At 38.0% G+C, this 71,587-nt stretch overlaps 5 protein-coding genes across 6 annotated transcripts; 3 read left to right on the forward strand and 2 right to left on the reverse strand.

Annotated features, from left to right (window-relative positions):
* Positions 1 to 4,013: 4,013 nt before the first annotated feature.
* pctp (phosphatidylcholine transfer protein) lies at positions 4,014 to 9,003 on the reverse strand. The gene is made up of 6 exons (XM_055052190.1): positions 8,829 to 9,003; positions 7,933 to 8,050; positions 6,266 to 6,345; positions 5,974 to 6,145; positions 5,244 to 5,311; positions 4,014 to 4,869 (listed from the first exon to the last, which is right to left on the reverse strand). Exons 1-6 carry the CDS (start codon positions 8,952 to 8,954, stop codon positions 4,795 to 4,797), a joined length of 639 nt encoding a protein of 212 aa, XP_054908165.1. The 5' UTR covers positions 8,955 to 9,003; the 3' UTR covers positions 4,014 to 4,794.
* Positions 9,004 to 10,150: 1,147 nt separating this feature from the next.
* Positions 10,151 to 16,419, forward strand: tmem100a (transmembrane protein 100a). Its single transcript, XM_055052243.1, has 2 exons — positions 10,151 to 10,325; positions 13,518 to 16,419. The coding sequence occupies exon 2, from the start codon at positions 13,565 to 13,567 to the stop codon at positions 13,967 to 13,969; it is 405 nt and encodes a 134-aa protein (XP_054908218.1). The 5' UTR covers positions 10,151 to 10,325; positions 13,518 to 13,564; the 3' UTR covers positions 13,970 to 16,419.
* Positions 16,420 to 28,929: 12,510 nt separating this feature from the next.
* LOC129373715 (small integral membrane protein 36-like) lies at positions 28,930 to 29,547 on the forward strand. Its single transcript, XM_055051772.1, has one exon. It carries the CDS (start codon positions 29,157 to 29,159, stop codon positions 29,457 to 29,459), a length of 303 nt encoding a protein of 100 aa, XP_054907747.1. The 5' UTR covers positions 28,930 to 29,156; the 3' UTR covers positions 29,460 to 29,547.
* On the forward strand, positions 29,455 to 41,682 carry mmd (monocyte to macrophage differentiation-associated). Of its 2 annotated transcripts, none has more exons than XM_055051768.1 (7): positions 29,455 to 29,599; positions 38,851 to 38,932; positions 39,017 to 39,177; positions 39,326 to 39,400; positions 39,498 to 39,599; positions 39,673 to 39,742; positions 40,484 to 41,682. In XM_055051768.1, exons 1-7 carry the CDS (start codon positions 29,562 to 29,564, stop codon positions 40,685 to 40,687), a joined length of 732 nt encoding a protein of 243 aa, XP_054907743.1. In that variant the 5' UTR covers positions 29,455 to 29,561; the 3' UTR covers positions 40,688 to 41,682. The 2 variants fall into 2 exon arrangements, with proteins under 2 accessions (XP_054907743.1, XP_054907742.1); XM_055051767.1 differs by lacking the exon at positions 29,455 to 29,599 and adding an exon at positions 36,644 to 37,174.
* Positions 41,683 to 42,447: 765 nt separating this feature from the next.
* Positions 42,448 to 56,070, reverse strand: hlfa (HLF transcription factor, PAR bZIP family member a). Its single transcript, XM_055051766.1, has 4 exons — positions 55,674 to 56,070; positions 52,625 to 52,984; positions 46,520 to 46,722; positions 42,448 to 45,970 (listed from the first exon to the last, which is right to left on the reverse strand). Exons 1-4 carry the CDS (start codon positions 55,786 to 55,788, stop codon positions 45,755 to 45,757), a joined length of 894 nt encoding a protein of 297 aa, XP_054907741.1. The 5' UTR covers positions 55,789 to 56,070; the 3' UTR covers positions 42,448 to 45,754.
* Between the last annotated feature and the right edge of the window lie 15,517 nt (positions 56,071 to 71,587).

A 71,587-nucleotide genomic window follows, 5' to 3' on the forward strand; every position in this document is an offset into this window, starting at 1 on the left:
TCCCGTTATCTCATGAACACAGATCGTATCAAAACTACGCCGCCTGAAGGCGTCTTCATCTCTCACAGGAAGCTGGTAATGAGAGTGTGAGTGCGCACTCAAGCAAAGTTCAGTTAGATAAAATATCATTCGCCAACGTACAGTTGACCCCAAAATGCAGCTTACGCAACCGAAAGTTGGCAGAAGGAACGCTGGCGTAGACGGCAAGAAGAGCGCATTATGAGCCTCTCGGCCTGGAGGTGAACATTATCAGCCTATATATCTGATTTGTGGCTTTGCTGCTTGTAAAAATAACTCTTTATTCAAATCAGCACTTATCCACGAGCAGTCCGTAAATATTATTTTAAACTTTTACAGCCAGCGATGGAGGCGGATGGGGCAGACACTTTCTGAAGCCCAGAATTGAGCCAGAACCGTCATGAATAAAGCCGGGCCTCCAGCGCCTCGGTTTAATACTCTGTAACTGAAGTCTAAAGGTGAAGCTTTTACAAGCTTTAGGTAGAAACACAAACATATTTCAACATGCAGAAACAGTTTTGCCACTCCCCTGCTGCGTCTAAACGCATTATTATCTGCTCCCGAAACACTGCCACCAAATGAAGAAACATTTTATCTTTAAGGGGGATTTTTTCAATGAAAGATTTACATTTTGTTATTTTTTTCTACTGCTTCTAAAAACAAGTTATCCACTTAAAGAACCCATCCAGACAATTTTGGCCAAGAAGTGGTTACATCACAAACCAGCAGCCACAGTCTCTGACCTGTAACCCCAGTCTGTTCCCTAGCAACCCATGCAGAGTTCAACTAGTTGCCTAGTTGAACTCTAGGTAACTAGATGAACAAATGAGCTCCAGCACATTTGTTCATATTGTTTTACTGCAGTACAATGGCTACTGAAAAAGACAAGTGTTTTGTTGTTGACTTACAGTCTGGAAACCATTTGCTGCATTTTTGTTGATTGTGCAGGAGGCTCCATTTCTGCTTTTCAAAGATGTAAGTTTGTTTACATGAATGTAAACGTGGAGTTGGGGGGCGTGGCCAGCAGCAGCTTTTTTTGGATTTAAAGAGACAGGACCTTTCATCCTGAAAGGAGCTCAAAAGCCGACAAATCTAATTATCCAAGAAAGACTTTGTACAAAAAAAGGTTTTGAACACATTTTGTAAAGTCCACAAAGAAGCATAATAGATCACCTTTAATCTATTTCAGCCAAAGAAATAACAATAAATACACCTCTACGTACTTGAAACATTTCATAAAGTGTTTATAGGCCTTCCCAAGTTCGAGAATCCCCTCCGGTGACCAATATCTTCAACAATAATCTGCTAAAACACAACAAGACAACTCTGAAAAATTAGCTTCCAAATGGAGCCATTATTTGGTTAGCTGTGGCAGACTGCGAGGCACCTGGGAAATCTGAGCTGAGGTTAAGGGGCTGCTGCAGTCCAAGATGACTTTCTAGAGCTAATTAGCGCTGTATATTAGCAATCAAAAGAACCCCACTCTGACACACAGCAGGCAGCCAAGAAACATATTTTCCTCCATGTGTGAGACTAGCAGCAGAATGTTGATCCAGGAGATACGGGGTTACGACAGAGTCACGTCTCAGCGTCTGATGAAGGTCCGTTCCTCACAGACACGCCGGTGCCAAGAAGGGAAGACATCAGAAAATGTTTACGCTGGATACAAGCAGCAGCTCCACTCTGACCTTCTCACCATATCAAGAAGTGCTGTATGAAAACTATGGAGTCTCATCTAAACACACATGCGTCTTACTCAGAAACAAACCGTTGTTGGAATATTTCCTGGAACCACTAGGTGGCGCCAGAGTTTCAGGACAAGCCCATAATTTTTCTGCAGCAATTAAGATAAAATAAAGAGAAACCTGGTGGTTCTGCGAAAAAAATGGATCAAAACTGAGGAAGTAGAAGTGGATCAAATGCAGATATTAAAACCACAAAGTGAAATGAGTTCCTAAATACAAACAAAAGCTTTCTTTACATTGATTTATTAATTATTTATATATTTTGAGCACTTTTTATCTTCAGAGTTTTATATATTTTTAAGGAGAAAAAATAAGAAATAAAAGGGAATATTTGATAGCAGCATTGATTCTGATTAATTACTAGATTGTTCATAAAGGGAAAAATATTAAAGGTTCGATTGGACAGCAATAAACTGGATTAATTTATCTAATTTTGAAACATTAGTTACATTAAAATTGAGCAACAGTTTCAGCTTCTGCGAGCAGCTAAGGGCAGTGTGTCCGTTTAACCAGCAGGGGGCGCAACAACATCAGACAACAACGCTGTCAGGGCTTTTTTCTTTAATATCCTTCATGGGAAAATATGTTTATTTACAACCCAGATATGTTTTAATGTACTACTTTTTAACACCACTCCATTTTTTTATTGTTTTAAATCTAATAAAAAATGTTTTCAGGCCATTTCATAAGACATCTAATAGTCTATTGATAAATGTTCTGTTAAATCCAGCTGAAAACATAAGGGGAATAAACCAGTGAAATAATTTATGACTGTAGCACATCTTCCTGGGTTTGAAATTTAAAGGATGTCATCCAGAACTTTTGTCCCTTTTCTTTAAACAGAAATTAGAAAAATATATCCAAGATTTTCACGAATAAAGTACAGAATTAACATTGTGTGACAAATTATATATATACATAAATGAATCTAAAGAACCAGTCGTGTTTGAATATGTCACGTGTCAGACAGGACCAATCTGAACCGCCCACCTGTTTATGGAGCCGTCCACCCGCCGCGCCGGTTGATAAATGGTGCGCACCCTCTGATTCAGAAACAGGCAGGTAACCAGCAGCTCACCTCTTCATCGTCAGTTCGCTTCCGGAGTCCAGATTTAATTTCTGCAGCTTCTCCATTTTCAGGGACGGAGCAGCAAACTGCGGTTCCGCGACATTCAGCCTAAATCAGCGCCGCTTGCGACGAGGAACGGCAAGACTTGAGGATGAATCCAATGCGCATGCGTAATTGAAAACACCTGAAACCGCCTTGAGAGATGAATAAAGCAGCAGTGAATGAAGATAAATTTATATTTATTGGTGATACAAATGTAAAGGCAAAAGCTTATTAATTAATTTAGTAATTAGAAATAAAATTTGATTTGAAAATAAAAAATCTTTCTCAGTTTTTGTCCCGATTATGTAGCAAACTGCTGGCATTCATAAATAACATATTGTTAATTAACGGTTATTAAAGGGACACATAAAACTAAAATGGATTTTCAATCAGAAACCTTTGAGTCCATTTAAGGACAGACTGAGAATCATCCAACTATTGATTTCTAACTCAAGTTATTTTTCAAAATAACGTTTATCGTCACTTATGCTCGACATTAACTAGTCGTTTTGAACACAGACAAGTTATTGATTTTAATTAGATTAGAGATGTTCCATGTTCTTTTATTCTTTCATCTTTTGGTGGAAACTAATCTGATTTAGATAAAAACTCATTTGGGCTCATTTCTAAATTGCTCTTAAATAAACTTGTTTCTGTAACTTTCAGAGTTCATATAGAACTGAGTAATTAGTTTAGTTTTTATTATTGTTCAATTTTACTAACTAGTTTGAGTGTTACTAGCTCAGTGAGTTTGCTGATCAACTTGAAAAAACTATAAAACTAAACTTATTTTCATATTATAGATGTTTATCGTTTTTTATACTTTATCTGGGGAAGAAAGCACACATATTTGTTTTTCTATTGTTTCTGTTTTTGGTGTTGACGTGTTTTTAATCTTTTGTGGACACCGATAAACATTTTCCAAATGATCTTTATGATTTTAACAAAATAATTCAAATAAAAAAATCATAAAAACACCAAAATTTGTTGACACAACAAACATAAACAATAAAAATGATCTGTATCACCAATACTGGCTCTGCATTTACTTGGTATTGGATTCATACCAAAACTTTATGACATGTAAATTATGTAATTTTGATTTGATTTTAGCTGAGAGAATAAACAAGCAGCATCAGTGAAATAAAATGAATTTATCTGCATTGACACAGTTACACTCCATTCAGCAGAACAAAGGTAGTGTGAAACGATCGAGCATCCATACGCAGCGCTGCAGAAGTTCTGCACCGGTGAACATTCTTACTTCTAATGGTAATATTGCATCTCCCTCAATCAACACAAACAGCAAACAAGACAAGGTCATGAAATCCTGTGCAAAAAGATTGTTTTAGAAAATACAGCCTAAAGGAATGATTAGCATCTTCAAATCATCCAACAGTTGATTAAATTAAAAATATCCCCTTAAAAGAGAGCACCAGCCTTTCACTTCATGGCCAAGTAAACAGGAAGAGCTGCAAAAAACAACGCGCCACATGCACCCTGAATACAACCCCACAGCCGCCAAACGCACCAACAACCAAAAACGGAAAACAGAGCATGAAGAAAACTCTTCAGCATGAGCCGCCGCCACCATCAGCACAGCAGAAACAGAAAACTCACCAAGTAACTTCAGTTAACTTAGGACACTTGGGATAAGACTAGAATGACTTACATGTAACTTCTCAGCAAGATATAAGAGCTTGTTTGAATTCTTTAATATTGGTGAAAAAGAACTAGTTCCACTGGTATTTCACTTATAACATGGAAAAATGTCTTGTTATAAGTGAAATAATCTGGCAATTCTTGCTGAAACATTTCTTGTAAGTTATTTTTGTCCTATTTTAAGTATATCAAGATATTTGCACTTGAATCTAGACAAAAATATTTGTTGAGATTTTGTGTTTTTCCAGTGAGCTGCACTCATTTCTTCTCGCAGTATGTCTTGTACTTGTTGCAGGCCTTCTGCAGATCTGTAATGAAGCCTGGGACTCCACTCTAGAAGAAGTAAAGAAACAAAAACACACACATTAGTCCAGTAGATGAGCCAAAAAGACCCATATAGAAGGGGAACCAATGACTACAAAAACCCAGGAGAACCATAAAGCCAGGGGAGAAATGAAGAGTCCCAGAGTGTCTGCAGGAAACACCGAATGTCTGCACATGCAGACAGCTGCAGAGATGTGGGAAGTGCTTTACTTTCATTTATAAAATCCCAGAAAAATGCTTTAATTAAAGTAACTGAAGAGAAAAACAAAACGAAACACGCCTGGTGAGTCGTCTCCCAAAACAACCTGTCTCATTTTGCAGGTTTTTAAAGTAGCATAATTTCTGCACTTTGTTTAGACCATTTTGAACATGACTGCCCTCACCTTCGCTGCCCAGTTCACCAGCCAGGCCGGGATCATACCGCCGGGATTATCAAAGTAGTTCATGAACACTGAAACACAGCACAGGATTAGTCCTCACATGAGGGTTTCAACTGCTCACAACAAGCTGCTCACATTAAGAAAAGAAATTTAACTCTCCAACAGTCAGAAGGTGGTTTCCGGTGACACTAGTGGAGGTATTGATCTCTCTCTTGGAGCCAAGATGTTGCGCTTTACAGCTGATATCAGGTTATTACGGTAATTTCTCCTCTGCCGTAGCAGGAAGTGAAATTAATCTGAGGGGTATTCTCTTAATAGACGGTAAATTATAAAAATAACTTCCTAGATATTGAAAGTTCCAGTTGTTATGGATAAATGGGCAAATATATATTTACTCACTGGACATTAAAAGAATTGTGTACAATTAAAAAAAGGAAAAATATCCAGGTGGAGACGTTAAATGTAGGAGATAAGGGATTAAATATTAGTGGCCCTAGTAACAAGCCTTGTGGAACACCAGAAATAGTTTTTGTTTTTGATTTTCTTTCTTGTGGAACAGATTTGATTAAATTTAAGTGGCCAGAGAAAGCACCCTGGGGGAACTCCAAAAGTAATTATTTATTTATATTTTCTTTTGTTACGTGTCCCGTTTTTTGCTCTATAATTATTCAGGTCATTAATCCAGAATCATGTTTTCATTGGCTTTGTTGTACATCAATCAGCAGTCGGTCACCTTTGGTGCCGCCGGCTCCGTCGCTCTCCATGGCGACACTCTGCTTGTAGTCGCTCACCCTCAGAGCGCTGCTCTTCTCTGGACACGCCGCCTCCGCCGAGCTTCTGGCCAGGATCACAAAGATCTTTCTGCCGTTTATGTCCAGGTCTCTCCGCTCCCTCACATAAACGTACTGAGGTTGGAGCAGTCAGGGAACATGGACGTCAAGATCGCATGAAATTATCATTACTATAAAGTAACGAATAAAAATGGAAAGTAGGTCGTCTGTTTGCTTTTGAGAACTAAAGGATACATCCCTGTTTTTCAGAGGAAACGGATATTTCACTTCCCAGTAAATCACCGTTTGTCCATTGAAATCCTTCTCATAGAGCTCTGAGGAAACAAAAATCACAAAAATCCCATAAAGCAGCACTTAGACCTGCAATTTCCCAGCAGCAGATTAATTTCTCTTTTTCTCAGGAACATTTTGCTTCCATTTATTTGAATATTTTTATTGAATTTTCAGCAAAATAAATCCCCAACCAATACATTCAAATCCACACATCCATTGCATAGATACAGAAACAAAGCAAAAGAAAAGAAATACCTTAAGTCAACTTTATGCCGAATTGACTGGGAGTCTCTAAATATGGCACAAGAATGGTTTCCACATTTTGTAAAATGCTAAGAACTGCTTCTTAGTATTAATCACTTAATACTAAGAAGCAGTTTTCGTTGAGTAATTTGCAATTTTTCCGTTATTTTTTGCAATTTGTGGTTTAAAAAAAGCAACATCCTCAAATATTTGTCGAACGTTCCGAACATTCGGCCTTTCTCTTGAGTTTCACTTCCCAAAATGACCCAAATATTCAGATCCAGCTGAATCTCCCTTTTAGTCATGGAGGCTCAAATAAACACAGCTGCTTATTTTACAGACATATCTTTGACCTTCTAATGGCATTTACTGCAACACACAAATCAAGACACGCGTATTTAAAACAAAACTACAACAAGGAATGCATAGACTTTAAAAGCGTTTTCTAAAAGCTGTTAAACGAGAAAGTAGAAAACAAAACTAATCTAATTATTTCTAATATTTCAAACGATAAGCAGCAGTTAGTTGTGCAGAAACTGGAAGGAATGGAGGGTTTTGGATGCAATCTGAGACATTCACTGTGTCCTCTGTGGCTGAAACCATTAATAGGATTAATGATGATGAATTATAATAAATCGATTATTCAAACAATTGTAAACTAATTTAGTAGCCAATTAATTGTTAAATTGAATATTTAGACTCAAAAAAGAACAACAGTTACTACATTGTTTATTTGCAACTTCTGATGCATTTCTAATTAGAGATGCACAGATCCTATTTTAATATCTGTATCAGTCCATTTTTGACCAAGCTTGTAAAGATTGGTGCATTTAATGAGCTGTAGTGGTGCAGAGTTATCAAATAAATCTGTAATTCAGTTAGTTTATGTCTGTGCTTTAACACATGTTAAGGAAACATGTTTTCTTTCAATATGTGTTTAAAGAAAACACTTTATATTCAGTTCAGAACTCTTTTTCTGTATTGGATTGGCATCAGCTGATATTAAACCTCAGGTATCGGAAGTAAAAAAGTGGATTGGTGTTTTCCTAAAAGGCTTTTATGAAAAATTTACGGAATACAGCTTTTTTTTTTTAGCTGATTAATCACCAGAATAATCGATAACTAAAATAACTGACCCAGTTTCGGTATCTGATGTGTTTCTACCCATTTTAACCAGTTTCCCTCATCACTGGTCTGCATCTCCACCAAACTACATCCACACTGAACCATTCCTTCCTTTCTGGATGGAACCGGCAGCAAACACGTTACCTGCTTGGTGCTGCGATGTGCATGAAACCCAAAGGAGAAATCAGAGTTTTTCCAAAGATACTCTAAAATAACAAAGGCGTTTCTGAGAGACAACAGGTGTGAACGTGTCTTTTTACCTTTCACATAACTGTCCCATTGTTTCCGATACATCAGGTCCATGTAGACGTCTGCGCAGAGTTCCGGCCTGCAGCTGTTCAGCCCTCCATAGACTTTGTACTCATAAAGTCCAGTTTCCTGCAATCAGCAAAAGGAAGGTTTGTCTTCACTCTTTTTTCTCCCACAGCGGCAGAGATGTTGGATTTACTTCAACAGGTTTTAGTAAACATTCCTATAGCATAAGCAATACTGCCCCATTAATAGAATTGGGCCTCTGTCTCTTTAAAAACTCCTGCTCTTTCTGAAACTCTGCCTTCAGGAAGTTATTGTATCTGTTAACCACAGTGTTGCACTGAGAAGCAGCTCATGTAATGAGCTCAGCAGATCCCTGATGTTTGCTAGTTGCTGCAGGCTAGTCTGAAGGAGCTGAGAGGCCTGTTTGAAGTTCACACAGGTGTTTGGGACAGCTGAATGGTTGCCTTGGGAGATTAAAGCAACACTCCAAACATGTTTTTTATGAGGGGATGACATTATACCATAGTATAAAGCTTTAAAAAGGGTTATTTTACACCCTTTTAAAATGATTTCATTTTTCCATGCTTAGTTTCCGTTCCCTATGACGTGCTTTTCCATTTTACAAGCAACATTTCCAGTCTCCTGAAGGCTGCAGAGAACCTGCTGAGGTGGTTTCTGAGCAAACCGTCGCTCAGTTCCGGATTTTTCCGCCTCTGGCCGCCAGGACGTCCCAGATGAAATGTTATTAATAAGACAAAATAAAACGAATAATTAAAATCTGTTTACGTTTCAAGAGGCCGGGGCTGAGCGGCGTTCATACGCATTAATCGCACACCTGCTGCAGGTTCTGCAGAGGTTCTGCTGAGGTTCTGCTCAGTCGGACCGACTCGGTTCTGCCTACCCGGTCGTACAGCCGGTGGATCTGGACCCCCATCGTCTCGGTGAAGAGTTCCCATCCGTCCAGCTGCGGCTTGTCCAGCTCCTGCCAGGCTGTCTGGAAATCCTCATCCCCGAACTGCAGCGACATGACGGCGGCCGCCAGCGGACCGAGCTGCCTGGCCGGACACGAACCGCGACTTCCGCTCAGAAATACGGAAATAAAAGAAAACGGTAAAAGTTTGGATGGTAAAAAGTGCTGGTCAAATGATCAATCATTTCATATTTAAAAATGACGTCATCAGACGAATCAAAATACAGTGGAAGGTTTGGAGTTTTAAGAACAAAATGACAATAATTCATATAAATAAATACAAAAATAAATAACATCAGTTCCTTTCAATATAAAACTCATAAAACTAACAAAAGCTGGAGGTGTGTTTCTGAATCTGGTGAATTAATGGTTAAAACATTTTTGTTTTTTGTTCAGTGGGGAGAAAATCAAGAAATTTTACTCAAGTAAGAGTTGAAATACATTACAATAAAATTATTCAAGCGAAAATGAAACGTACAGTATAGTAGAGATACTCCTACATGTAGATTTTTTCAACGAATTTTTTTAACTGAAATTCAGTAAATGTAACTTCTTACTGCCGAACTCTGGACACTATGATTTATTTTGTTTTTTATTTATTCAGCATTTTACACAAGGTGAATATCAACAAATTAAACACAACAATGTAGTGATTAAGCAGAATAATATTTTTCTAAAGTAAAATGAAGTTAAAATTAGAAAATTAGTAAATAAGAATAATTTATATCCATGTTTTGAAAAGTCTGCTTACATGCTCTATAAAAGACAAATAAATAAATAATATTAACAATAATAATCTTTGCGATAGAATCTGTGTCCCGCATCCTAGTATTAGGGAAAGTTGAGTGGAAGGAAGAAATGTTGTAAAACCAAACAGTTCTGAACAGTGTGTCCAGAAATCTAACTAAACTTAACTTAATTTACTTGGACAAACTTAATTTGATTTGTCGTAAAAATGTATCAACTTTTTTTAAAGTCGGTTTTTCTAAACAACTTAAAGGTGCAGTCATTTTAAACTTCTGTACTTTATTAATGTGATAAAAAAAAATAGCTAACCTAAAACATCAGATTTAAATTCAAAATGTTCGACTTTCAAATCGAACTGATATAACAAAATCAGATCCATTTTTCATTTGCATTTTGGCTCTTAGATATGTCTGTAATTTATCTTATTTTGAAAAGCTCAACCGGAAGTATCCATTTTTCCCTGATCACCGTGAACCTGACGCAGTCGTTGATACTTGACCCGGTCCGCCCGCGGTGAGGATGGCAGTCCGGCTTCGTTACTCTGGACCAGAGGAGAGTCGGACTGCAGCCGGAACCGAACCGAACCGAAACAGACAGAATACCTTAGGAACCACTTTGCTTCAGAAACAAGCGACTTTTACTGCATCGGCTCGGAAACCTGGTGCTGGAAAAACTCATGAGGTAACAAATACTTTCATTTTTTCTAATTTCAACTAATTTAATTAATCAGCAGATTTAATTCCACGTTTCTGGATTTAACCTGAATATAATCTGGCTTGATGGATTTATTTAGATATTTCTGAATATTATCTATTTATTTGGAAACCTTAAGTTGCTTTTATTGTGAATTGTCGCTGTGTAAATAAAGAAAGCTGAATTTGTAAGTGAATCTATGGGATAATAAAGGTTTAACCGATTTCAGGATCCTTGTTGCTACATTATTGCAGCCCGATTTAATCTTCAGAAACTTTCCTTTTTGATTCCTTTAATTTTAGCTTGAATTGCAACAAATCACACTGAATAATTAACTTTACAAATATTAAATGTAAACGTTTGGTTTTCACTTTTGCAGCAAACTAAACCAGCAGCAGCAGTTTCATTATATAAAAGCACAATTTTCCTCTTTGTTCCTCAAATAAGTGAAATAACATACCAGTCTGGAGAGTTTTAGAGGATTTTATTTTATTTTTTTACTGAAGTTTTTAATGTTTCTATATGCATAAATTGGTATAATCTCTTTAAGATCTGAAAAATAAACATGGTCCATTCTGCACAACATTCCCAACAGTCATTAAAAATAGTTTTTAATATCTCATCTTTTCAATGAATGCAACTTGTTGCAGTTTTGATATTTCTAGAAATTGAGAACACCAAGAACATTCATTTATTGTTTACAACATTGTAGCAAACAAGAAATAAACCTGTGCAACATTTTACAAGTGTAAAAATCTTAAGTTTTCAGTTATTTGATCGAAGAACTTCATCCCCTCATGACGCAGGAAGAAAGTTGATTTTGTTTCTGCTGAACTATTTGTTGATTTTGGCTGAAAGACCAAATAGCGAAACACTTTTAAGTTTCTTCCACCTCCAGAGTTTTATTTTGAAAACGTTCTTGTGTTTGTGATGATCGGTTAGAAATGAGTTGTGCTGATATCCATCAAAAATGTCAAATTTTAACTGTTCTGTTTACAGCATTTTCAATCAGGTCATACATCGGTTTTTTGAGGAAGTGATATTGGTGTGTGATTTCAGACCTGAGCCTTCAGAGACAAATAAAGACAGTTTCAAATTCAGCCTTTTATCACCTGAAGAATATTTCTAGGACTACAGAAATAATGTCCTGGCAAGATAAAGTGGATCACGTGTTTATCTTCAGTTGCATTGATTGCTGCAGCAGCTGATCCAGAACGCTGCTGCTGGAGTTCTGACTAAAACCAGAACTTTAAAATACTGGTAGTTTATGAGTCACCGAACAGCTTAGCTGTTAAAGATCTGCTGTTGTTGTATCCACCTTTCTGATCTCTCAGGTCTTGTGCTCTGGATCTCCAGAACCAGAACCAAACAAGGAGAAGCAGAATTCAGCTTCTACGCACCACAAATCTGGAACAAACTTCTGGAAAACTGCAAAACAGCCGAAACACTGACAACTGGCCTTTCATTAACAACTGGCATTATCAGTTATTGATCAATTATCAATTATTGATTTATCGAATGAACTGAAAACTGTTGATGAAACAGGAAAGGTCGTGTCACCAGTTTGGCAATGCTTATATTGTTTGTCAGTCTAAGAGGACATATGTTGGGGATTTGATCAGAAAATAATCACAGACTGTTGACACTTGACTTTAACTAGGACAAAATGTGTTGTGAATCTCTCTGGACACTCTCTGGTTCTGGGTTGTTTTACTTTAAGAGACATGAACAAATTAAGTCATTACTGATTTTCTGTTCCCTCTGTGTCCCTCCCTCTTCACGGGATTCTTGATACTAACAAACAGAAATCTGTCGCTTCGTTTAGACAAAAATCAAACATTTTATCCACATGCTGGAATGTTAAACGTGGAGGAACTTCAACTTTAACCCAAAGACTGACGCTGAGGTCCAGTATCAGCACTGACAAAACAAACCTCCAGGAAATCTTCCTACATGTAGTGACTGTTCTGGGATAAGAAAGATGGACTCCAGCAGCATCAGGCCGTGATGAAGCAACTTGTTTGTCCCTCAGCGTCTGAATCCCGGCTTCGCGTTGGGAAAACACGCAGGCGGGAGAAAGGAGGGGACGGTTGTGAAACTGCCAGTGATTTCAGAGCTTCTTGCGTTTCAGCGAGAGCTCCGTATCCCGCGCTCTCCAGGGAATGTCTCAGCTCATGTCGGGCTGAGCGGATCTGCGTCATTCTCCCCTGACCGGGCCGAGAGGCGGCCCGGATTGTGCAAAGAGGTTACATTGGTTTATTGAAGCAGCGTGTGGCGGTCGGACTGAGCTGGCGAATTGTGAAATGCGATGTGGAAATCAAATCAGAAACATCTGCTTTGGACTCGTTTCTTCTGCGTTGAGCAACTAAAGTTGACCTTTTGACACGTGCTAAAACAATTTATCCAATTAACCATGATTACAGAAATAATCATCGTCTAAGTTAATAATTGTTACCTGCGCACACAGACCAAATAATTTCAATTCAAGCACTTTTGCTATCTATTTAATATTCAAAAATATAAACATATTAATACACAGTATTTGTTTTAGCTGCAGATGCATCTTTTGGTGATGATCAAGAATACACAAAATAAATGCTGCTATTGCAGGCAATAGCATTTTTATTTTCTTATTTTGAAAAGTAATTGAATTATGTTTCTTATTTACATCTTTTAATATATTTCTAATGTGTAAAAACTAAAATAAGCTAAATGGAAATCCTGCAGAACATGCCAATTTTTTAGCCAATTAATCATAAGAAAAGCTGATAGAATCATCAATCGCTGCAATTATCATTCGTATGCATGATATCACCTGCATGTGGGTGCTGTGCTAGAGGGGGCGCCAAAACAAAGGCATAAAAATCACGTTTATCTGTTTGTGTATTTGAAAATGATTCACATCAGACCTGTTTAGTTCACTTTAATTGAACTGCAGTTCATTTGTTTTGAAAGTCCAGCTGTTCTGGTGATGTGGGAGTAACACTCAAACTCTGATGCAGACCAAAATAGAAAACTCTGGTCCGCCTACAAACCTCGGTCTGAGTTTGGTTGAAGTGAACTCTGGTTTGGTTCGAATGCATATGTGAAGGTCAAGCAGACCGGAGACTGCTCCTGATATTATTTTGCATTGATCATAACTCTGCTGGTTTGCTTACTGGTTGGTTTGTCTCTCCTCAGACTGGGAGCCCCAGAGCGCCGCAGTGAGGAGCCAACTGTAGTCGGCGATGCCAGACGAACTCAATAAGGACGCAATGAAGACGCCAGCGACTTCTGAGAAGCCCAAAGCCACCGAGCAACCACCAGTCGCCATGACGGCATTGAACATCCCTCTGGTTAACGAGGTCCAGCTGACGGCAGCCACCGGCGGCGCAGAGCTCTCCTGCTACCGCTGCACCGTCCCGTTCGGTGTGGTGGTCCTCATCGCCGGCATCGTGGTCACTGCCGTGGCGTACAGCTTCAACTCCCACGGATCCACCATCTCCTACTTCGGGTTGGTTCTGCTGTCGGCCGGGCTGGTGCTGCTGGCGTCCAGCGCCGTCTGCTGGAAGGTGCGGCTGGAGCGGAAGAAGGAGAGGCGGCGGGAGAGTCAGACCGCCCTGGTCGTCACCCGGAGGAGCATTTTCACATGAACCCGGCAAACTCTCTGGGACGTAATCAGGCGTCATCGTAGCGTTTCCGACCTGCAAAAGCTCCGACGCTGCGGGCTTTGAAGACACTGGCAGGGGTTTATCTGTCAAACGGACAACGAGCATCTGGAGTGCTGGGAACGCAGTTAGGAGGAACAAATCCCAATTAAACTGAATTACCACTGTGCACAGCGGTGGAGAGGAAGTCCTGCATTAATCCGCTGCAGCATGTGGCGGCTGATTGCAACAGGAAGGATTGTGGGAAAAGAAAAAATCAGCCCAGGATGGAGGACAGAAACAGGGAAATCCAGAATCACAGTCATATACATGATATTCTGGAGAAAACTATTTAACCTTTAATGTCTTTTTCCTCAAGAACTTTAATCCTCCATGTCGTTTTTGATAATAAACTTTATGTAGCAAAGTTTGAACTTATCTTCATGGTCTACTATGTAAACTCTTGAAGTTATTGCATGTATAACGAGATGAGTTTCAATAAAGCCACTGATTCTCCAACTTGGTGCAGATTTCAGAAACGAGAGAAATAATAATGTTATGGAATATTTCTTTGCTTTCTGGTTGTTTTCTGATGGAAATCAGTAATAAAATTTACCTAAAAAGGTAAAATGATACAGTTCAAACATAAATGTCACCATTTGATGAGATGTACTTTGATAGGTTATAAAAAATTATATACAAGACAATAATAATATATATATATATATCACTACAAATTGCTTTCTAAGTGAAATAATCTGCCAATTGTACAAATACTTTTTCGTCAATATCAGTAAATTGTTCACTTAAAAAAGCTCCAAAATCTTTCTGAAAAGTTACTTGTAAGTCAGTTTTGTTTGATATTTACTCTAGAAACCGGAATAACAATTCTTGGTAAGATTTTGTGTTTTTGCAGTTTTGCTTTGTATTTTGCATAACACTCTTAGCTGATTCATTGTTTTCCCTTTGCAGAAGTTTTTTACTTTATTTTGTCTCCAACACTGAAAGGAAGCTAAACTCTGCAGTTTGACCCTATTGGTTTTAAAATAGCCCGGACAGGGAAGCATATTTATAGGCAGCATTTGCGTTGCTATGCATCCGAGTGACACCAGACACTACAACTAAAAGGTTTCCTTGCGTCAGAGGAGACCCTACAACACGCCGTGTCACTTGTGGGAGCTCACCACCCCTCCGGCGCGCGGATCACTAACACATTTATGGGACACGCGATGCTTGGAGGGCGTCTGCTGCAGCCCGAAGCTGGAAAAGTGGAGAGACTTGATATGAGGTTTGACAGCTGCTCGCCGTCAGCGTCTTCAGCCTCATTACGCGGGCTCCTGCAGGGTCTGCGTGCGTCACTTTTTGTGCCTCGCATGGTTGTCGTTCCAGCCGCGCTGCCGGCTGCAGGAGTTCATCAATAAACAGGAGGGAATCTGCAGGAGGAGGATGTTCACTTAGTAATGAAGCGGAGCAAAGGGTTTTCACTTTGGGTCACATTAGGAGCACAAATGTTCAATAATACCTTCGGTTGTGCCAGAATGCATGGATAAACCAGATAAAGCACATGTTTCAAACTCGAGGTCCGTGGGCCAAATGCGGCCCGTCATTGCTGTTTATGTGGCCCTCTAGATTCTAGACTAAACAATGTGTGTTTAAATATTATGCAGCTTTTATCTGTTTACTGCCAAATCGTGTCAATCAGTCCCGCCAGTTTCTTCACAAGTATTGTGGAAATTTATGTAAAATGAACAAATCCCCAAAATTTTTTAGCTAATGATTGGGAGTTTATTATAGATTTTTCTCCAAAACTGTGAAAAAATTTCTTACTTGTACTAAACAGCTTCCTCAGCTTGAATTGATGTCAGATTATAGTCCATAAACTTTAGAGCAAGTCATACAAAGTTGCATTTACCATTATAAATAAGCACAAATATCAGTAATATTTCCAAATTAGTAACGCAAACACCTTGATGCAGCCTGAAGAGGTGAAAAAATGAAAACAATTTAACACGTTACGGTAATCTAATGACCAAAATAGTTCGTTTTTTTTTTTTTTAAAGTGTAATAGAGAAAATGATGAAGAGATTTCTAGTAGTTTGAGATTGTTTATCATATAATACCTAATTTTATCACATGTTCATGAATTTTACAGATAAGAAGAAGTGGCAGGGCTTCTCGTGATTTTGCAAATCTGCAATTGAAACACTTTTTGGCACGTCTTCTTTTAGTCATCAGGTTCTTGATCAATTTTCCATTCCACTTTTACAAAACCAATTTTGAAAGTCCAAAGAAAAAGTTTTTCTTTTTTTCAAAATTGCTGTGTTTCTATGAAGCAAAATTATTTTTGTCAAATTGTGTGATTATATGGTCAGTGGAAATATAGTTACTGACAAAGTTTTGCACACATTTGTAATAAAAACTGCAACTAGATGTTCTGCAGACGATTATGCTAATAAACTTTTCACCAATTCAAGAATGTTTTTGGATATAAATTAACATTTACTTTCAGTCTGCCTCCATTTTTCAACCAGTAATTCTATTGTTGAAATTTGACAGAATTATGATTATAACAAAGCCAGCAGAACGCAGAAAAACTGTAAAACACACATTCAAGTCTTCAGCTTTTAACCTTTTTTCTATAAAATCAGCATCACAAAAAAATAAAAATAAAAAAATAAACGCTGACTGCACAAAGACAGATGCACACCCAGCGGAAAATATGAGTCTACAAGGACTGAAACTGACAAGTTTCTCCAAACATATAAATAAAACATAAATATCACACTTCAGGGTTGCATAGAACCTTTATCTTCAGTGCAGAAACGGCAAACAGCTGCATGAAACTCCAGCCTGCAGCACAGCCGACTGCACATTGCTGAAATTCTCCACAATTAAACATAATGCGCTGAGCTCCTGCAGCCTTCTTTCCAGTGAAACAGCTGTGCAGTCTGGAGATAAAGCGGGTCAAACGGACCTGATCCGACGGCTCCCCAACCAGCTGGCAGGACTGGCGTAATCCAGACAACGGTCTGGTTGATAAAGGTTCTGACTGAACTGATCCACAAACGCTCGCCGAAATCTAGACGATAAACAACGGAGACATTCAGGATCATTTTAGGTTTGACTTCCTGCAACCAGCAGAAAATTACTTCACTTTGAACTTTCAACTATTTGGCATTTGTCCAATTTCTGGTGGAAATATTTTCATCCTCTTGAATTAAGACCAAAACTAACTTAAAATGAACTTTTCAGCAAGATATAGAAGCTATGTCTGTTATTCCTCAGTAATGATTGAAAGTTGTTTCATTTATAACGAGACATTTTTCCAGGTTACAAGTGAAAAAACCTACCAATGAAAATAGTACTTCTTCCTCAATTGTATGTAAATTAACTAATTAACTAAATTGTAAATGTACTAAAACGAGCTCCTATATCGAGCTGAAAAGTTGCTTCTGTGTTAGTTTTCTCTTATTTGATATTTACACTAGAAACTAAAGCAGAAATTCTTGGTAAGGTTTTGTGTTTTTGCAGTGCAGCTGCTGTTGATGTTTTCCATGTTTGGGGTGATAACATTCAACCCCAAGACACCGGAAAAGTCGATTCACATAAGATTCCCTTTTAAAATGTTCCAAGATTGATTTAAAAACACACAAAACAAATGTCTTGTCAGTCTCCATTTTGCAGCTATGCAGTTAATAAAAACATTCTTAGTGTTTGAAATGATCTAATTGTTTATTAAATCGGATCTTTGATTTCATTGGTTCGTTTGGTGATGTGGACCAAAAAGTGAACTCTGATAGAGTTCAAATCCAGAGACGACCTCAAAAGCAGGAATTTTACAACAGCGCAGGGCATTCTGGGTAAATTCAACCAAAACAAACATGCTATTGCAGTGCTAGCTAGCTGGCTAGCAGTGATCTTTTACCAAGCACAAAAGAGAAAGCCTACAATCATTCAAATCTTATGTCTCTGTCTTCGTTTATTTTTGCTCTCAGTGTCTTCTCCAGAAGTTTTTGTGTCGCTTCCTTCAGCAGTTTTGGTGCAGCGCCCCCACAGGTGAGGAGGGGAACAGGTTTTTTAAAGAAGTTTGGTTTGTTTGATTCAGTGCAGCGTGAAAGTGAATCACAGCAGCAACAAATGTTGCAATTTTGATCCCCAGTACAACCAAAGCTACAGGTGTAAACCCTGAAAAGACATTTTTGTTATCATTTTAAAACTTTTTTCTATAAAAATATTTTCCAGATGAATGCATGCCTTCAGTTTTAGTGTTGAAGTGCGTTCGTTAGGCTCTTAATTATGAGCCATCTCACAGCATCTGCTGCATTTCCCTCATCTGAACTCTGATTTGACACGACGCCGCCCAGCGAGAGGAAGTCCAGAATCAGAGGAGGCCATAAAATTGAGCCAAACTGAGTCTTTAAACTCTCCTCATGTCACGCAGCAGCTCAACTCCTTCCTGCAGAGAGGGGTGTGTCCGCCCCGCCAGCCTTTGGTTTGTTTGGATTGAAGCAGAGATTTTATGAACTGAAGAGTCTGAGGCGGGGAGAGAAAACTTCTGCTGCAAACTGAGTAACGAGATTTTGCCAAGATGGAGGACAGTCAAAAGCTTGAGTGGATCTTTGTTCTAGTTTTTCTGAAACATTATGTGCACTCTGAGAAGCAGAGCAGGACTCACACACTTTCTGATCCTGTCATGTGCTGCCAGAGGTTCCTGGAGTGGCTGCTGTGTTGGTTGTTCAAAGTCCCAGAGGTTCTGGTAAAACCCTCGTTTCACCACATCATAAAGACAAAGCGCTTCCAGACTGTTTCCTCCCTTTTTAATGATGAGTCCCACTTCAACAAGACAACTGTCACAAATTTAAATCCTCTTTGTTTCACTCGACAAAGGCTTCAACCAAACCGAACAAAACTTCTCAGAGATTTGCAGCAGACAACTTTGAAAATCATTAAATAGATTATAAAAACATGAGAGAAAGGAAATCTTGTAAAGTGAATACAAGACTGCAAAAACACAAGAGACACACAGTCTAGACTTCAAGGCAAATATCTAGTTCCTCTGAAAGATTATTTCTCTTCTAACATGGGACGATGTAAGTGGAAATAAAAACTAGTTGATCTAGTTACTTTTTAACTAGACTTTATCTATATTCAATAAGTATTCACTCAAAACAAGATCATTTACTTCTGTCCAAGAAATTACTCCAGTAAGAGTTAAAAAAGTATTTGGTGCAAAGTAACTCAAACGATCAATCATTTAATATTTAAAAGTTGTAAAATGTAAAGTTAAGTGGAAATTTTGGTATTTCAAGGACCAAAATGACAAAAATTTATATCATTAACAAAAGAAAATAAAGTTATGAAAAATGATTTTTCCAAATCAGTTATTTAAATGAGACACTTTAAGAAAAGTTATATTATGTCATAATATAACATAAAATGTTTTAGTTAAGAGTCATGTCAACAGTTTTCATATCTCTGTCTGGTGAATTTTTGGTGAAAACATGTTTGTTTTTCATTCAGTTAGGAGCAATAAAAGTAAAAGTATAAAGTAAAACGTACAGCATTGTAGAAATGTTCCTAAAAAGTACATTTAAAATAAAATAAATAAAAAAGACACTCAAATAATTGTAACTGAGTAAATGTAACTCTGTGACTGTTTATAGTGATTTCCACCACAACCTATAAAAACACATATTTGTTCATCTAACCAGCAACAGAAAACATGTGAAACTCAGAGAAATTACCGACATGTGCAACCTGTTAAAACTGCTTTGATGCATGTTTATGAAGGTTTGGGTGCGTTTGAATCTTTCCTTTTCCTTCTGGACTGTTCTCCCTGGAAGCAGAACCTTGCTGAATCACATTCGGCCTTTCTGGTGGGCAGATGGGCGCTCCGCTTCCCGGCTGAATGCTCAACAACATCTGAATCAGCTTTGTGAAGTTTGAGCTTGTGGTGAGCTGCTCCTCTCCAGAACAAAAGGAAAGCTGACGCCCAGATTTCAGCCTCACGAAAGTTTATCACATCCGTATGTTTCTGGAGTAAATATTGGAAAACGTTCTTCAGCTTTTCTGTCTTCATGTGTTCGGTTCGTCTTCTTCGCTCAGGTTCTCCCGGGAGCAACGATCCAGCTCCTTCTGGCACAATAAACATAAATCAATTATTCACATGACAAATTAAAACAAGCTCAATAATTTTTTGTTTTTTGTGCTTTGTTTTCAACAAGCCCTTTGTTTACAGACTTTATTATTCATTTTATTTTTTGTTGCTGTTGTTTAGTTTAGTTTATATTGGATATTTAAAATGTCTTCTTGTTCCAGTGCTAAATGTTCATGAAAATGCAAAGTTTAATAATATTTTAGAATGCATTCTTTCATCATTATGTCATTATGTTACTTGAAAATGATCTTAAAACAACAACAATATTATCATTTATCGCAGCAGCTACTGGGACAAAACTTGTCATTTTGACATTTTTAAAGTTTTTCTTGGTTTGATGGTAAATAGGATAAAACCTCTGAGATGAAACATTGTGAAAATAAATCTAGTATCAGATATTAGAAGAACCAGATGTAATATCCATGTTAGTGAAGCTTCAGAAAACTTCTTCTTTGGTGTTGGCATGGTTTATTTTTTTATGGATGAAGGAATTTCTAGACAGTTTTTAAAAACTATCACCAATGCCTCTGAATTTACTAAAGCTCCAAAATGTCACAGTTATGATAAAGTTTATATATAAGGAGCTATATAATGACACTGGAGGGAATCCTGCTGTTAAAAATGTACTTTCTGTTGCTTCTGTGATTTATTTAATATGTTCCTGGATTAGTAAATAACCAGCATTATGTGAATGAGCCTTGGAGGAAATAAACAGGTGTGTCTGATTCACCCAGAGGTCATTTAACTGAGTGATGTCATGGGAGGGAACGTCTCCTTTTCCTTTTCATCCCAGCAACTTGTGAAGTTTCCACAGTCCTTCCCGTCCCTGAACCATTACTCACTGTCACACAGAAAGCCCAAACGTAAAGGAAACCTTTCCGAACAGCTTTTAGACGAAGAATCAGTTCAGATCCGAATGATAAACCACTTTGGTTTTCATCTCCGGTTCCAGTTTGATGCATTCACACCAGCAATGTTTAGTTCGCTTTAACTAAACTCTTTCTTGAAAAAGGCGTGAAGTAACTCTGATGTGGACCCAAAAAGTCAAACTCTGGTTCACCAAGCAAAGCAGAGCAGGAACTGCTCCAAAAGCAGGAAGTGGACCACAGCGCAGGGCATTCTGGGTAAATACAACCAAAAACAAACATGCTAGTTTAGCGCTAGCAGGAGACCACAGACAAAAGAGAAAATGGTCACAAAACAAGAGTATTTTAGTCTATCGCCATAACTTCTGGGACATTTTATTGTCCAGCAGAATTTGTTGTGGCGACAGGCCAGTTTCCAGTATCATCACCAACATCCTGCACCAGTAACTCTGTGCAGGATTGTGATTATTCAGTACAAAGATCACGGTAATGTCACTTCTCTCCACAAACTGCTGTGGAGGAAACTGTCCCAAACTTTCTCCACATCCACAGAACAAAACATGAGCCTCATTACATCATCAGAGGGTAACAATCTGCACCAAAGCCACTCCTAGACATGAATTCCCCCGTTTCTTCAGTCAGTAAGTGGATGAAACCACACCACCCTACGTCACTGTGGGCTGGAAAAGTAATAAAAAGTGAGAAACATCCATCTGGAAATCACAACAGAGCCAGAAGATCATAAATGTTTGATTGATGGAGTATCTGTGGTGAGAAACTAATTTGCTTTCTTCTGTTTGTGCAGCAGTCCACCCTGACTAACGCCACTATCTCCACCCTCATTCTCCTCCTCTTCTTCCTCAGTGAAGACAAACAATCAGTGTGAATACCAGCAGGGGAGACGTGTTTGGATGAAGTCTGGGGTTTTATCAGCTGTGGACATTCCTGCCAAGCGAAGAGCAAACAGGCTGTGGGGACGATGTTCGCACTGATTCAGGCTGCAGTCACGACATGAAGATGAGGCAGTTCAGGGATCGATCAATGAGATTTACGACAACAGACTCATGGAAGGAGGAAGAGAAGTTTCACTCTCTCCTTACTCTGTGGCTTTGATATACTGCAGTCATAATATAACATAAAATGTTTTAGTTAACAGTCATGTCAAAAGTTTTTGTAGCTCTGATGTCATAAAATTCTGCACAAAAACAGAATCCACCCACAGACGAATCTTAAAGGGGACGTGTTATGCAAAATTAAAAATTCACACTTTGAGCGTTTTATTTTTCTATTCGGGTCTCAACTGGTTCTGAAAACATTAATTTTGTTGAGTCACTCTGTGCCGTCATCCAGCAACCCCAGCTGAGCCCTGCCTGTCACCTAGCAACTTCAGCAGAGCTCCAGCACATTTGGTCAGCTGGTTTTACCGCTGTACAATGGCTGCTGGAAGAGAAATGTATTATGTTGTTGACTCTCCAACCAGAAACCACTTTCTACAGTCTAGTTAAAGATTAGTTTTAGTAAAAAATGCAATGAATGTATTTTGCATGACCATTGATGATTTTCCATGTTATAGGTGAAATATTAAATAATATTAAGGAATTGTTGACTTAAAATAAACTCCAACATGTTAATAAAAAGCTACTTGTAAGTTGGTTTTGTTTTGTTTCAAGTGTATGGAGAAAATTTCACTGGAAACTAGACAAAAAAATACTTGGCAAGATTTTATGTTTTTGCAGTGCAGAATCATCTGTAAGTAAATATAAATGATAGAAATAATTTTTAGGACTAATAGAGATTTTTAGAATGATTGGATCTGCATCAGATCAGTGTGAAATGCTGGCACACAATCTCCATCTGCAAACCAAATAACTGCTAAATTTAGGTAGAAATCTGATTTTTTTTTTTCTTGTTTTGCACAAACTTTTTCAGGCGGTCTGAATGACACCACCCAGTCCGGTTGGTGGCAGGTCCTCAGCGAGAGGAAACCAGGAACTCTGGGCGGAGCAGCTTCCCACACCCAGAAGAAGAGACGCACATCGCTCTAACACAAACAGTCCTCCACTCAGGAAGGAAAGGACTCTTTTTTTGGGACTTTATCAGATCTGCAAGATCCTCGGTCTGTCTCTCATCCACTGCTGACTTCTAGAGAGACAGCAGTGGATTGAAATTGAAAAAAAATAATCACATTCCAGTTTCTCATCTTTCCTCCGGATTGGTGATTCAGAACCAATTTATTCAAATAAGCTGGTTTTATAATGGATTCTTCAGAACAACTGGGACACATCACCATAAACAAACCTCCTTTAGTCTGTTTCAAATTAAACAACTGCACCAATAAAACATGATTAATGTCCTCATAAAATGATGCAATTAAATATCTTCACATTTTGCACACCATATTTTGTGTTGCTGGAACGCATCTTGTTTCATTTTTTTAATTTCACAGTATTTGCACCAGAATGATGGAGAACAGAACTCGGAACTGTTCTCCACCTCTGCTCTCCGCTGGAACGCGCCGGGTTTGCCATGAGAAACAAACATAAAGCTCCAATTCTGCTAGATTTCTCAAAATACGTTCGTCTCTTTGAATTTCAACAATTGGAGGTTTTTCTTATGGTCCAATACATGATTACTGGCAGGGAAAGGATTCCATAGCATGATGCTGCCACCACCATGCCTGACAAAGAAAATTTGGTCAGGACATTCACCCTGATAAAAAATGAAAAGTGTTATTATTTAAATTATTCCAGGGTTGTTGTTTTTCTATCTTTCCATAATCTTTTTCCTGCTGTTGTTATTTTGTAATTATGTTATTTGTATAAATTATTTTAATTTTGGTCGATAAAATACCAAAATTTCCACATAATTTTTTGCTTTTATCCATCTGATGACGTCACTTTGAACTGTGAAATGATTGATGATTCAATCAGTTACACTCAACTTTCACACAAGGAAATGGTTTGGAAAGAAGAAAGTTGTTTGACATTCCCAAACATTTGATTTCAACATTTTTGAACATTTCTGGACTTTTCTTAACCGTTAATCTTAATATTTATGGTGGATCAAAGAACAACTGCTTCAAATTACTGACAGTTATTGTGTTTAAATTCACTGAAGCTGTTTTCTGTTTAAACATTTCACCTAAAAAGCAGCAGAACAGATCGACTACATCATTAATATGCATAAATACTCAAGAAGGTTTGGTTGTTGATTTTGGCATTTATAGTCTTGCTGCAAAAACACAAAATCTTAAAAGTGAAAATATCTTAGCACACTTTAAATAAGCAAACTTGAACTTTTCAGCTTCTCAGCAAGTTGTAGCAGCTTGTTTTAAGTTCAAAAGTTCTTTAATATTGATTTTAAAAGAAGCAGTTCCTTCAGCAGATTATTTCACTTATAACACTGGAAAAATGTCTTGTGATGAAGTGGAACTACTACTTTTTTTAAAATCAATGTTAGAGGAATTATTGACTTAAACAAGCTCCCATATCTTGTTGAAAGTGGCTTATTTCAATTGCACTGAGATATTTTACCAAACTAGAATTACTTCGTAAGGTTTTGTGTATTTGTAGTGCTCCTCCAAATTCAAGAGGAGCAGGAAACAGTTCCTGCAGACAATTAGAGTAATTTATTTAGTCAAATGAAAACCTTTTGTTTGACTTGGAGTCATTTATGGGCCTTTTACTCCAATTTTATGAAGCACAAACTCTCCCACACTCTCCTGTTTCAGTGTTAGCTCACACTGTGAGGTCAGGAGAACCTGCTGGGATTCTCCCTCCTCATTTGTTCTGGCCACAATCAATGGTGGGAGAGCGAGACTGAGGTCACAAACATGTCGGATCAAAGGGAGGACCACTGCTGGGAGAAACAGCCAAACAACCGCATGGAGAGAAAACAAGACAAGTCCTGAAGTCGTCGGTTCACAGAGAAAACAGCTAAAGTTCCTTCTCATCTGTCCCTGCTGAGTGTCTCTATGGACGTCCCAGCGGGACGGCTGGACTCCCTGGCACCAGAGCCTGGCGCTGGGGGAGATGTCGCGCTCAGATAGGGTCAGGAGAAGCTCCACCCTGCAGGAACGGAGCACACTCAGCCAAACCTGAGAAGCAGAACATCCCAGCATTCCTCTGATTCAGAGCACAACTGAACCTCATTATGGGCACCGTTTGTAATGCTGCAGTCAATTAATGGGTTAATTACGCTTTCTAAAGATACAGAGATGCAGCTTCATCGGTCAAAATCATATTTTTTCCATGTTTTTTATTAATTTCACTAATGCCATAATTTCAAACTAAATACTTAATGAACAAACTAAATATTTAGTTTAGAAACTAAATATCTCGGTCCAAACTAAATATTTAACCTCAAATCAAATATTTACTTAACAAGCTAAATATTTAGTAAATTGCCTATGTGTCAAGTGGATTACCAGAATAAAACTTGGCTCTCTTAAACCTCTTTAGTTTGGAACTAAATATTTAGTTTGGAGCTACTCTTTTCTATTAGCACACAGATATTAACGTTTGCACTCCTGCTGCCTCTTTGAAGAAATAAAAACATGAATCTATGAATCTTAAATCATATACTAATGTGAGTTTTCCACAAAGATGGACAAATTAAAACTGAATGTTTTTAATCTATTCCTGCTCCAGTCATTGGCTTCAACTTTAAAAGAAGAACCCAGAGAACCTTTTCTTTATGATGTAAACTAATCTCATATGGTTTGATCTTTGTTTCTGATGACAGCTGTCCTGTGAGGCTGCAGTTTAATCTCTGCTTTTAGTGAGAACAAGATGCAGGAACATGAAAACGTTCTTCGCTGTAACCAAAACCCTCGCGGCTCTGACTCCTTCCAGATGCAAACTTCTGCAGCAGGATCCGTGACGCACAGAGGTCATTGTTGTTCGCCGACAGATGATTCCTCAGCTCCCATCCTGAGGAGCCGGGTGGAAGTCACGCAGGATCAGGGTCAAGCCTTTTGACCCTGACATCAGTTTCCTGAACACATACGCCGGGACCCTGAGAGGAGAGTGAGGTCATCCTGAGAGGAGAGTGCGGTCATCCTGAGCGGCGCGGATCGCAGCTGAGTCGGTTTGGAGCTGCAGCAGATTAGCAGCTGATTTTATGCTCCTCACGTTTATGTGCTGTTTGCTCTGCGAGGAAAAACTCTGGTTGGTTTCCTGCCATGTTTCTGCAGCTGGTTGAGCTCTAAGTGTTTGTCTCATTAGCAAAGAAGGAGTTGTAAAAATTAAATGCATATTGTGGTTTTGATTTTTCTGTTTGATGTTAACTTGGTTGCTGAACACACATGTCTACAGTTACTGCTTTGTTTATGACACAGACTGGGATTGCTGGGAAATTACCATTAAGGTAACTAATCCTCAGTGTTGTGGCTGATGCTGAAGCAGCTTTGCAGCTGTTGACCACAGAGAGGTTCCTGCACTGCAAAAACACAAAATCTCACCAAGTCCTTCCAGTCGAGTGAAAATATCTTAGTTTGAAATAAAACAAAACTAACATTCAAGCAGAGCTGGGTAGGAACTCAGTTACATTTACTTGAGTAACTTTTGAAAAAATGTTTTAACTAAACTTCTCCAGACACAAACACACCTGCAGAACACACTGAAGTTTTATAAGTCTGGCACTGAAAAAAAAGATTTGGAAAAAGATCTTTTTGTTTGATTTTGTTATTTCTTAATAATGGTATTTATATGAATTGTTTTCATTATTGTCTCCAAAACACCAATATTTCCACATAGCGTCATGTTTTGGTCCGTCTGATGATGTCATTTTTAAATATTAAATGATTAATTTTATTACTTACTCAGAACTTGAGTAGAATTTTTACCAAATACTTTTTTACTTTTAGCTGAGTAATTTTTTTGGACAGCTACTTTTTACTTTTTACTTGAATAATTCATGTTATTTTGGAGTGATGCTGCTCCTTCTTGAGAAAAATCTTTTCTTCACATGTTTTTCACATGTCAGCATCATCTGACTGCATGAAACAAACGTTTCTAACCAAACAAACACAAAGTTTCTAGCAAAGTGAAACTTTATAGACTTTATTATTCTACTGTTGCTCAAACGTACATAATCACCTTCTGCATTTGTTATGTTGGATTTTGTGTATCTGTCCTGCCTTATTTTCATTTTGAAATAATTATTACTATTTTATCACTTTTAAAATACAATAATTTTCATAATTAATTATGTTACAATCAATTGTTTCAAAAATCTTTTCACTTTTAAAATTAGTCTTGGTTGTTCTAACATTTTCTTACATGTGATTCTTACGCCCTCTAGTGGATGTTCTAGACATTTCAACACAAATTATTTACAGTTTTAATAGAGCCTGAACTTCAAAGCATTAATTTTGTTTATTTAATTTTAACCTGGTGCTTTTCTTGACCCACTCGGATTAAATTATCTGATGATCCATTATGGAGTCATAATTAACTCAATATTTGATCAATTTAATTACAGTGCTGATAAATTAATGACACATTTATTTGATTAGTTATTTATTGTAATTTGCTTCTCTTCACTCTCCAGATTGACTGTCAATTGTTTTATGTTTTGATCTTTTTGGACTTTGCCTAAAAACGTCAGAAGTTGTTAATCTGGATTTTGCGCAAACATTGATAAGGATATTTTTATCAGTCACAATCCTGATGTTTTAAAAACTGCTGCCCCCTGCTGCCGTTTAGCAGAACTACACCTGAACGCAACACCTGTTTACGGTATAAATGTGTGAATATTCTCCTCATTTCAAAAACAAACACAATTTTACAGCTGATGTTTTCCCATGAAATAAGAATCACAATTAAAACAATATGTTAATAAGTTTGAGCATGTAATAAACAAATTATGGTGAAAATATCTTAATACACTTGAAATAAAACTAACTCAAAAGGAACTTTTCAGCAAAGAGAACAGTAGTTTATACAAGTAAATAATTCTTTAATTTTGACCAAAACATACTTTTTGCAATAGCAGAATATTTTACTGATAACATGTGTAGTCATATATTAATGTGCCAATGGAATTATTACTTTTTCAGCCATATTAAGGAATTATTGACTTAAAATAAACTCCTATGTTTGGCTAAAAAATTTTTGTTTTGTCTGATTTCAAGTGAATTATAATATCGTCTCTAGAAACGCAACCAAAACGGTTGGAAAGGTTTTGTGTTTTTGCAGTGTGCTGCACAGACATGTATGCTGCGCCATCATCCTCCTGCTACTTCCTGTTGCCGTCTTCTCTGTGGTTTCTGCCAGTGGCAATATCCGGTTCTTGATCTAGTGACTCATGTGATGCGAAATAATCCAACTTTGATTCGGACAAAACAACCATTTTAGCTCAAAAATCTTTTTTAAATAAAAAAAAAACAAGTTTCTTTTCTGAAATAGGTGTTAACTTTAAGCTGATTTATTGTCAACATGTCAAATTATTCCTTTACATGGTCAATGGAAACACAACTGCAACTTTTACACAACATATACATTCTGTGAATCCCCTCTCGGATTCTCCAGAGAATGATTGTCGTAATCTGCTGGGATTACAACTTCAACAAAATAATCTGCAGGACACATTTCATGAGGAAATTGATTTCTGCTGAGCTGATTCTGTGAACATTTTCTGAATAGCTATTTAGTGTTTAGCCAGATGGCTTCCTCTGTCAAGCCTTTCTCACAGCCAAGATTAGGATTACACACACACACACACACACACACACACACACACACACACACACACACACACACACACACACACACACACACACACACACACACACACACCCCACACACACACACACACACATACACACACACACACACACACACACACACACACACACTGGTTTGTCCTCAAATATGCCTGTTGCTAAATGTTTGTTTGTTGGCAGATGATGGCGACACAATGCAGAGTCTGATGAGTTGCAAGTGCAGCTTAAGTTATTAAACCGGGAGCTGAAATTACAGGTTAGAGGAGCGGGGAGGATTAAAGTATTTTTACCGCAAAGCCACAGAGCAAAGGCGCTGATCTGAAACGGAGAGGCTGCAGACGGAGGGACGGAGGGAGAGAAGACAGACTGAGGAGCATCTAGTGGAAGAGCTGCTGCTTCTCTTGCAGATCTCCGCGGCCTGAGGGCCAGCATGAAGCAGGCACCATGGGCTTTCTGGAAAACTACCAGGAGATCGACCCCGTCACTCTGAACCTCTGCATCCTCATCGCCAGCTACGTTATCTTACTCCTGGTTTTTCTCATTTCCTGCATCATGTATGACTGCCGGGGCAAAGATCCCACCAAGGAGTACGCTCCGGACCCGCAGCCCACCCAGTCCCCCATCAGGCTGGTGGTGATGCAGAGCTCCTCTGCGCCGATGGGCCGCTGGGACACGGCCAACATGATCACCACCTACCACGAACCATCGCACTCGGACTTCAGGGAGAAGAAGAGCACGATGGTGTAATGGACAAGCGCTGATAAACTCTGTACATATCCCAACTTTTTTTTTCTTTTTATTGCTGTGCATGTTCGTTTACTTTTGCATGTTGCTGCTTTGAGACAAACAATGCTCGGGCTTCACCTGCACAGGACCAGGTTCGGAAGGTAAGGGCAGTGACGTGGGTGTTCAAATGACGACTGTTGCGTGGATTTAAAAAATGAAAAGAAAGAGAAGGAAGAGTAAATTTCCGACAAAAACTGCGAAAAAGTTTGGAGTTTAATTTCAGGGATGTTTTAAGAGAAAAGTTGAAAATTTGCAAGAAGAAACTCAGAATAGTTTTTTTTTTAAATTGATCTAATTTATTCCTAGAGAATTTCCAGAAGAACGTGAACATTTCTGAGTTTCAAAAGTTTAAAAAATTTGACTTTTGGACTTATTTGGAGTTTTAAAATAAAAATAAAAGATTTGATTTTTTAACCCCAGGAAATTTGATGCTTTTTCTGGAAATTTTCTGACATCAATCTCAAAATTTCGGAGTTTTTCAGTGGATATTTAGTGCAGTGCCATAGTAAAATGTGCACTGCAAAACAAAATCTCAGAGTATTTTTGGTCTATTTTAGTGCAAGTATTTTACGACACATGAAATGAGACAAAACTGAAAGAAAGAAGTCTGAGCTTGTTTTAAGTCAATAATAATTGACTATTGATAAATAGGTGAAATTTTGTGTTTTTGCAGTGTGTGTGTGTGTGTGTGTGTGTGTGTGTGGTGTGTGTGTGTGTGTGTGTGTGTGTGTGTGTGTGTGTGTGTGTGTGTGTGTGTGTGTGTGTGTGTGTGTGTGTGTTTGTAAAATCCCTCATTATCTCACGGGTCCCAACACAAAGCCGCCTGTCTGCTCTGGAGGGGAAATGTCACAACTAATAAAGCAGGAGGAATAAAGGCCGGACGGTGGGCGTTTGGGCCACTGGAACCAAGGAAGGCTTGGAGATTGAGGTCAATGTGGGAAAAGACGCAGGTGAAAAACTGTTTCCCCTCAACTCCACTGGACTTTGTACTTCTCGCTCCAGACGGTGATAAAAGTTATAAAATCCGGAGCAAAGTCCGGGTGAAAACTGAGAGTAGCAAAACTTCAGCATATTTTAACTCAAGTAGAAGTAAAAACTATCCAAGAAATTACTGAATAAAAGTAAAAATAAAAGAATCTGGTTATAAAAAGTGACTGAAGTACTGATCAGAACATCTGACTTAAAATCTATAAATGCAAAAATGTAAAATTATGTCCCAATTCTGGCATTTTAAGGACTAAAATAAAATTAATAACATGATTTTAAAATAAAATATTAAAGCTTCACTTTTACAAATCATAAAAAAATAAATGAAGCTAACACTTACAGTAGAAAATGCAAATATAGTGTTTGTTAGAACAGGGTGAAGTAAAGAAAAGGTTTAAGTTAAGAAATTAGAAATTTGTAGAATTTATTTGATTAATTAACTAATTATCAGAATAACTTAATTGATTACTAAAATAATTGTTAGCTGCAGTCTTAATTTCTTTGAAGTCATGTTTGATATATGCTGTCAGATTTTTACAACATCTAACAGCAACAGCTACTTCACTGTGCCATAAAATGACTATGTGCCAGAAAACTGCAACACCGTCCCTTTAAATGATGTCTTCATTGGATTATTGGATACAAATGATCAGACTTATCAGAAACATACCAATAGTGTCATACTGAGAAATATATTTAAACTCAAGTTAACATTAGTCAAGTTGTTTATGAAAAAAAAGTGATTAATGACTGAAGAACAAAATAACCTGATATTTAACCTGATAACTGACCCACTGCCTTTTTAACCCTGTTACGTTTTATCCTTCTCTCTCGTCCTTTTCAGCTATTTGTGTCTTTTTATGAAATGCTGTTAGTTTTACGTCAGATTTACATCTTCTGAAAAGATTTATTAAGATGTTTTTAGTAAGTAGGAGACACATTTTTATGTAGTTCCCTGCTTTGAAACTGTTTTTGTCTACTTCCTGTTGTCAGAGAGGTTCTAAAAAGGCCATTTTTTTAACCCTGCAGTCTGGCAGTGATCCAATGTCAATGTGACCAAATTAAACAATAACATGAGAGACAATCACTGTATTATATCGCTGTATTGAGACAGGCGTCCTGTCTGAAGGATTGTAAGTGGCGTCACTCATATCATTCAGTTGTCACAATGTAACCCATTTATTATCAGCTCCACATAACAAGGACATTGCATGTCAGTAGATAACATCTATGTTTTATGTGTTACCAGAAACCAGCTGGTAAAAACCATGGTGCTTTTACCATATTGTGCAAAAACACAAAAAAAATGTTTCTGACCAGTTTCTTGTGCAAATGTCTTTTTAATAAGACAAAACCAGGTCAAGTTACCGTTCAGCCAGATATATTAAATAACTCCAATTTAGGAAATTATGTAAATAGTTCCTTAAAATGATTATAAAAACATGTCAGTTCCACTTGAGGATTTTTTCCACTTATCACAACATTTTTCCACGTGAAAGAAATATTAAATTTTTGTTAAAAGTCAAAAAATCAGCCAGTAGCCATCAGTAGCAATCAGCCAATCAGCCATCTAGAACATCAATATTGAGACATTATTGACTTAAAACAAGCTCCTCTATCTTGTTGAAAAGTTACTTGTAAGTTAGTCTTATTAAAACAAAGATATTTGCATTAGAAAGTGGACAAAAATTATCAGTGGCTCTTGGTGCAGCGCCACCACAGGTGAGGAGGGGAACAGGTTTTTTAAAAGGTTTGGCTTATTTGACACAGTGCAAAGAAAGCAACGTACACCAGCTAAAAATTTAATTCTTACAATTTTGACATGAGAAAAATGTGTTGAGCATTTCACATGAACAAGCTGAAACAAGAGAAAGACTGAGCTGTTGGTCAACGAGAATATTATCCTGCAAAACACAGACATATGTCTGCTTCAAAGAGACAATGTTCTATTTTTACATCCCAGCTAAAGTTGGACAGAAATAGATGTAAGAAAGCTGCCTAGACTCAGGATGGTGCTCAGAATAATCCTCACACTTCTAGATTTATTCATTTGTTTTTAAATTACATTGTTTTTCAGAAAATTATTATTTTACAGCCTATTAATCTGGCTGATTTTAGCTGTTAAACCAGAGTTTTATTGCAGATTATGGCAAAGAATGGAAACACAGATTAAATCAAACAGATGTTACTGAGGCAGATAAACCGAGAGCAGGAAAGAAGCCGTGATCTTCTGCCTGAAGTTTTCATTTTCACGCAAAATTATTTAGACAGCATGAAGCAAACTCACTGGCATGCATTTAATCTGGCAGATATGTGCAGGATTATTAGACACTCCAGTGCCAATCCCAGGTGGGAATCTGTGGTACTGGTGTGATGACAGATTAATTCCAGCTGTAACAGCCAGTAGCAGATTGCAAACACAACCTAAATTTATGCATTTTAAATGGGATTCAATGGCAGAAAATTGTAGAGAAGGAACACTAAAGGCTCTGTTTGGTATGAAAACTGAGCCATAAAAAACTAAAATGTGGTTACATTTTATGCTCTTTACTTCAACACAAACAAACTTCAACAAAAATAAAACTGAAAAAGGACACAAGAACCTTTTTGAGATTAAAAACTAATCTGACCTTCACACTGTGGTTGAGATTTTAGAACACATGACTGGATGCGACCAATAGACCCTGTCCAGGAAAGTGTAAACCAATTAGAGAGCTATTTAACTTGCTGCCACGTGTGTACACAAAGCCTCTTTAATTCAAGTTGCTCTCCTGCATGGACATTTTTCACAGCAGACTCCTGAAAGTAGTTCTGCTAAAACCCAAATATGCTCTCTGGGGTATCAGTACTCACTTTTATTTGGTTCTAAACATGACATATTTACACGCAAGCACGCAAGTTTTGTACTCAAAAGTTATACGTTCATGTACCGTTAAGAATCTGCAAGATAACTTTTAGGAGAAGCTTCACAGCTAATTGTTAGATAATCAGCTATTTGTAAAAATTTCATTTTGATTAGAAAACCTTTAAAAAACAAGAATAAGTAACTTCTATGTGAGAAAAGTATGAAGAACAGAGTGAAGTTCTGCAGGAAGCTCAGAAAGCAAAACACTTGGATCAATCTTTGCTTTGCTCATAAACCAGATCTAACTCAAGATACAGAGAAAAGCAATTAAAGAATCATTGTGGATTTGGAGGAAATATCTCCAGTAGCAGTCAGTCCTGCAACCACCCTGAAGAGGCCTCTGACTGCAGACTGTTGTTATATGATGGTCTCATAACTAACATGACATGCTAACAGCTCCATATCCAGGTAACACCTAAGTAACACCATTAGTTGCTGCAAAACAAAGCAAAGTTGTGGCAAAGAAACAACTAATGCTAATCCACCATGTTTGCTTTTGCCTGCTGTATGTTCAGAAACCTGATCAGAGAGACGATGGAGTCAGATATGATCCTGCGTCCATTAAGCAATCAGGGATTAAAAACATGAACGCTGTAAACCAGAGTAGAAAAGATTTAATCTTACACAAATAATGATGAGTCGAAGCTCATAAAGGCGCTGTGTGGCTAATGTTAGCTTAAAATGTACGTTTGGGTTGTTTTGCCCACTAATTTGATCATGAAATTTGAAAGTGGAAGTAGTTCTACTAAATAAATATCTAAATTAAATATTTGAATAATTAATTTAGATATAAATATTCAAACATTTACAGATTAGCTTTTAAATCAGAGGGTCTGCTCTAGTATCTGCTAACATTACCAGCTAATTGATTTCCTCTGATTATCACAGCAATTCTCTGAATCATTGATTCCATACAACTGAACAATTCAATTAGTTTTTCTTCATGATATGATTTTACTCATGTAATGTTGTAACATGCTATTCTATTTATTATTGATCAGTTTTCTTGTCATTTTCTCAATTTATTGGTTGATTTGTTTACTTCTGTTAATACTTTAAAAAGTAACAGAATCTGTAAAATTGTCTTTTAATAATATTTTAGAAATACAGAAATGATTAATTATTACTTTGTGATTAAATAAAATATTTGGTCAAAATGCTTGTGTAAGACTTGAAATTAAAAGTTAAAGAGTTGGACTCAACTTCACCAGAGAAGAATTGATGTTGGTCTTTTTAGATCCAGATTTTATCATTCATGCTGAGAAAAGGTGGAAAATATTTGATCTAAATAAATTTGAAAGTAATTCGTTTTGCATTCAACAAAGAAAAATGTCTCTTTTTTTCAGTATTGTGTTTGGAAAACTTTTTTTAAAAAATTGACAGAAAAAAAAACTTACTTTACAGTAATAGAACATGTGACCAAGCTTTACTCATTCATGTGATATTTTATCTTAAATCTAATTTTTTAAAAGCTCCCTGGTCAGAAACATTGACATATCTACCGCTTGTCTGCATATCAATTATTTTGCAGGATAGGAATCTTTTAGAAAGTAGACAAATAAAAACAAATTAATAAATAATAAAATTTAAGGTTCATTATTGCACAATTTGTAGATTTGAAACGTAAACTTAATCACTGCTTTAATATTCTTTTACTTAATATCTTACAGTCAATATTTTAAATGAGTTTTTATTGTTTTCACATTGGTTAAGGTTTTTGTTTTAATGCAGTAGCACTTTGAGCTTTATATGTAGACTGTATTATAATTACATTTTATTATTATTATTATTCTGAATACAGTTTTTGATTTACTTAGAATAAACTTTTACCAGCAGTGTGCAATATTTCATACTTGAGTATTTATCATACTTAAGTTTCATATAAAATCAAACTTCTGACTTATAGGTGTTTTGTTTTCTTTCTTTTAATTATTTTTTCAAACTTTGGACAGAATTTGGAAAAGGTTTACAGCTGTCTACAAAATTCTTTAATAACATGATTTGTTTGAAAAATAGAAAATATTATATTGAGAGCATATTATATTTGTTTTGGGGTAGAGTTGGAGAACGACAACACAAAAATAAGAATGAAACACGGCAATACTAAATAAAACCCAGCCCATTAGTTTTGCATGCAGTTTTTTGTTTAGAAGTAAAGATCGTTTGACCAGGTGGAAATTCCACGTGTAATCCGACGCAGCGTCTCCGGTGAGAGGAGGTTAAACGGCACAGAAACCTCATCCTCCACCCACCTGAGAAAGTGATTAGTGGAAGTCAGACAAACACTCAGATCAGTTACATCCAGTCCTGGAAGCCATGATGAGCGACTGCCAAGCTGCAGCACTGCGACGTCTGTAGAGCTGTGAGCAAAACCAGAGAATGCACAAACATTTGAAATGTAGCTGCTGATTAGAAATATTCCCAGAAAAGAGGCAGAAACACCAGAGAGGTTTATTTTTGAGGTCGAGTACAGAGTGAACTTTACTAAGCCTCTGTGTTCTTACATAAACACTCCTTTACATCTAAACAGCACTAAACGAGTCACAGTGCTGTTATGTAACCGGGCTTTAGCAGCTCGACATGCAGTGTGTGCAACTCACTGTCTGGATTCATGGCACAAAATCTCCCTGAAGGTTTAGCACAAAACAAAACAAATAAAAATACAACAACAAAGTCATCTGTCTTATAATAAGACTTTAAATGATAGTCTATGTGTCATGTTTCTTTAGATAGATAGATAGATAGATAGATAGATAGATAGATAGATAGATAGATAGATAGATAGATAGATAGATAGATAGATAGATAGATAGATAGATAGATAGATAGATAGATAGATAGATAGATAGATAGATAGATAGATAGATAGATAGATAGATAGATAGATAGATAGATAGATAGATAGATAGATAGATAGATAGATAGATAGATAGATAGATAGATAGATAGATAGATAGATAGATAGATAGATAGATAGATAGATAGATAGATAGATAGATAGATAGATAGATAGATAGATAGATAGATAGATAGATAGATAGATAGATGTTAATCTATTTAGTTATTTAATAAAGCATGTTTCATTTTATTGTGTATCTAATACATAATTGACAATTATAAAACATATCTGTCGTTTTTTATTTATAAATTTACAGTAGTTTTATTTTACGTTTAAATATTAATTTGACTGATAAATTATTTGTTGAACTATAATACCTTTGGGTCAGGTGTATAAACAATTTATGAACGTTAATATTGATGATGTTACCGTCTTCCTCAAATCTGATTGGCCCGTGTTGCAGAAGCGTCGTTCCTGATTGGCTCAGCCCACCGCCAATCAACTAACTGAACACCGGTGGAGCTCAACGGGATTCGGTTTTTATTTTACTGTGTGGACAGCGGCAGCTCGGTTTTCGGGGCGCTCTGGGCTTCCACCTGTGAGACGCTGGTGCTCATGGACATTTCCATCTTCCAGATGAGGCGTTGATTCGGGGTTTCCATCATCATGGTGTTGAGGAAAAGGCTAAAATGGAGCGTTAGCAGTGGGCGGGGTGGCGCCGCCGGTGCCTTGTAGCTACAATTAGCTTGTAGCCCGCTAGCTGGATGCTAGGCCTTTCGGTTTGTTTAGCTTGTAGTCCGCTAGCTGGATGCTAGCCCTTTCGGTTTGTGTGGCTCCTCGGACAGGTTTATTGTTTTATTCCTCCTCAAATACACCAGGCCTTTGTTGTTTTCATCTGTGGAATATAAGAGGAGCAGATATGCAGGGTGTTTATAGTTTTCACAGGTAAGTGAAAGCAGTTTTGGCTCTTTTTAGATCATAAAAATGAAATTTTTGGTGTAAATAAAGTTCATGTAAATTATATGAGAATTTCCAGAAATGCAAAGTTTTAACAATTTACTAATATAAGGCTACATTTAGGATAAAACCAATCCATAGATTTGATAGACTTCCTGGATGCCTGTTGATCTATGAAAATCAGATTTTCTCCATAAGAGGTGGAGGGTTCACTTCCGGTTTCTGCCTTTCTACATAAAATTGGTGATAATCACTATTTATATTAGTAAATATAAATTGTTGGATTGTTGGCTTTCTTTCTCCTTTTCGTTAGCAGTGGATTGGTTGAGTCTTCAATGGTCTTAATTTTGATTTCATAATTGGTTTTATATACTTCTGCTTTGGCCAAATAATACACTTTTTAATACATAAATGGTTTTGCAATCAAGTGATTCTGATTTCATTTTTTATTGCATAGAGGAATTTAAAACATTATATTGTTACCATGTGAATATGCTTAAGTGCATCTGTAGTATGCAGATGTTAGTATGTATACTACAGATGTATTCTAACACCTGTAATATGCATACTACAGATGTAATACACCAGAAAACATTTTAAAAGTACAAAATAAATAAGAAAAACAACAGAACTGTTCATTTTATCATACACCTGTTCAGATAATGGTGAACTGCATTAAGCAACACATATTACTGCAATCAGTTATGGTGTGACTGCCTGTTTGTAGGTTTGGACAAACAGGTTGGATGAAGCTATGATTGCGTCAGGGATCAGCTCAGAGCCAACGTATTCATAGGCCTGTTGCAATAAGCAATAAATTAATTAATCACATGTTGTAGTAAAATGAGCTCAGTAGTTTCCGTTTGCAGGATTTATCATTTTTCTTGTTTTTCTCGTTCTGCCAATAGCTAGAAACAGAAGTCTTCACTCTGGTGTTTTGGTTTCAACTAGCCCTGTTTTTGAAGGACAGTTTGGTTGTTATTTTTTTAGAGACTTCATAATTGGTTTTATTTTTGTTTTGTTTTTTATTTTGGATATTTAAAATATCTTCCAGTGTTAAATGTTCTTTAGAATTTAATGTTTGAAAGTGATTTCAAACCAACAATATTATTGATTATTGCAATAACGTCTGGGACAATTAATCATCTATCAGAATTTGTTATTGTGCCAGGCCCATATATTTAGCTTCCTTTGAATATTTGGAGGTGATGTTGTGTCAATAACTTCTGGATACCAGAGCAGGCCTGTCACAGTATCCAGAAGTTATTAAGACAAAGTAAATATTGTTGTTTTGAGACCATTTTCAAGTAATATGATGGTAATTACACAGTAATGCAATTCTCAAAGTTCAATAAACTTAAAAAAAATTTTAACACTGGGATACACCAGAAGACATTTTAAATGCATAAAATAAATAAGAAAAACAACAGAAACAACAAATGGAATGATGAAGTAAAACTTTTCTTCAAAAATGAAATAGTTGAAACCAAAAGACTGAAGCCTTTAGTTTTATTTTTTCTGGTAGAAAGAGAAAAGATAAATCATGCAAACGGAAATTACTGCGTCGGTTACTGTGACACAAAAACACAAATTTGGTTTTATATTTCAGCCTGTTTTTTCTTTTGAGTCTTTTTGACTCAAAAGTTTCACTTTTCTGGTTTCAGATTCATGAACCGACGGGCTTCTGCTAACTGCCGCTACCAGCCCACCGTTTACGAACATGCTGCCAACTGCTACACTCACGCAGTGAGTCCGGTCTCTGAACGCCGCCGACCCGCTCCGGTCTGGGAATGTCCGCTGACTGCCGCTCGTTTGCTCTCGTCTCCGCAGCTCCTCATCGTGCCGGCCTTCGTGGGAATGACGCTGTTGCACTGCTTGTCCGACAACAACTGGGAGCGGATCACGGCCTGGGTGTACGGACTGGGCCTGTGCGCCCTCTTTGTGGTCTCCACCGTGTTTCACATCATCACCTGGAAGAAGAGCCACATGAGGTGAGAGGGTTTGCATTCATTTCCTCACAACCAAGCCTCCATTATAGATGTTTCATAATGAAGTAATTCTTCCTGAACTATTTCAGGGTTCTGGTCTGACCCAGCATCTCTTCCTGGAACCAGTTTAACCAGTGTCTCTGTGTTACAGGTCAGTGGAGCAGTGCTTCCACATGTGTGACCGAGTCGTCATCTACTTCTTCATCGCTGCCTCTTACACACCTTGGTGAGCGTCCGGCTGAGAGCAGAACTCACACACAGCTGCGAGTTCTGCTGAAAGCGAAGCCTCACTCTGGGTCGGTTCTGTTCTTGTCTCGGTTCAGGTTGAACCTGCGGGAGCTCGGACCGTTAGCGGCTCACATGCGCTGGTTTGTGTGGCTCATGGCTGCTGCTGGGACCATTTATGTCTTCAACTATCATGAAAAGTGAGTTTCTGTTAGCGGTGGGTGTCCAACCCGAGGCGCGTGGGCCTCATCCAGCGCATGTCTGTCTCCTCAGGTACAAACTGGTGGAGTTGGCCTTCTACTTGACGATGGGATTTTTTCCTGCATCAGTTGTGACATCAATGGTAAGAAGATTCTACCATTTTACCAGATTATGTTAAGGTCTGTAAATAATTAAACTTTCTAGACAAAATAAGCAAACTTTCCTTTCAAAAAACTCCATCCATTTGGTGGATGTTGCTTGAGCATCAGATTTACAGGCGAACCAGAAACTTTTGAGTATCTGGAACATTTGTTTGTTAAAAAACTAAAAATGCAATTAACTGCGTTAACCAGAGTTGGGTAGTAACTCGTTACATTTACTTTTTGGAAAGAAAAATATAGTTTTACTGCGGTTCAATTTTTATTTTACTTGAGTAAAATGTCTGGATTCTCTACCAGCTGAATGAAAAATAAAACATGCTTTACCCCCAAGTTACCCAGACAGACACACACCTGCAGGTTTTTGTCAAAGTTTCATAAATTTTTTATTTAAAGAAACTTATTTTGACATTTTTCTTTGGCCTGATTTTATATTTTGACCTTAAAATGCCCCTTAACTTTATATTTTTTATCAAATATTTTTTTACTCATGTTTTTTTTTTTTTTTTTTTTGTTTTTGTTTTTTTTTTGTTACTCTTGTATAATTTTTGGATACTCTGCCCACCTCTGGGTAAAACCTAAATTAACAAGTTAGTTTTTCCTCTAATCAGAATTTAATGTAGGTTTAAGTGTATTTGCGTTTTCCTCTCTGCTGCCCTCTTGTGGTTATAAAGAATATTGTGTCTTTGAGTTTCAGTGCAGCTTCTCTGTTGTTGTTTTTCCAGAGCAACACGGACGGCCTGCAGGAGCTGGCGTGTGGTGGACTCATCTACTGCCTCGGCGTGTTCTTCTTCAAGAGCGACGGCGTCATCCCCTTCGCTCACGCCATCTGGCACGTGTTTGTGGCTCTGGCTGCCGCCGTGCATTACTACGCCATCTGGAAGTACCTGTACAACACGCCCAGCTCCGAATCCCTCCTCCAGTCCTGACTGCCCAGCCGCCCCCCACTGCCCAACCAAGCTGCAACAGTAAAAGTTTACGACAACGACCTTAACTTGTTTACTGTTTTGTAACCAGGAGGAAAGCAGGTTGTCACCGTCCTCTGATGAAATCAAGTGTTTTTGTAAGAGAAGAAATCTCCAGAGCTCTGGTATTTGCAACGTTTGATAGCGTGTTTTTAAAACCACTCAATGCGAGTCACATTCCTCTTTAAGGGTCGATCTGATTCATCCGGAGAAAATAGAGCAAGGTGCTAAAAATCAGCAGCTCTTATTATTTCTACTGAAAGAAACCAAAGCTCCAAATGAAGGCAGCATAACAAAAACTTCAACGTTTAAAAAAAAATGGTTAAGAATGTTTTAAGGTAGAGTTATTCACATATCTGAACCAAAACTATATAAATCATGATTTCTTCTATTAATATTTGTTTAGCGCATGCTCGCTCTGTTTCTGTTGGAAGTTGTTGGCGCCCTCTGGTGGCAGCGGGGTAGCATTCCTCAGTATTTTATCATGTAGAGGAGAAACAGGAGAGCTGGGGTGTTAATGAGCCAAATGAGGAGACTCCCAATTAAAAGCAGTTTTATTTATTTTTTTTAAATAAAATGTGAATATTGTGTGTGTGTGTATGTGAGCTGTTGTGTTGTGTAACATTTCCTGTTGTATGTCTTGTGATTTTTACACACCGATGTTAAACAGTGTTTCATATCATGTGGACTATAATTATTTTTTTGTACGTTTGCTTCCTGTTTTGTTTTCCTTCCAAGCGACGTCTGAAACCAACTCCCAGTTCATGTTTAATAATCATGACTCTTCTCTTGTGATTCAGTCTGTTTTCTATGTTGATTCTGATGCTGCTGGCCTTTTTGCAGAGAATAATTGCTTCTGGTTTCTCTTTCACTGGCTGGTGATGGTTCTTTGTAAAATCTGAACGCTCCACTGTACTGAACATCACCTTGGTAACGCGACAATAAAGACAATATCTGCAGCTTGGTGTCTTGACTCGGTTCATTTTGCTTTCAGTAAACTGCAGTACAAGAATGATACATTTTAATAAGGGTGAAATTATTACTGACATAATTTTATTACAGTGGAAAATATAACACAAAACATCTTTTTTACAACTAAACTTATATATGCATAACTACTTTTATCTGGACTTTTACTGAAAAGCTGACTTCGCTGTAGCCAATTTAATTGACTAAATAGTACATTTGGATTTTAATTTTAATATCTGCTTTACAATAGGGAGCAGCTGATGAACATCGGAAAAGCTGAAATAACACAACTGAAGTTAAAACTCAAAGATTAGAAACACCAGAACTAACAATGGAAATAATCTGAAGGCTGTCATCAGTTCAACCCGGACTTCCAGAACCTCTGCAGAACCACCGGGCGATTTCCTCCATGCTACGCCACATTGATGCAGTTTCATCCAAAAGGAGCCCAGACCAAATATTTAGCGCATAGAAATGGGAATACCTTTTGAAAAACTATCTCTGCTTAAAATATCCATTTTTTTTAATTAATCAAATGTAATATTTTAATTTTCTTTTGAGTTTTCATCATTTCCACAATTTTAAAGATTACAACACATAAGAGGATTAAATATTTTACTGTGTGATAAATCTATATCACATCCAAGCTGCTAGAAATACCAGATATTTCTAGCAAAATTTAGAAATATTAAACTTTTTCACAATATTCTAATATTTTGACATGCATCTGTGTGCAGAGAATGAAAACACATGGGAAAATAAGTGGTATTTTTATTAGACACTAGAAATTACAGATAGAAAGGCAGAGACCTGAACAACACGTAATACTCCTTTATGCTGCACTTTAAACACTCTGAAACAATCTGTTGGTGTTGCCATGAATACAATGGTTACAAATCTGCTGCAATATTTGAAATGAAACGAAGGTTCAGGAAATCTTCCGGCGCCAATTTGCAGCCATCAGGGCGGCGTTGTATGGGACCAAAACACTGGGAAACAGTCGGTGAGTTAAAGGCACTGGAACAAACTCACGATTATTATGGTTAATGATTCCAGGTGAGGTAGAGAGATCACTCCACACATGAGGTACGTTTGGGATTTCACAGATTCATTACTGTCTTTTTCCTGCTTTATTCTAATAAAAAACAAAGACGCCCTGGAAGCTTTGGAGCCTCAAAAGTGATAAAAACTCTGGGTAACAAAATGGCCGCCTAATATCGCTCACAACAGTGGAGCAGATCGATGACGTTTCGAAAAGTCTCAGTGGAATGTGAGAGTTTTGTTTTACTGGGGTGGAGGTTCCAGAACTTATTTTATTTTGCTTTACTAATCTTTGAATGAATCAAATACAGAAGATCCAAATGAGCATGACCTCAGGAGACAAATATGGAAGTCCTGAGATGCCAAGAACTTACTGGAATTAATGAGCTTGGTGAACTAAAAAATATTAAATGTGTTATTTTGTTCAATTTTTACACAGCTTCTGCCTTCTAGTGTTCAAGAAGGATGTTGCGTTGCTTTAACTCAGTGCTTCTCAATTATTTTCCGTTACGCCCCCCTAGCAAGAAGAAAACTATTCGCGCCCCCCATTCCGCACCGTGACTATCCATCTCTGCATAACATTTTTTCCTTATTAAAATTTTTTTCGCTGAAAAAACTCTAGCGGCTTATCGGCGTGATTGGGATGTAACATATTTAAGTGACGCGCTAATTTATTTGGCTTCATGCTGTCCGCTGCGAGCATTTTTGGACACAGCAAACACACCGGTCTTTCCTCTTCTCCAACTGTAGTCACAGTGAAGCCAAGCGCTAAATACGCTTCGTCGTATTTCCTCTTCTTAGCTTTCGGTTGACTTTCTGTTGTCTCATTATCTTTGTCTCTCTCCGCTTTTCTTTTCATCCCTGTGAAAACTTTTTCATGTTGGGGGTTGTTGAATAACGGAGGCCAGAGACAGAACGCAGTCTGAGCTTTTTGTTGACTTAACACTGCTAACCAAGGCAAACCTGTTGTCTTGTAAGTCATAAAATGTTGCACTGTCGCAAACGTGACAGAAGTAACAATGAGAGCGCCACTGCCGCCTACTGTGCGCAATTACACTTTCTACTAGTACGGCCAAAAAAAAGCCTGTTCCCCAGGATCACACGCCCCCCCAGGTATCGCACCGCGCCCCCCAAAGGGGGCCCGCCCCACTATTTGAGAAGCACTGCTTTAACTTAATGAAGAATTTATGGCAGGAGTGGAAACTGCCAATTTAAACATTTGCAGAATATCTAATTTTGTCATTAAAAACGATGATGCTTCCAAGATGGTTAAAATTTGATGTAATATTTCATGAGCCTTTTAACAAAATATAATGCAATCTTTTCAAAACTGAATTTAAAAAGCTCCTATGGTAAAAATATTTAAAAAATAGTTTTTGCCATTAACCAGGGGTCATTAAGTAGAGCTGGTTTATTTGGATAAAATAATTAGTGTGCAAATTTGTGATGTTGATTGAGGACGATCGCGTCCAAAACAATCTTTGGATTTGGTGTAGGTTATGCAACATCTGGCATTAGTGGCCTCTTCTCCTACAGTGAGACGACGTTTGAGGTAAACCTTTCTGGAACGGGTTACGTTTTGCACAATTAGAACAAACGGCATGTTTTTGCATGAAAATCCTAAAGAAGATTTTATGCAAATATTTGCAATCATTTTGGGACCTGCCATTTAGATATGGACATGCCATGATCTGCCTTGTGAAATAGCATATCCACATCATAGACTGAGGTCTAAAGCATGACTCATAAATCCAGCTTCAATCTAAAGACTCTGCAGTAAAAAGAAAACAGGAGAGACGACAAAAAAAAGTTTTGCAAGGTTCATCACTCGGGTTCAGGGATTCGCTACGACTGCAGAAAACAATCGCAGAGCAGCAGGAAGAACCAGCTATAGTTTCCCTGCCGTCATAGTAACGCCATCCCATGTTTTTGAGAACATTAAGCACATTAAGGACTGTTGAAATCATATATAATTACAATGCCCCCAATATTTTGGTTTCCTTCTCATTCCCTCAAATAGAATATCAAAATACCTCTTTATTTATTCATTTATTTTATTAAACACAATTTTTATATTTCTCTGGACTTGTTGTGCCTTTAAAATACACAATTCACCAATTCTATATATATATGTGTGTATATATATTGGAAAAATACTGTACAAAAAGGAACAACGTATAGATTTATAGAAACATCTCTGGTTTGGTCTGCAGGAAACAAACTGACTGGGTGAACCACAGTATTGGACAACACCATCCAACCTTTTTCTCTTTTACATTCATACAACCATCTTTAAAAAGTCGGTGAACAGACGCCACCGACAGGACATCTGCACCGAGTCCTAAAAGAAAGAAATAAAGCAAGAACTAGTCATGCCAAAGAATCCAAGGAATCAACAACTAGTCCAAAAAACAGAGAAATCATGCTTCAACCTGAAGAGGAGGAGGCTAAACAACCACAGCTTTCAGAGCAGTAATAATACTAACAATTATATCAACAGAATATATATATATATACTTATTTATAGATATAAAAACAACAATCTTCCATCTGAGAAATAAAAGGGAGATAAATAGGAGGAATTTTCTTGAACCGGATCCGATTGTGAGACGCTAGTTAGTGCAGAAGTTAACGAACTGGAGCAGGAGGTGGAGACATATTTAAAATTATTGCTCAAGAAATTAAAACATAATAATAACAACAGAGAGCAAAATGTTCCTGGACTGGACAGGAAATACTAACATAAGTGGCTACAAACGACAAAATAAAGAGGATTTTAGTCCTGATCTGATGTAGAGAAAGAGGCAGGCTCGAACTCCTCACAGTGGGAAGTACGCACATGTAAATATATTTATATCTATTTCGTCAAACCGTGTAGAGAAATCAAAGGAGGAGCAGACGAGATGAAGCTTAATAAAATACCAGAATCATACAGGTGGGGCTGCTGCCATTAGAGACATTGTCCTTCAAACAGGAGGGCAAACTGGAGGTTCTGGGAGCAGAGGTTGGCCCAGGAGAGGCTCACAGCGGCCCGTGTCGCGCCTCGTATTTAGCCAGAATGTTCTTGCAGCGGCCCAGCTCCTTCCTCAAGTCGGCCACCTCGACGCGCAGCGCGGCGTTCTCCTTCTCCAGGAAGCCGGCCCGGATGGCGATCTGGTTCTCCTTGAGGCGGCGCGCGTCCCGCGAGCGCTTCGCCGCCACGTTGTTCTTTCTGCGTCGCGCCCAGTACTTATCATCCTGCAGGGGGCAGTAGAGGGCTCAGTGAGCAAAACAACATGGCAATGAAATACAAAAAATTAATGATGCTTTTATTTCGAAGGTGAATCCTGCCACTAACGATTAAGTGAAGGCTGAAACATTCTGCTGATCTTTCATTTAACTACTTAAGTTTAATTTATACAATATTAGAAATACATTTAAAACAAAAACAAACAAAAAAGTTCAATTAATTTTTAAATAAGAAAATTTTCTTTGTATTGCCTGAAATGCAATAACAGCACTGCTTTAGTGAATGCCTGATCATTTGTAGCAAAACATGCATCTGCATAAACATCTGAAAAGATCAGCTGTTTCTGACTGACTAAAGAAAATAGGAGAGGAAGAAAGAGAGGAAGGAATGACAAAGAAAGAAAGAAGGAAATAGTTTTAAGTTAATATTTCATACCTAAAATCTAAATAATCTGCCTAAATGAAAAAAGAAAAATTTTATTTCCCATGTCATTGTGATGGGTTCTGGTTCTGGGTTCTGGTTCTAGGTTCTGGTTCCGGTCTGAGACTCTTCCTCACCTTCAGGTCCTCGGGGATGAAAACCTTCCGGGCTTTCTTGATCATGGGCTGCGGCTTCAGCTCCTCAGCGGAGAATTTGCGCTTCCTGGGGTCGAACATCTCCTGACCCGGAACGCTGGACAGCGCCAGGTCGGCCGGGTCCGGCTCGTACGTCACCGGGACCTGGATGGACTCCGGGTCGATGGGGCTGGGTGTGTCTCTGGCTGCAGACCGGACAGAGGACACAAACAGAACATCAGAACCGGGAGGCCATGTCTATTCTCTGTGAAGCTTCTAGTTCTGCTTGAGGCGGTAATACCTCCACCATCCAGCGGGTGGTGCTGCCACACAACGGTTACACAAACACTTGACCAACAGTAAAAGCAGCAGGTTCTGATTTTCTGCTGAAATCTGTTATTCTTTTGCAACTAATTAAACCCGACCGCATGAACGCTTCATGTCCTCAAAGCGACCAGAGAGCACAGAAGAAGAACGCAGGCGTCACAGAGCAGCACAACGTTTACAGAAACAGTAATACATTATGTTTATTAATCAATTTGAACATTTATTCAGAGGTGGGAGATCCAATTCAGACACAGTGGAGGCTTTAGAGGGGCAGTTTTGTGTTTTCCTGTTCACAGCACAATCAAATCATATATAATCAAAGAGGACTTAAAAAGACGTTGACATTGTAATTTAACGTCTGTCTCTTTAAAAACTCCTGCTCTTTCTGAAACTTGTTTTTATCAGATGTGCAGTTCAATCAGCTGTTTGCTAATTGCTGCTGGCTAGTCTGAAGGAGCCTAGTGGGAGAGGGAAGTTTTGTAGCTCTTATTTTTATCTGAATAATTGTACCCAAATTTCATGGTTATAATAATAATATTCTATTCGGTGTAGATCATAAGACAGAAAGCTAATAAAAAGAAACCAGAACTAATAGTAAATGTTGACAGTCTCTGTCTGTTTGGATGTGTAGTCTGAAGAGTTGTGAAACTGACAGACTTCTTTTATAATTTATTAATCATAATTTTCAGCCATTGTTTCTGTCGTGATTCCAACGTCTGGCTTCTTCTGGTGCCAAATTATGACTCATTTCTCATATCAATGGTGTAAAAGTCGGACAAAACGCAAAATGAACGTTCAGACAAGTTTGGAGACAATCGGATACAATGTAGTTTCAAATATGGAAGATTCAGGAGGGGAAAAGATCGGAATTGGTCCGTTCAGACTGCAGGGAAAAATCTGGTTTCGCCTGCTGTGTGACTGTTTCAGGAGCTAAGAAACTCCTGACTTCCTGTCCCGAACAGGCGCTACGTGCATTTTCATCGGCCGCTGATCCGCTGGCGGCTCGAACATCATGACCCACATTAACGAGGTCGGAGCCGCTGACCTGGTCTGCAGCGCTGCAGGAACACACGGATCTAAACCGTCCAAAGCTCTCTGACATCGACCATCAGGTATTCTGTTGAATGGTTCTGATTCAGACGTATGGGAGACTTTCCTGCCAAAAACACAAAATCCTACCAAGTATCTTTGATGTAGTTTCTAGTGGAAATATCTCTGTACTCTTTATATAAGGCAAAACAAAAATACATTTTGAGTGAATAATTACTTAATGTTGATTTATTTAATGCTAACAATGAAATAATCTGCCAGGGGAACCAGCAGATTATTTATTGTTTTTCACCAATATTAAGAAATTATTGCCTTTAAACAAATTCCTATATTTTGTTTGGAAAAGTTACTAGTTTGAACTTATTTCAGATTTCCACTAGGAACTGGACAAAAATACTTGGTAAGATGTTTTTGTGACTGCGATGATTCTTTGAATAACCGATTAATCGTGATTAATCGTTTCAGATCAAGTTCTCAGTGTGTTTCTCTGCCGTCTCAGACTGATAGTCTCAGACTGATAGTCTCAGATTTTGTTTCTCATCTGTTCTTTCATTTTTAAACCAGAGACCAGATTAAACATAATCCGTCTTTAAGCGGCGACACAAATAGTGCGACCTGACCTCTGCGAGGCGAGCGCAGGAAGCCGAGGCACAAGCGGTCCGAACTGGAACGTCTAAACTCTGCGACCCGGTTCTGACCAGATCCGAGAAGAGGAACGAACTGAGATTAATCATTAACCCGACTGCATTTCCATGGAAACCTATAAACCACATTCAACAAAGTTTTTTTTTTATTGCACTGTGGATACATTTATTGATTTTACAGATTATCATCTGGATCCAGCTTGACGTCACGCTCAGTGATCATATCGGGCTTTTTATGATTTTATGGGCGCTGTCGCCATGACGACCAGACGTCTCCGTGAACTGCTGAACTCTGAGTTTGAGTTTGGATGTCTAATCTCTCTTTACTCTCTTTACTGTAAATACTCTCAGAGGAAGATCATTTCGGGTCACGACAATTTTATTTCACCTGAAAAACCCTTCCAGCTGCAACGTTGAGCCTCAGATGATAAATATAGCAGAGTCAGAACAGCAGCGCACCGACAAGCCGGCTGGTTTCCCAGCACTCTGCTGGTTAATTTGTGAAAATTTAAAATAAATGATTTTAAACTGATTAAAACTGAAATTTGCATGTTCTGCAGTTTCCACTGGTTTAATGTTTAGCAGATGAATGAGGCGGATTGTGCAACTTGTGAACATTCTGCAGAAATATTTAAAAAATTTATAAAGGAGGTTTTATTTTTTTATATTTGTGGTACCTTTTATCATTATTTTACCCTATTTTATTGATAATAGCAAATAATGTAATAGTTAAATGTAAACAAAAATATAGTCACTTTATATTTTGCTATAAATTAAAATTAATTTTTTTAGAAAAAATAATGATTAACTGTGTGAGAATTAACTTATTTTCTGATAATTATGTTTTAAATGTGTGTGAAAAACCTTATATTCATCAAAAAACAGGTTATCTGAATTTTACTCAACGTAAATAAAGTACAACAAAGAAACTGCTGTTAAAGCTTAAAAAAACAAAACCATTTTCTTTAGTTTTTCCTGATGGAAGCCAACCGAAGAAATATCTGTTGGTTCTGATCCGACTGGTGTCAGAAACTAGATGAAACCTGATTCCCCCTCCGGCCGCTGCACGGTCAATGTCCTGGACGCGACCTTGGACCTGCGAAGGCCGTAGCGGGGGCACACCCAGGATGTTATCTGCCTCAGCAGGACGAGCGCCACAGGCTGCAGGCCCTGCGGCGCTGCGCCGGAGGCCGCGGAGCTGGTTAGACGAGACCAGGCTCGCTGAGCTGGAGCGCGGCGCGCACGTGACCAGAGCACGCCTGAGTCCATGTGACCTCTGCAGGGTACAGCGTGTGCTCTGAGCCTGGGCCGGTCCCAGAGGGGGAGAGCGGGGGGGTTTGGGCAGGAAGCAGAGAGGGTGGGTCGGGGGGTGAGAAAAGAAAAGGAGGGGGCTCCGGTTTGCAGCTCGGCGTTGCACACGGCTGCCTGCATGCGCCCGTCACATGGTGCCGCACGCCAGAGGAAACCCCATCCTGGCTTCACGTGAGAAGCCAGGATGGACCCAAACAGAACCCAAACAGAACCCGGACACATGAGTGTCGAACGAGCAGGAGTTTCTCTAACATCTGAGCTGCAGCCTGAAAATATGGAGCTAGTCTGACTGCAGGTCTGTTAAAGAACATATGGAGGACCAAACTGGCCATAATTATTTCAATAAATCACAGAATTTTTTATTTTTTGTTTTGTTTTAGTAATTAAGTCACATTATAAATAAATGTTTCAGTCATGCCACATTTTAAATGAATTAAAATGTGAATAATAAAAATATTTACCTAATTTCCAAAAATCAGTGATAATATTTTGTGCAGTAAATGGGCAGAACAAATTTAGCAGTGGCGTATTAAACGAAGCACATTAACTTATATTATAATGCATTCATTTATTGTTTATTCCTACTATTGATATTTATTCAATCCAGGATTTATTCTTTTGTCCTTATTGTTGGACTTATTACCATTATCAATAATTTTTCTGATAATGTAAAATGAAACCAAACTAAATCTTTAAATATTCCATCAATTTAAATTGTAACATAAACACACATTAAGAAACGTGAGTAAAAACATGCAAATATAAATTTTTATTAAGTGTTTTTCACAATCTGATAAATTTCCTGAGAAAAGGAAGCAGTAAAATTGTTTTAAGAGTAAAATCAAACTAATTTAATTTCCCCTGCGTTTGTTCTCATTTCTGCAGTTTGATACTTTATTTTAGATGAGTTTTGACTGAGATTTTATTGAACAAAATGTGGAATAATCCCCCTCCCTGGCAATGCATTCAGCACATTAAAGACGAGGTCAGACCTGTTTACAGAACCTCCAGCCGTGTTCTTCCTTCCTGACCGAGGAAATGTTTGGGAGGAGACGGATCTCCAGCAGCAAACATCTCCATCTGATCCAGACTCAGCAGCTGGAATCAGACCGGTCCGTTATCGTTTGATAAACCTGAAAACATCTGACTCACTGGGTCAGTGAGAGCCCTGGCTGGGACCCCGCCCCTTCAGGTCAACAAACTCAAGGTCTCCATCTGTTTATCTTCCATGATCTGATCCGCTGCCAGCAGCCGGTCAGATTCTGGAAGGGAACCGCTCCCAGGATCAGGCAGGAAAAGCAGCCGCTGTCTCCTGGATGCCAGCTCGTTACGTAACCGCTTCCTTAACGAGAAGTTTTCTGCGGTGACCAAAACGGCAGACGGATTCAAAAACGTGTGAATCTGAAAGTTTCCACCGTGTGGAGTTGGATGAAGTGAGTTTATGTGGTTCGGTGAGTTCAAGCCTGAGGCACAGCTTTACAAAACCAAAAAAATGTGGAGTAAACAAAAACAATGAGGGGGCGGGGCTTCTTTCAGCCAATCGGAGCTCAATGAGAGCCGCCCTGCAACATACTTAGACCTGAGCTTCATCAGCCTGCAACATTACAAACAGATTGAATCATTTTCATCCCAACCTGAAACAGGGTTTGGCAAGTTTTTTAATGCCACCTGAAATGGTATTGAGGGCCAAAACAACTACAAACATCGGGGATTCTTCAGGGACGTAACTGTGCCAAACTCAAGATTTTTTTTCCTTTTTGAACAAAATGCACATAATCTTGTATCTGCCTGGAAACAGAAGTGGCAACAAAGCATTAATTTGCCCTTACCCTTGATGAAAAAAATTAGCTAGCTAGCTTAAATGATTAATTACTTAATGGCAGCATCAACCGCCTGAATTCAGAGAACATAATGAAGATGAATACAGGAAACTATATCACCCTCCCAAAACAATCTTTAACATATTTTTTCTAATGAGTTTAAATCTTAAGGCCTTAATTTTAGATATGCAACGTCAAGACCTTTTCAAAGCCACCTAGAATGAAACTAAGGCCACAGAAATAGTTGTTTGGGGACGGTTCTGTTTTTCCACAGCAGTGTTTTTGTTTGTGAGGTTATGTCATGAAGTCACAGTCAAACTGTTATCTAAATAAAGGAACAAATACAGTTCTTAGCATTACTTTGACTATTATCACAAGAGTACCACAAAATATGATGCTGAAGTTCAGATCACCCAGCCTGATTGATAAAACTAAATAATCCTGCCACGATGTAATTTAAGGCCTGTGATAAATGCAGTTAAAACCAACTTTAAAATGTTCTAATGACTTTAACACATTTTAAAGCCTTATATTTAAATACAGATTTTATGAGGCCTTATCTTTAGTTACATAAATTTGATTAATAAAGTCTTGTGTTTAGATACACAACCTTAAGACTTTTTAAGATCTTAACTTTAGCTACATTAATTTAAGACTTCTTAAGGCCTTATCTTTAGATACATACATTTTAGACTTTTAAAGGCTTATCTTTACACCCAGAAATTTAAGACTTTTTCAACAACTTAACTTTAGACACATTGATTTAAGAATTCATAAGAGCTTATATTTAAAAGAATTTAAGACTTTTTAAAGAGCTTAACTACGGATACATGAAGTTAAGTCTTTTAAGACCTAAATTTCAGATACATTTAAGTCTTTTTAAGGATGCACAGACACCATCTAAGAACATGTGGAGGACATTTGAGGACCCAGGTGTGCCTCAGCATGCTTCCTACCTGCAGTGGTGGGGCTGTGCAGGCAGGTCTGAGGCGGTATGGCTGTGTGAACGGAGGTGGTGGCGCGGCTGCTGAGGTCCACCACTGAGGGGGTGGGCGGCTTGGGCGGCGAGACCTGTTGCAGTGCTGCCTGGGACGGCTGCGCCGCCTGCGGGGCCTGCTCGCTCTGGGCCGTGTTGGCTGGGATGCCGTTTTCCGACAGGAACTCCTCCAGGTCCATGTACTCCAGCTGGAAGTTGTCGCCGTCGTACGGCAGGGTCTTGTCCCACAGAGTGGGCCCGAGGAAAGCCGACTGGGGGTGGCTGGCTGTGCTGCTCTCATCTTCCAGCTTTTTCTCTTTCTCCTTATCCTTCCCGAATCCTGAAAGAAGAAAACAAATCCCATCAGATTTCATCCTGGACTGATCTAGTAGGAATCTACGTCACTTCAGTCTAATCAGGACCAGATTAGACTGTGCTCAAAACAAAACCACAACTGATTTAACAACAAACCAATTAGTAAGCATTTCAGAATGACTCAATTAACTGCATGAGAAATTAAAACTATCTCAATCATTTCCATTTGCAATTCAAGACGGCTTATGGTCTTTCCACAACATGAAGGGCAAATTTAAACTTCATAAAATTTTAATATTACTTTCTGTCAGCTGTATTAAATATTGACTGAATAAACAGAAAAATGCTTGTCGCATTATTAAACTTATATTCCTAAAATCTAACACAGGAACCTTTTTAAGTGGCAAAATAGAAAATTAAGAATTAAAAAAATTAATACAGAAACCGCCATTAGTTGCTCTTGATATTAAAACTTCACTCCATGAAGCGCTTTAACTCACAACAATCTCCAAAAATCAGACCTTGTTTTTTAGCGTCATGTTTTTTCCATTGTGTTACAAATTTGTTATAATTTTTCTCAGTTTTTCTGTCATCACATCATCCCCACCTTGGTAGCACATCAGTAGTTTTCAGTTTATAAATTTGGTGCGGCTCCGTTATGCAGCTCGGCTGAACGACGCCATCAAGGTGAAACTTAAGTGTTTATAATACAAAACAGAACCGCAGAAAATGCATCTTACATCCCACATGGACTCTGTTTGGAGCATTTCTCTTTTTCCTACTGGTAAGGCCGCCATCTTTGTTTCTTGGCTCCATTTAAGGATGACAAGCTCAGAGTGTTCAGAAATATTTTAGAAACATAAGAATTTAATGCCACATCCTGCAGATGTTATTGTCTCAATGTGCCAAGTGACCTTTGACCTCATTTGATTATTTCATCTATTAGGCAAAATCAGGTGAAAATGTTAGTATGTGAGAGGACGTTGCCCCTGTTCCACCAGACCAAGCACAAGACCATCTTGTAGTAGTCATTCAGATGAATGAATGGATACAATTTTCTTTATATATCAACAGAAGACACTTGAGAGAACAAATGTACAAAATATTTTCTTTATATTTTACTGACTTCCTTTTGTGCAGGGTTGTGACAGATTTACCTCCATCCTTACAGGCAGGAAGTAAAGAGGTCTGGTCATGTGACCTTTCACACCAGATACATGAAAATGTAATTGCTTAGAGAAGACACTTTATTATTTGACTTAAAAACTTCAATTAGCTGCTAAAAGTCAAAGCAATTCCTTCAGACCTTCGAGAAGTTAGAAAAAATGTCTGGCAACAATTGTTGCTGGTGAGATTAAACAGGTTAATTGTTAATTAATCGTAAGTCAATTCATTGTTTCTATCCCCATGTCAATAACTAAATTCATGACAATAACAAAGCTGTTTTGGATACAATTTATGGTAGGGGGTGCTTATATTTTAAGTCTAATATTTGCATGTCAGTAAAACATTTATTCTAGATAAATAAGAAAATAGATTTTTTTTACATCTGGACTGAATCATCCTGCATTACATATTTACTCTTTCAACTTTGACACCATTAATCTGGTTTTATTTTCTTTTAAAAAGCCAATATTTTACGTTCCAGTTGATAAAAACCCAGATTTAGTTTCTTAGACCAATTAAAGAGAAAAGGTTAGGCCGACTAAACAATGTGCCAATGCAGATTCAATAATTGGTTGTGGCAAAAATCTTGAATATCAACAATTCACTGAAGTCTGTTGTTATCCATATGCATCTTTTTACAGCCATATAACTTTCCATTAAAACTCCTGCATACAGCAGCTTCTTTTGTCATTCACCTCCACAACAGCTACATAGCAAAACAATTCTGTATTAAAAATACTTTATTATTCTTATTACTGGTCTGATATTACATTTTCATGAGAAACTGAATGTTCGATCTTCCTTAAGTGTAAACCATAATCACCTAAACATACCTTTGACCTGACATAAAACCAACTATACTGAAATAAATGACGTTTTCAGTTTTATTCTGATGTGTTGAGATGAACATGCAGGTGTTTTTTGTCTGCCCATCTCTCTCTGTCATCTGACTGGAAGAAACATTAGAACTGTGGAAATGTTCACTAACCCGTGAGAAATTTAATATTTGAGCAGCCTGGCCCTTTAAAGGTAAACATTATCCGTCATTCATATCAGCTAACATCCATTGAACTCGTCCTAAGAGAGGCTTCAACATGGAGCACGCCCTCTATATGCAGATATCGGTACTTCTAATGAGTCCCATTGAAGACAGAGGCGTTTAAATGTTATAAACAGCACTTTACGCTATTAACAGCGCAGACACAACAGCAGCGCGGTTAAATCTGGACCCTTATCTGTTCATTGAGAAAATAACTTCATGTTTAAATCACCTACAGGCTGAATTTGACGCCAAATCCGCCAGTTAAAAACATTAAACCCGAATTACATTCTGATTTCTCTATCTTTGCCGCTCCAGGCAAATCAGATTACAGTTTAATGTTTAACAAAGATCGCAAACTGCAAAGACGCGCCACTTTGAGGCGATTTGGTTGACCTGTGTCCTTTTCGTCCGCTGTATCTGTCACATCAAAGAAGTGCGCCAACAAGCCGCCCTACGTGCACCTGTGTGCGCAGTAAGTTTTGCACATTCTTTCAAGACAGCGTACCTTCATCGTGGTGAAACGGGAGTTTCAGCGGGTTTTCCAGCAGGGATTTCAGGACTCCATGAGTCGGCGGCAGGAAAGTTGGGTTTAAAGGAAGAGGTCTGGCCATTTTCTCCATTTCACTTGAAAGGCAGCAGGAGTAAAACAGATTAAATGTCCCCAAACCAGGTTAGAAATTAATAAAAATAAAAAAATAAAATAGTTTAAAAAAAAAAACTCGCTGTCCGGCTCGTGGAGAAACCCACGCAGGTGGAAAAAGGAGACCACACTCCGCTCAGCGGCAGCAGCGGCGGCGGGAGGAGCAGGACGGTGAGCGGCTGGATGGCTGTCTGTCGTCGGGGCTCTCTGGCAGAGAGGGTGGAGAGGAGGAGGAGGAGGAAGGCAGGGAGGTAGGAGGGGGGCCGCTGCTGCACTCCCCGGTGCGTGTGAGGAGACGGGCGCCAGTGACGTCAAAGCACCCGGGAGGGCGGGGACTGTACGTTCAGGGACGTCAGGTAAAACCCCACGTCCGTGCTGCCTTTACTGACAGTTGGGTCAGGGCCATTGTAGACGGAAACAGGTAGAAAAAGAAGGATATATTTATGCCAAAATAAAAACTCTAGAAAATTTGCTAAGTAAAATAAAATAAACTCGGAAATTTCCTGGAAAAACAGAAACATTTCTGAGTTTCAAAAGGTGACAACTTTCAGAATTAAAAAAACTCTGAAATTTTGAGACATCTCAGAAATTTTTGAGGAAAATTCTGTTTGAAAAAGAAAAATATTTGAGTTTCAAACATAATTATTTTTTTTTACTTTTGACTCTCAGAAATATCCATAATATTTCTAGAAAAAATTAAATAAATAGTTTATTTTTTCTAGAAAAAAAATCTAATTCTAATTTTTCTGGAAATTTCCTGAAATTGAGCTCAAAATTTAAAATAAAAAAAAATTTCAACTCAAATTGTAAAATCATAAAAATGTTTAACTTTTGAAAACAAATAAACAAACATTTCTGAGATTAATTACAAAAGTTTTTTCTCAAAAATTTTCAACAAGTCAAACTCAGAACTAGTTTTTTTTTCAGAAAAGTTTTAGTTTTAAAATAAGACATCACTAACAAGGGCGTCCACTCATGAAGGGAGGTTTACACTAATTTTTCAGTAAATAATTCATGAATAGTGATTTTAAAAGTTCTTGTTTTGACCAGTATATTATTTTACTAAGAACAAGGCATTTTGTCCATGTCACAAAAATACTTGGTAAGATTCTGTGATTTGCAGTGTTGGCTAAAAGCGAACTCCCCCTTGAAGTGAAAAAAGACTGTGGAAGAAATCCATGAAAAAGTCAGTAAAAATGCTCCTTTAAAAAAGTTTGCAAACAATAAAACAGATGTTTTTATTCCAAATATGCAAACTTTTGTGTTTTATGCACACAGGAAATCTCTGTTCTTTTTTTATGCGAGTGCTGCACACAACAAGGCCGTAAACCCCAAAGCAAACAGTAACCACCCTGGTCCAGCTCCTATTGTGGTCTCATGATGTTTCATAGAATAAACTGACTGCGTCACTCCGGTTTACTCACACAAACGCTGTCATCGTATTTTCTACTGGGCATGAGCCGATGCCGTAACCTACTTCTAAACACTTTTATGGTTCCCTGGCTTTCATGCAACTGTCTTGCATTTGCAAAATTATGCAAAGTATTTCGAGCCATGTCGGCGTTTACAGACTGAACCTCCTCGGCTATGCCGCGCTCACGCGCCAGCTCTGACAGCTTGTTCTGTGCAGCCAAAGCATTTCAGAAATGTTCACATTAAGAAAACAACTTTGTGGAGCTTTTGTGATTTGCCTGGACATCACTTTAATCTGGAACGAGGAGCAAATACGCTACAAAAACAAGTGGTTTTTTTCTTTGCTCTAGTTTTGAATGCAAATATCTTTGTACACTTAAAATAAGACAAAATTGACTCATAAGTTTTTTAGCAAGATATAAGAACTTGTTTTCAGAAAGTTATTCCTTAAGTATTTGTTCCACTGGCATATTATTTCACTTATAACAAGACAAATAATTTTTTTTTAACTTGAGTCTCGCTCCGATATCTAACTGAAAACTTACCAAACTAACTAAATTAGAAAAACATGTTCCTCTCCTGGCCTGAGGTGGCGCTGCACCAAAACCCACTGATAAAAAAACTCCAAAGGTATTTTTGTCTAGTTTCTTGTGCAAATATCTTCGTGGACTTTTAAATAAATCTAACTTACAAGAAAGCTTTCAGCAAGTTATAGGAGTTTAATTTAAGTCAATAATAACGTTATTATAATAATAATAATAACGTTGAGGCCAATAAATCACTAAAAGGTTTGAGACACATGAAGTTTTAAACCTGTTAATGAAGCTCAGGTATCTGAAGATGTTCTAAATTAATCTATAACTTTATCACATATTTGCCACCTGATGCAAAAGCAGTTTTTGTGAGGAACTAATGCTTTGTTGTGTTCATGATAAGTTTGTTTAGGCACTTTGACTCAATCTGCTTAAATTCAACCACATTGGGAGGATTTTCCAGTTGAGCCACACCAGTTTAATTGGTTGGAAGTTTGAGCCATTCCAGGACTCTCAACCAGATTTTACACTGGTTGAACTGGTGGACCAGCACAAATAGTATAGGTGCAGCACATTTTCGTATTTAAAATGACAGGTTTCACAGGTTGACATTTTTGTTTTAAATCTCTCTCTATACTGACATAAGGTTCTTTATTTAAGCATAACTGTACAAAAAATAAAAAAAAAAAAAATACCAGCTGAAAGTGTAACAAATGTTCCAATTTTGGACCAGACGAGGAAACAGCCTTAGATTTAGTTTTTTACGCTCTTCTAGCATATTTAGTTTTGTAAATTCAGTGATTTCTGGTGCAGCAACCTTAGCGTATGAACTAAACCCAATAGTCACATTTAAACCTTTTCTGTCTATTAATTAAATCATTTTATATATATATATATAGAAACTGATCCAGCTATTAATTTCGAATCGGTGCAGCTTTAATTATCAGCCCAAAAGCTCCAGAAGGTGTAAATACTTAGTGAAGCAGCATCTCTGCTCTATCTTTTCCTTTCTAGTGACACTGACTGATCTGGATCTGTTGCACCGTCTCCACCATGTTGGCACATTTCCCTCCACCATTGTGTGCATGTAAAGCCTGTTTAAACTGTGGAAGCCTGCGCGCCGCGTCGCCACAGCGATCTGCTGTAAATCAGAGGAAAGAGGAAGTAATCCGCCGCGTTCCCACATTCAGAGATGATGTGAATCTTTGACCTATTTTCAGCCAATGGGTGTTGTCTGGCTGCTGCTCTGTGTGGCACATGGAGGCACATGCTGTCCGGCGTAGTAGCGGTTGAGTCACGCTTTAAGGCTCCTCGCTTGGCTCAGCCTGTTTGTTTGTTGTTAATAATTACTCTATGTCATTAACAGAACATATGTGCTCCCTAAAATTAGAAACAATCCAAAAAAAGACTCACTATATGAACAGTTTGAGGACAATTAGATACTGGAAAATTATGCTAATTTAAACCCAAAAGGGAAAAAAGGTGAATATCTTCTTGCCTCTAGAGTTTGAGTGATTTGTTTTCACAACTTTTAGTTTGTACACAACAAAACTGCAACATTTGTTACATTTTCAGCTGCTGCCAGTTCACCTTCACATTGCACTGCCAAACAAATCAAAACATTTAAGCAAACTGTTCCCCTCCTCGCCTGTGGGGGCGCTGCACTAATAAAAATTGAAGGAGACACTGAGCACAACTTCCTTCTTCACAAAATGTAAACAAAAATAGCATCAAATCTGCGTAGTTGTAGGATTAGATTGGTGCTTTTGTTTTGGTTGTATTTACACCGAAACGTCTGAACAATCAAATCTTTGTCTATTTTTTAAAAAAGTGATTAATTATGTTGATTTTTTAAATTAAAACTTCATTAATCCAAATTAAAGAGTTAAAGTCCCACCTAGTTCATTTTGTCGCTTAAAGGGAACCACAGTGGTGGGCAGGTGGTTTTAATGTTTTGCATGTTTTCGTTCATCCATATTTGATCTACTGGATGGGTTTCACTAGATCATAACATCATGTGTTCATCATGAATAATCCTCAGGTTATTCCCCTAAACTTTACTGTCTGTGGCTTCTTTTCATGTTCTGCCTCAATCTGATTAGACTTCATTCTCATTTTCTGTGGAAGTCTAGACATGCACTCAAAAATATTGCAGTTTAAGGTCGAGACGCGTTGCTGTCCTACTTTTCAGCATCCAACTTCATCGTGTATGTGGGATTTATACTAAAGTAAGCCTCAGGATTGTTTCCTGTGCTTCCAAACATCCGTCTAAGAGCTGCATAATTCCCCAAACTTGTGACTTTTTATGCAAACAACAAAGAAAAATGAAACATTTCTATTGCTTGAATGTTGGCACATTCTGATGTTGCTGCAAACAGAAATCCAGCCGAGTGGCCTTGATTACCCTTTTATCAAACCGAGAGATCTCTGATTCCACACAAAACTCCTGCAATCACATTTTCACAGAACTGATGTTCCTTGAATTTGTCTATTTTTCCCTCTGTCCTTGACTAACTCAGTGATTCAGGAGTATGCTGCTCTGTTCAGCTGACTGCTTTCATACAATACAGGTTTTGTTCAGCTTATACGTCACTAATTTTCCTTCTGCAGAGTTTAACCACACATACTGGACCAACAGGGGGATCTCAGTTTAATAACGCTTTAATTCTGAGAAGGACATATTTAACAACATATAAGACATCACACATCACTCATTAGTACAGGAAGAGTGGCCTGACTTTGGATATTTGGATAATTTGGCATAATCAGACGTTTCTTCAGTGGTGAAACTGAAGTTTTAGTCAAGGTTGGCTGATCACAAACAGCTTGAGATAAAGGGACACAGACATGTCGACTTTCACTGTAAAAACACAAAATCTTATCGATTATTTTACTTTGGTTTCTAGTGCAAATATCTTAATATATTTGGAAATAAAGAAGAAACTTTTCAGCAAGATACAAGACCTTGTTGTAAGTCAACAATTCCTTGATATTGATGAAAAAGTTCCACTTCAATTGGCAGATTAATTCACTAACACATTCAATAACACATTTTTCTCATGTAATAAGTGAAATAATTTGCCACCTAATCAATATTAGCTAATTATTTACTTAAAACAAGCTCCTTTATTTTGCTTAAAAGTTATTTGTAAGTTCATTTCTTATTTCCCGCTCAATAAGATATTTGCGCTGTCAAGTAAAAATACTTGATACTGATAAAATTTTGGTTATTGCAGTTTTTTAGTGCTATCAATCAAGTCATGTCTTTGCTGTTAAATGTGCTAATTGCAGAGAATTCCAGGAAAACTGCTTTTCCTGTCTATAACAGTGACATACTACAGCTTTAACAACGTTAACCTGAGAAGTTTCTCCTATAATGAGCACAGGAGTTTGTCCAAGGGTTTGCTAATTGCTGCTGGCTAGTCTGGAGGAGCTGACTGGGGGAGGAGAAATCTCTGAAGCTTGGAAACTGCAGCTCTGAGGAGGAGCTGCGCCTTGAAATTAAAGGATTTCTCAAACATGAATGAAAGAATCAAGACAACGCTCCAGGTGTGTTTTTAATGAGGGAATCATTTCTTCATAAACATTAAAAACATAAAAACTTAATTTATGTCAAGTTTTTACATAACTGCACCTTTAAAATTTGGAGCTCCAGTATTTCGCTTGTGAGCTCCTTCTGTCTACATACATGGATTATCTGGTAAATCTCCACATTAGGAAAGTGTGTAAATTTGCTAATTTTCCCTGAAACGCTCCCTGTAATGTATTTATAGTATTTCCTTCAGCATGAGTTAAGAAACATGAACATGTGCTGACTAAAACACTATTAGTGTCCAACCTGATCTGATGCAATAATCTGGTCAAGAAGAGTCTTTCTCCACAAGAAGGATCTGAAATGAAAGAGCTGTATGAATTAATCCAGCAGCAGCGACTCTACGCCATCTGGAGCTGCTGCTAAAATGATCCTGATTTGTCAACAAAATGTTATGTAACACTTTGTAAGTCAGTTGCACGGACCGTGGCGGTTATCCTGCTCTAATCACAGCAGTGTGCTTCAGCTGTACTGACAGATCAACAAGGACGTCTGTTCATATGAAGGGAGGTTTATACAAAAAAGCTGCATACATCTGAGATTTAACATGTTTAATCAAGCAGATCTGCTCATATAATTTTATTATTTTCTAGTATAAAGCGATTCATACTGGAAATACTCAAGTCAACGTGTATTGAAGAGGAGATTGCGATCCTCTTGAGTTCAATTTTAAATAACCTGAACTTGTTTTGACCCGACCATTTTCACAGGGAAATCAATCAAAGCGACATTAGGCGACCAACGGCAGAGTTGTTGTAATGTCCGTTTTTGATGTTGGTCACGTTTTTCTGAAATTCTCTAAACACTGTGTGCTTAAATATTATGTTATCAATCAAATCAATGCAGTTTTTATCTCTTTATTTCCAAATAATATCAGTCAGTCCCTCCAGGTTTTTGAGAATTATCCTGTAAATTCATGCAAAATCATCAAATCCTTACCTTTTTGTGCTAATATATAATTGGGAGTTTATTGCAGATTTTTCTTGTCTTACTGCCTCAGCCTTTACTGATGTCAGATTATAGCCCCTGATCTATACAGCGAGTCATAAAAAGTCAGATTTACCACCGTAAACAAGTGCAAATATCTCAAATATTTCCAAATTAGTACCATAAACACTTTGATTTTTATCGCAAAAAATCACAAAAAGAATTATGAAATCCTGGAGGGACTGAAAAGATGTTCAATGATATGATTTTATTTTAAGAGTTCATTCAACATTTTGTGAAATGGTTTTGTGAACACATTCTGGTACACTGGCCCTTTAAGAGCATTCATGATATTGAGTTGGCTCAAAACAAAAGGAGTTTGACATCCCTGTAGAGCCAAAAATATAAATATTTTTTTAAATTGACGTGTTTCCATATTTCCAGAGTAAATGTCCTCTCTACATATCCAATTGGCCAATGAAATGCTCAGTGGAACTGCAGTTTAGTTTGCAGTTTAGTTGCTGTTAAATGATGCTACATTTACAAAACGACCTGTTGACGTCTGTAATCTGTCTGGACATCTGATCTCGAGAATCAACTGCAATTAACAAGCAGTATAACATTTAAAGTCATTTTCACAAGTTCTGATTTGTTGTTTACATTTCTGTTTGTCTGTTGCTTATGCTGTTATCCTTACAGCTGGGCTAATCTCAGACCTCTGAAGCCCCAAATGCCCTTTGGTTTGGTAAGCTTGTGTTACGGCTGTGCAGCCGGTAAGAAGCTTACGCTTTGAGCCAAGATTGGAGCAAACAAACTTTCAGCACAGGTCAATCCATCCCTTGTACTTTTGCCTGTGTATTTTTGGTTTAGGAAAGGCTAATGCCTCCATGAAGGCATTCCAGCTCCTTGTGGGTGCAGGAAACATCGTCTGAGGCAGGCAGTGACATTTCTCTCATGATGTAGCGCTAGGTTCAGCTCAGACAGATCAGAAATGAATAATTCATGTTCAATGTCACAGAAGACAATAACTGCAGAGGGATTCAGCCTACCTGGGCACTTTTACTCTAAGATATTTTGGGTGCAGAAACAAAATTGTCATCTGCATAGAGAGAAAGCGAAGCGTGATTAAGATGTTAAATCACCTGCAAACTTTGGAGGTTTTTCAGGCAATGGGGAGAAAACAGAACTTCCTTGTGGAGTGATAGAAACATCTTTATTTTGTGCATTTATCACCAGCAGAGTTGCGTAGTAACTATTACATTTACTTGAGTAATTTTTGTTCTTCTGGGATTAGTTTTTACAACGCAAAACTTCATACTTTTACTCACAATTTTAACATGAGTGAAATTTCTCTACCCACTCTGAGTAACTTCACCTGATGAAGAACAAACTAGTTTTAACCAAAAATTCACTTTTTGTCAATGTTTCATAAGTTTTATATTGAAATAAATTGATTTTCTTTGGTCAATTTTTTTTCATACTAAAATTTACCCATAACTTTATAGTTTGGTCCATCTGTTTATGGAATTTCTAAATATTAAAAGATTAATGTTTAGAGTTACTCAAATTGCCTTTTAGCAAAACACTTTTTTACTCTTACTTTATTTATTAAGCACCAAACACTGTTTACTGTTTGCAGGAAGTTTGGAGTCAGAGCCGAGAGATTAGGAATATTTTACCAAACTCTAATTGCAGGGGAAATTTCTCAACAACTTGATTCAGAAACAAGTGAATCCAGGCGCAGACAGATGTTGTCTGGCTGCTGAAGCGTCGCAATAACGACGAACATTGAGTGAAGGTAATGAGTTTTGCAGTCTGGAGAAAAGTGGCGGCGTTGTGCGCATTTCCCGCTGACTCCCCTCCCGCCCGCTCATCATCTCCAGCAGCAGATGAGAGATGCCGAGGTTTCAGGTTGTTCATCTCCCCTTCCCACACACTACATTAAAATCACTCCCGCATTCCCCCACACACTCCAGTGCCCACACACACGTCGAGAGGGCCCGGGGTGAAACAAGTGGCTGACGGCTGCGGAGTATTTCTGGATCCTTTATTGTGCTGCTACGGAGGGGAAAGAGACGCATGGCTGAATGGCTGTTCAGATGCAGCGGCGCGGATTCAATCAGAGAAGTCAAAATGATTTCTGCTGGAGGGAACTGGACAAAATGTTGGAAAAACTATTAATCTGCAGAAAGCGTAGAGTGTGAAACTCGATTTTAGCACCAAGAAAATAAGCATTTCACACGTTTTGCTAATTAATCCCAACGGTTTGGGGAAAGCATCATGCAGCTAAGCTGTTAAAATGAGCTTGGATCCTTGCTTTTTTACTTTTGGAAAACAACAATAAAAAGAGGCTGAAAATATCTGTCCACCAGTTGTCTTCCCATCGGGTCGCCACAGTAACAAATCTGGGAGGAAACCCCAGGCCTTCCTGTTCCCAGAGAGAATCCAGCTCATTTCTGGAGATCCCAAAACAAACCAAACCCAGGAGAGAAAAGCCAACAAAGTGGCGAAACCGCATTAGCTCACCATGCTGAGACTTTGGATGAATGTGAATCTGCACTGAGGATAGTTGTTCTGTTTCTGTTCGGTAGAATCGTGAGTCCAGGGCATCTGTGACGCAAAATTCATTTTTTTTCACATCCATTTAAGTCTCAACTGCTTCTAGAAAGAAAGAACCCAAAGACCCACTTCACTGTTTTGGGAAATAAATTGATGCTTTATTATTATTATTATTTGGAAAATTAGCCATTCCCAAGCAGAGGTCCAGCACATTTGGTCAGCTGTATACTCTGTACAATGACTGCTGGAAGAGACAAGTACTTTATTGATTCTGCATTCTTCCTGGTTGTGTAGGAGGCTCCACTTTTTGCTTTTCAAAGATGCACAGTTATATAATTGTGCATCTGTTTGCAGTCATTTTCATGTGTGAGTGTAAACGTTGAGTTGCGTTTGTTTGGATTTAAAGTGACAGACACTCAGTGTGAACTGAGCAGACTGAAATCTCATCATCTAAGAATAATTTTGGGCACAAAAATGAAATGAACATGTTTTGTATAGACCATAAATCTATCCTAACCTGTTCACAGATTCATAATAGGTCACCTTCAGTTCACCTACTTTCTGTCTTTTCTGGTGTCACATAATACTCCCTGCTCTCTGAGGCAGTGTGCGGGTTTAAACGACCAAGATCGCCTCCTCTGATTGGGTGGATATGTTACCTGGTTTGATTACATTCTGGGTGAATTTCATCCACACTGCTCATGGTTCTGTCTGCAGAGGACTGGCCATAAAAGGGCAGACAGACAAAAAAGACACGCTCTCCCACTGCTGCTGTCTGCTCAGTCACATGCTGTCAGCGTGGACCGACACGTTTCCCCACATGAGCTCTGCCTCCCCACCTATCTTGTTTTTCTCTCTCTGCTTGATTTTTAGATTCTCTGTTTTGATGATCCGCCTGCTGTTTATTCTTCTCCCTTTTTGTGTTGCTCTTGTGGTTCCCTGTGTTTCCACTTTCATGCCTCTTGCAGGGAAACATGGGAATCCGAGTGGCCCGAGCAGAGCCGTTTAATTTGGGCCTCATTTTTTCCATGACACGGAGCGTAAACAATCTGGACGCAGCAGAGCGCCTCGTTAAGCGGCTGCAGCCATTCCCCCGCCAGGTCCAATGAAGCTGCTGCCACTGCAGCGAGGCGTCCCTCAGTGGAGGTATGACTGAGAGTAACATCCATCCATCCATCCCTCCATCCATCCATCCATCCATCCATCCATCCATCCATCATCCCATCCATCATCATCCATCCATCCATCCATCCATCATCCATCCATCCCTCCATCCATCCATCCCATCCATCCATCCATCCATCCATCCATCCCTCCCTCCCTGCTGGTTCCTGCTCAGGTTCCATCACTGGACTTTAACAGCAGGAGGATCTGGAATAAATCTGAGCAGAATGGAGATAAAAATGGAGCCAGATTATGTTAAACTGCTGCAGAGCTGAAAATATCTGGATTTGATTTAATTTGATTAGATTAGGACAGCGCACATTAACCAACCACAACTCATGACAGTGTAAATATGCAGGAGCTCTAAGCTAAATCATTTTAGAGCTAAATATTAAGCTTCAAACTGTTATTTATGAGCTGCAGGTATAAAATATGGAGAATTGTGTCACTTTACACTTTATTTGCTCTTAGCGTTTAGCTCCATGTTCGAAACTCAGATTTAACGTTTCGTTTCCAGCTGGGGGTCCAACTCGTCTCGTATGTTTCTGACCTGAAGAACACAGAAAAAGCTTCATCAAAAGTGAGAATTTCCAGTCCAGGTTTTGGCGTTGGGCCGACCCGGCCGTGATTCAAGCCTGAGGCGCCGACTGGATGCAGCTCAGACGTGAAACTGAAACCTTATTGTTCTGATGATTATGATCTCATTTATTCATCAAAATGACAAGCTACGTTTTCAGATTTGCCAACTCAAGGATCTTATTTCAGTCCCACACATCCACTTCTGGTTGAGCTGGAATTTAATTAACAGTTTTGGATCAAACTGGCGTTTGGAGTCACATAGATGTAATCAAGTGAAACTGATTGATCATGAAAGAAAAGCCCAGTTTTAAAAACATTTCTGCTTGTATAAAGGAAGCTTTCTGTGTCTCTGCACCTCCCACCGGGGATCTACACGGAGGGAAGTGGAGCGTCACGCTCCGTCCTCCTGTCTGACCAAAATTATACACACCAGGGGACCCACCATTATGTAGTCCATGTTCTCCATTAATGGGGTCTTCTGCTGCCAACATTATGTCAGAGAAATTTGAACGAAGCAGCCAGAACCGCCATGATGCAGGCGAGAAAAACAGACCAGAATCAGGGCCGATCCAAGGCTTTTTGGGGCCCTAAGCAGGTTTTCATTTGGGACCCCCCCCCTCCCCCCACCAAAATGTCAACAGCAGATTCTGTGTGTGTGTCATACCTGCTATCATTAGCATCATTTGTAATTAGCAGGCATCATACCAGTATTATTATGGCTGTTGACTTTAACATGACAGAAACTTTAAAAAATTGTTTTTGTTTCATTTTAAAGTAGCATCAGCTAATAAATACCACATTTGCAGAAAACAAGTTCTGTATCTTTTATTCTCCCAACAATGGCAGGAGGAAGAAATCAACCTTTTATTTGAGTAACAACTATAAAAATAACACGTAAATTGTTTTTCCATGTGTAACAACATTTTGTTTGGGTTATTCACTGGTAGTTTAAGGATATTTATCATGCTAGCTTTGTGCTCAAGTTAAGCAGCTGCTTAACTTGCAATGCTTTGGGCCAACTCAGAACTGAATTATTGTTAAATAATGCAACTCGTTCCTGAAGTTGCATCTTTGCAAACTGTGATAGTTCAACGTTTTGCCTCTCAGGTCTCTGATTGGACAGATCATCAGAGGTTACACAATCATTCTCCCCCGTTGTCCACTCATATTCAGAGGAGCGAACCTTGTGTGATGCTGTGAAACGTAATGAATGAACACTAAAGATTAACTGTGTTTGCATGCTCTCACTAATCCAAACGCTGGCAGAACTCCAGTTCGAGTCCATGAAGTTTCCATGCTGCAGGCTCTGATATAATGCGAACGCGGGCCAAGCATCCTAACTGGGTTTCCGCTAATTGGATCTATTCATTCACAGAAAACAGAGAATCCAGTTTATTCAGCTAAGTTTAGTGAAGCACAGGCCGCTCTCTGTGGCTGCCAATGAAAGCAGCATCTGTGGCTACGACTGTACCGATGACCCGCCGTCATCAGAGCCTGAACGGGTTTTGAGATCAATCTTAGAAATTTTCTAGAAAAAATACGTTTGAAATGTCAAAAATTTGCTTGAAAGATGCAAATTTTTGAGATTCATGTAAAATGGGCTGGAAAAAACTCAGATTAGTCTCAGAAGTTTTCTAGAAACAAATCAGACATCTCTGAGTTTGAGTAAAAACAGAAATGCTTGAAAAACAAAAATCTTTAGATTAATCACAAAATCAGGCATTTATTAGTTTGAAAAGTCAGAAAATGTGCTTGAAAAATCCCTGAAATGTTGACGTTAATCTCAAACATTTCCTTTAAAAATTTTTTTGAAATTTCTCACTTAGAGAAATTTAAGATTTGCAAGAAAAAATCTCAGAAATCTTTTAGACTAGTCTAAAAAAATTCCAGAAAACATTTCCAAGCTTGAAAGGTTGAAAACTTTGGACATTTGGAAATCTGTGTTTCAAAGGTCGAAAACCACAGAGAATGTTTTTACTCCCCCAGACCTGTAGATGGCGCTAAATAGGAAGTTGCTACAAGAAAACAAGAAAGGTGAGCAATAAACACGAGTGGAGAATTTTATGTGACAACAAAGTTCAAATACTTGATGTCAGTTTATAAAACTAGTCGGCCATTTTTGCTAAGCGTGATGCATTTTGGGGTTCAGTTCAAGTTCCAGGTTTGGCAAATGCAGGAGCGTTTTTAAGAAAGAAACCAGGATGAAATTATTTTCATTGTGAAAAAAACTGTTTTTGTGTGGCTGCATATCAAAAATTGTCAACTTAAAAAAACCAAAAGATTTCTGTTTGAAGGAGTTCGGACTCAGCAGACTGGTTGGTTCGTTTGAAGAGCTGATTGGAGGATTACGCAGTAAATCCCTGGGTGTCCTGGAAATGGTAATGAGCATGTCAGAGGTTTCTGTAGGTCAATAAAAAAGTTCACAAGGAGTTGCACGAATAAAGTCCTAAATTGTTTTTGAGTTTCGGTTTGGTTTTCACAAATTCACAAGAAAGAGTGACAGCTGGTTCTAAAGTCACTGCATCAGTAATGAGGGATTAGGACAGGGGCGGGAACTCATGGATTAGGAAATGTTCCTGCAACCTCACTGGAGGCAAAAACCACCACAGACACACGTGACCCAATCCGCTCAAAACATCACGTGATCTGGACACCAAAGCAGCTGAAACAGATTCAACTAAATTAATTCATCAACTTAAAGCAGAATTAAATGCAAGAAGTTTCACCTGAGGAATCATTTTAATGATTAATTGATCAAATCTTCCAAATTTCTAATGTTGCATTTCATTTTTATTCAATAATTGGTTAACTTTACGGTAAATTGTTTTTAAAAAGATGTGATTTAAAGAAAATTAAGTACAGTCAATAAAATATCTGTAAGATGTATTGATATTGTTGTGAATAGAATCTAATAAATTAATAATTACAAATAGACAATATAGTGAAACAGTAAAAAAACACAAATTAAACAAAATAAGATGTTTTTTTCTAAAAAAACAAAATGAATGTGAGAAGTCCTAAAGGTTTGACTTTTGAAACGTTGAATTTTTCAAGTTCTTTTCTAGAACATTTCTGATTTTAATCTAAAAATTTACAATTTTTCAAGCAATTTTTCAACTATTGAAACGTAGAAATTTTCACGTTTTCGTAAAAAAATTTCTGAGATTAAATTCAGATGAAAATTTTCTTGCAAATTTGTTACTTTTTAATCTCAGAAATGTCATTGTTTTCTCTAAAAAACTTTATTTTAATCTCAGTATTTCAAAATTTTTTCCTTGCAAATTTTTGAATTCTGAAACTCAGAACTTTTCATGTTTTTCTAGCAAGTCTTTGAGATCATGGTCACCTTTTTGGTAGATGCCAATGAACTTGATACGCATTTCATTGCGTGTGAAGCTAAAACAATGTGATGACTCAGCGTTTTTAGGAGATCGGGTCAAGGCGAGAGGAAACACAAAGACGAGGAGATTAGCGTCTCATGTTGAGGTTTTATTTGTCATATTCATCACTTTTAAAGCCGCAGAGAGACGTGATGTTTTTCTGTTTCTAAGCAACATCGCCTCTGCTGATTTCCCAGGATCAGAAGGAAGTTCATTCTGCAGCTTGAACGTCTTCTGCTTGACGCGACCCAGTTTCAATCAGGCGCCGGTCGCCTCTGAGTCAGTCACCTCTTAATTAGGTGGCAGCTTACCTCGCTCTGGCTGCTCTCTGGCTGCTTCCTGCAGGATAAATTAACGACATTAAAGGAGTTTTTCACCCAGCAGCTTTTCTCAAGCGGCTCCACTTTAATAAAACGACTATTTTGGTCTTTTCCAGTGGTGCTACATTCATTCACTGCAATGTGGGAGGATTTTGTTCAGCAGGAAACGGAGGAGTGTGTCTCAAATAAAACATATTCCACCAGGAAATCTTGGTGTCTTCTCTCATCTTCTTACATAAATGTAAAATTTACTGATAGCCATTTCACACGATTCACTCAAAATAAAAAGAAAGAAAAATGGCTTTGTGGGATTTATTAAAAGCAGGAAATGAACATATAAAACACATGACAGAATAAGTAAAACATTAGATTTAAATGGAAACATTTTTTTAACTAAGACGCATTTTTTTGTTAGATTAAAAATATTTTTATAATAGAAAATATTGGCATCAACACAAAGTATTCGTCTTTAGTCAGCCGGGCTTTTTTCTTTCTCCTGCAAGATCCACGAATAAAACTGTGACTTTGCTTTTAAAACATTTCTTTCCAACAACAGATAACGCTACTTACTCTTGCAGCTTATTGTTGAGAAGGAAGAATATATCTGTGTGCTTTTGACCCGATGATGTTGGTCCATGTTACAAAAGATCTGGATGCCACTGATTTAGCGCTAGTGAGAGAACTGTCTCGTGGTTTTTACCCATAATATTGGTCGGATTGGATTATAGTTTTTTTTTAAGACGGTTTTTCTTCCAAACGCCAAAAAAAAAAAATTAAAAACACACAAAACATCTGGATGTTTTTTAAAGGTTTGGGTTGTTTCTAGAAGCAGCAGAGACCCAAATAAGAGAATAAAAATGTGTGAGAACTTAATATTAAAGCTAAAGCATGTTAGGTTGCCTTTAAAGGACCAATCAGTAATCAATAGTCTGATTACGTTGTCATAAACCTGCCCAGAGGAGGTTTATGTGTTTTTTGAGCCAGTCTTACCCAGTTTAACCAGTTATGTTGAGAGAAATGGAATCAAACCCAACAAACTCTGGTGAGAAGAAAATGTAACATGAAGTTTTTATAGTAACTGGATCAAACTCAAAAGAAAGCTTCTAGTTTGACTTTAAAACATTATTCTGGTATCTCACTAATTCTAGCTCGTCTCATTTAATGTACATACGATATTTATATGCAAAATAAAAATGTCAAAATAGACAAAGTAACAAACTATAAAGACATGAAACTATGAATGTAATGTTTGTGAATCCTCCTCTGTGGATGCAAACCTTAACCAATCAGAAAACAGTCGTCTCTCCTGAGC

This window comes from Poeciliopsis prolifica, unplaced genomic scaffold (assembly GCF_027474105.1).
Source record: "Poeciliopsis prolifica strain line A6 unplaced genomic scaffold, Auburn_PproV2 SCAFFOLD034, whole genome shotgun sequence".
Lineage (NCBI taxonomy): Eukaryota > Metazoa > Chordata > Actinopteri > Cyprinodontiformes > Poeciliidae > Poeciliopsis > Poeciliopsis prolifica.

Excerpts from the sequence above, each read along its gene's own strand:
- tmem100a (XM_055052243.1), top strand. The coding sequence starts at position 13,565 with ATGCCAGACGAACTCAATAAGGACGCAATGAAGACGCCAGCGACTTCT.
- mmd (XM_055051767.1), top strand. The coding sequence starts at position 37,038 with ATGCTAGCCCTTTCGGTTTGTGTGGCTCCTCGGACAGGTTTATTGTTT. Across the intron at positions 37,175-38,850 it reads GGTGTTTATAGTTTTCACAG|ATTCATGAACCGACGGGCTT; the intron begins GTAAGTGAAAGC and ends TTCTGGTTTCAG. Across the intron at positions 38,933-39,016 it reads CCAACTGCTACACTCACGCA|CTCCTCATCGTGCCGGCCTT; the intron begins GTGAGTCCGGTC and ends TCGTCTCCGCAG.
- LOC129373715 (XM_055051772.1), top strand. The coding sequence starts at position 29,157 with ATGGGCTTTCTGGAAAACTACCAGGAGATCGACCCCGTCACTCTGAAC.
- hlfa (XM_055051766.1), bottom strand. The coding sequence starts at position 55,788 with ATGGAGAAAATGGCCAGACCTCTTCCTTTAAACCCAACTTTCCTGCCG. Across the intron at positions 52,985-55,673 it reads CCCGTTTCACCACGATGAAG|GATTCGGGAAGGATAAGGAG; the intron begins GTACGCTGTCTT and ends TTCTTCTTTCAG. Across the intron at positions 45,971-46,519 it reads TCATCCCCGAGGACCTGAAG|GATGATAAGTACTGGGCGCG; the intron begins GTGAGGAAGAGT and ends TGCCCCCTGCAG.
- pctp (XM_055052190.1), bottom strand. The coding sequence starts at position 8,954 with ATGTCGCTGCAGTTCGGGGATGAGGATTTCCAGACAGCCTGGCAGGAG. Across the intron at positions 6,346-7,932 it reads ATGGGACAGTTATGTGAAAG|AGCTCTATGAGAAGGATTTC; the intron begins GTAAAAAGACAC and ends TTGTTTCCTCAG. Across the intron at positions 5,312-5,973 it reads CGGAGCCGGCGGCACCAAAG|TGTTCATGAACTACTTTGAT; the intron begins GTGACCGACTGC and ends GCTGTGTTTCAG.